The following is a 62758-nucleotide window of genomic DNA, read 5'->3' on the forward strand; positions in this document are numbered from 1 at the left end:
TACCACCCTGGCACTGAGATTGTGCCCTTCTAGTAGAAATGGGCAGGTAGATAGATAGACAGATAGATAGATAATAAGCAATTTGGGGTCTATTCAAGTAGACACTGAAACCACAAAACTACAGATGACCATAATAAAGAAAAAATAGAAGAAAAAAAATTTATATATTGAAAATATGATAACTGACATTTAAAATTTCAGCAGAAGGAAAAAATAAGATAAACATAGGTGAAGACAAAATTACTGTTCTCTAAGACAGAGCAGAGGAGATCTCTCAGAATACCTAAACTAGGGTGTGTAAGACCCTATAATGTAAGGGCATTGAATTTTGCCTGTTTCCTATTGTATTCACAGAGCCTAGAGCTCAATATTCACTTAGGATGTCTTCAATAAGTATTTATTGATATATTAATCAATTAATGAATAATTATAAAGCAAAAATGCAAAAATGATGTAAATTAGTAAGGTAAGGAGACAGGGAGAATCAATACAGGAAGGAAAATATCTGAGAAGAACTCTAGAAAAGAGGACATAAAATGGGAGGAAGAGAAAATTTTTTAAAACTATGTATTTCCTGAGCTGAAGAAAAGTATAATCTCCAAAATGAAAGGGTCTACTTTATGCAAAAACATGAATGAAAAGTTAATCCATATGGTTGCAAATTCTAGTACAATTTCAACATAAAAATGAAAAGAATATACTTAAAATATTTAGAAAATAAGTTTAGGCTACCTACAAAGGAAAAAGAATATGGTATCAAGCTTCTCATTAACCATATAGAAGGCGAGGAGATAATAGAACAATGCCTTGAATTTCTGAGGGAAATTAGTTTGAAGTTGGAATTCCATATCCAGTCAAAATAACAATCAAACTTAAAGAGAAATTAAAAGCATTTTCAGACCTTCAGGATTAAGAATGATCCTGCTTGCAGGCATCTTATAAAAAACTTGAGTTTGTATTATGGAAAAGTAAAAAAAAGATCAAGAAAGTGTAGCACATTTGGATTCACTGAAATTATGCAATGTAATCTCTGTGTAATCTGTTCAAATGAGAACAGGAAGTCAGAGAATTCTATTAAAAATTTCCTTAAGAAGATGGATTCCATTCAACATCTGTATTATTAAGATCTTGAATGTTTTTACCAATATGACTAAACTTATGGGTATGTTTTGTTGCAAGTAATAAGAAATACAATTAGGAACTCTTTGGAGAACAAAAAGCTGAATAAGAAACTCATAGACTACATATTGAACACTAAAATATAACATGATTTTGAGCATTAAGAACTTGGAATGTTCTCTTTTGTTTGGCAGTTTCAATTATATAGGATTACATCTGCTTTACAATGGGTCCCCTTACAGTACTTTGAGTGAAATAATATTTATTTGTTTTTAATATTGTTTATGCATAATACTCATCTCATTTACATAATGTTATTGTTTTATGAAGTTGATTTGTGTTCAGTTTTTAAACGAACCATTAGTGAAAATACAGACAATAACATAAAACTTGAAAAAATGAAACAGAATATAAGTTGGCAAAAATCAAACAGTGGTATGTCTGACAGAATTTAGGAAATGGAAAGGACAAAGAGAATTAAAGAAAAACGTTAAGTACACCACTTTCTTTATCTTGTGTAAAGTGAGGTCAATAAGTACTCAGAAATTACATGAATGAAGAAACATTTGTGGAAGAATATTATTTCAAGTCATAAAGCTAATACTAGAATAATCATAAATAATATAAATAATAACAATTGTACACTAGAAAGGTGAAAAGTGGGAGCTAGTGTGATGATCTAAACTCAATATATACTGTCTAAAGTTGATAAATGAAGAAATAGATATAACATAATTATGGAGCCAGTGATAATCACAGATGAGCTGAACACAAAAATTCTTTAGGGACTTCGCTGGTGGCGAAGTGGTTAAGAATCCTCCTGCCAATGCAGAGGGCATGGGTTCGAGCCCTGGTCTGGGAAGATCCCACACGCCGTGGAGCAACTGAGCCCGTGCACCACAACTACTGAACCTGTGCTCTAGAGCCTGTGAGCCACAACTATTGAGCCCACGTGCCACAACTACTGAAGCCCCCGTGCCCTAGAGCCCATGCTCCGCAACAGGAGAAGCCACCACAATGAGAAGCCTGAGCACAGCAATGAAAATCCAATATAGCCAAAAATAAATAAATTTTAAAAAAATCCTTTAAAGCGGTTACAACTGCAGATTGTAGCTAGAAGTGAGGATGGAGGAAGGAAGTTTCATTTATAAAATTTCCTTCTCAATTATCTTTAGAGATAGAGAGATGGAGAAATACAGACATAGAAGTTCCTCTTACTGTTTTCTTTCTGCAAGAAGACAATGATTTCTCTTAAAGTTATCTTCACACCCACAACATCACTTCTTCTCTATCGATAAAATTAATTAGAATAGCAACTCCTCTTAGTTATTATTATAATTATTATCCTATCCTTGATTTAATAGCATTCTGAAAACCTTTTATGCACATTCTCTCCGTTAATCTACCATTCTATTCTCAGCTATTATCCTCATTCTATATTTGGTGAAACTTTGTTTCAGATCAGTTAAATAATTTCCTCCAATCATTCGACTTTTCAAAAAATGTGTGTGTCAGAAACAGTGATAGGAACAGGGGAGCCAATGGTCATGGACACAGATAGTCAAGTGGGAGTGGCCAACATTAATCACACAAATAAATATACAATTAAGAATGGAGATAAGTGATCCAGAGGAAAGCAACATGGTTTCATGAATCGGTTTCACAAATCCACTTAATCTGCTTTAAATGGGATAAGAGGAAGTTTAAAAGGCAAAGAAAGGAGAGGTGTTTTAGAGAGAAAAATAGCTTGGGCAATGGTCCTGAGAAAAAAGCATTGTCTAGTAAATAAACTACAGCTGCAGTGGCTGGAGCAAACAGCACCAGAGGGGCAGTACTGGCAGAAATAATTAGAGAAGTAGGCTGAGCCAGACTGCAGGATCTTTAGGCCACTTTGAAGACTGCCATTTTTATCCTAAGGACAACAAGAGTGATTAAAGGACAAGGAGATATAATAGGATCAGATTTGCATCCTAAAATAAAGACTCTGGCTACAGTGTGGAGAAGCCAGAGTTTGGAGGGCTGGGGTTTCTGTGCAGATATTGTCTCCAAACCCAGTGCTCTTTCCACTAGAACTAACTTTGAAGAGGTATCTTTCTACTGAACAAATAAATCACTTACTGAAATATTTTTCTTTTAGCACAACTTTCAGAAAATTTTGAAGAGTTGAATACCATTATCATTGTTAACTACTACCCAGAATGCTACCTAGAAAATAGAAGAAATGAATAAATGCTGAGTTAATAAAGGAACATATTGCTTCTATGTAACTTTTAAAATCACTATGTGAAAAGATGCCACCCATATATCTCTTTGACTTATATTTCCCTTCTGTAGACTATCAGTTATTTCTCTTTGCTCCTCTCCTCTCCCAAATAGGGAAGATGTGTCTTGGATATTGCCAACAGTAGTGAAGAGATTTCTGTAAAGTATAGAGGAACGATTCAGAAAGAAGAGAAGGAGAAGAAAGGGACTCATTTCTCAAATACTCATTTAATCTAAGGGTTTACGTTATTGAAAAGTGTTCCATGATCTCTGCAATGGGGTGATGAGGTGAAAGAAAGAAACAAAATACTAGCGGTGTGAAGATTTAATAACTAGTGAGCATGGAATTAAATAGATAACTAAGTTAAACAAAGACATGTAAGAAGATACACAAAGGCACATACAAGGCTCATACAGACAATAAAATGTGCCCACAAGTATGCACCTGTATGCATGGCCACAGATATTTGCACAAACTTGCACATACAGTAGCCCTACCAGCAGTCAGAATACAGCCATTACACACAGGAAACAGCCAGGCACCTAGCTGGGTACAAAAGTAAGCTGGTATTCCCTACAAACGTTCCTGTGTGTATCTGTGTGCAAGGGTGTTTCAGGTGACTATCAATACCTTCAGAACATGTGCAAATGACAGGAGGCAGCTGGGGTGTTTTTTCTTAGAATGTACTGAAATCCCATCTTCAAATGAAATACAAATGAAATAGCTTTTGTCTTGTTAGTCCCTGATTCATCATGTTACATGTGATTAATTTACATGGAATATCACACTTAGATACCGTTTAATCATTTCAGGAAAAGACCTCAACACATTAATTTGGTGGGAAAATATTTAGGAAGCACCTTATGTGAATATTCTTATACTTGCTGCTCAGCTGATGGTGTCTTGAACACCCACACATACACTTTTAGTTAACAATGTGCCAGAAACTATTATCCTTGTTTTTACCTTCCCACACATAATTGTATTCCTTCTTCCCCTAAGCTTGTTTTTCAGGGTGTAAAAAGGTTGGAACATAATGTCTATTTCTATTAGCTTTGAAGACTAAGGTAATAAGATATACTTCCAGCTGAGAAAGTATATTTTAGAAGTTGGTGTTCATTGTTCATAATAATGAAATCAAGAAGACTGGATCACTTGAAATGGATTTCCTTAAAGAAATTCTTTTTAACAAAGGAAAATTCTTGTACACATTAGTATGTAGGAATCTTTCAGCAAATGAAGCAGTCATGCATTTACCAAAGACTTTGACCTTTTCAGGATATTTAATGAAATATTAATAGTATATAAAATTGAGACATATTTTGATTTTTATACACACAAGACTAAATCACGAGTTTAAAATGTTAACTAAATTAACAAATCCTCTATGAACAGGACTCCTATAAACAGTAAGCCCAGGTTTGGACAGAATGAAGTCTTTCAGTACTGAGTCTGTGATGGCAGGACCTGACAAAAGAAGAGGTACAAGGTGCTTCTAGTGCATGTCACCAAAGTTCATCTCAGGGGCCACACATCTCCCAGAGCAACAAGATCTCCTTGCCTGGGAAACCAAGAAACTACAACAAAAAGGCTTCCTGATTGTTTTACCCACATAACACACTCTATGTACTTTATCCTTGGGGGTGGAGTACTTATTGAAAGTAGCATGTCAATTAGAACTTTCTGATGGTGAAGAAAAACACAAACTCTGATTTACCTAAGAAGAAAGTTCTGAAAGAACTGAACATCCAGGATATGAAAAGAGCAGGAACCAGGGAAGCAACATAAATTTCCAGATAATCTTCCCATGTATTCACTGGATGATTTAGACACACGATCTTGTGAATCTGTGTATTTCCATGCAGGAATAAAATTGTTGGAAGTGATACCTGGTTGTCCTTGGGTATGTCACCTTCCCACTTTTGTAAACCTAAGCAGAGGTGAGTTTGAGGGGTAGTTTACTGTGGAATCCAGAAGAGCCATCTCCCCAGAGAAAGGGAGGAGACTTACCAAAACAGGCTGGAGAAGGAAACAAGCTGTGCCCATGTGACTGTGGTATCCAGCCTCCAAAATGTCCCCTAATAAACCTCATACCTTATACAGTTTACTGCATTTTGATCAGGGCTGATCTCTGAGACCAGAAGTCTTTGCAATGAAAGTAGATTTTTGACTTTCAAGCCAAGGCCATAGAAGTCATTGGAATTTTTTCACTAGTCTCCTAGATTTTTTACTCTAGACAAATCCAGCTCCATGCCGTGAGGACACTCAAGTGGCCCTGTGGAGAGCCACACGTGAAGAGGGACTGAACCCTCCTCCCTTTAACAGTCTCGGGAGCCATGGGAAGGAACCACTGTGGAAATGGATCCTCCAGGTCCTGTCCAGGCTTCAGATGACCTCTACCCCAGCCAACATCTGGGGTACAACCTTATAAAAGGGTATGAACCAGAGCCTGTCCAGCTAAACAGTTCCAAATTCCTGACCCACAGAAATGGTGAGAGATAATAAACAATTATTGTTCTTTTAAGCCACTAGGATTGGGATAATTTGTTAGGCAGCAATAGACAACTAACAGAGTGACCTATAGCCACTAAGGAACAACACAAGTTTGAGAGGTTTATGAATAAGTCAAACCAGCAGGAAACAGAGTACAGACTTACTTAATCACAAGTCCTTATTAATTACCTATAAAATAAAAAATAATTACCTATAAATGGTGAGGCAATATTTTGTAATAATTAATGGTATAGGCTTTGAAACTAGACTGCCTAGATTAGTATACTAATTACTCTACTGTGGGAGTTTCAGCAAATTACTTACCTCTGGGAGATAATAGCATTTTCTCTCATTTGCAGAATAGGGCTGAGAAAGATGATACTTAACTCAAAGGTTACAAGTGAAGATTATATGACATGATTCAATAAAACACTTAAAACTTTGGGTAGCAAGCATATAATACTTGTGTAATATGTAACATATAATATGTATATATCAAAAATACACACACATACATATATATACACATATATCTATGCAGGCATTGACATACATCTATATACTCATTTAATCCTGATAACAACCTTATGAAATAGGTACTATTATATTTGCCATTTTACAGATGAGGAAACTAAAGCACAGCTAGTAAAGTGTAAAGCCATGCTTCAAATCCAGACAGTTTATTAGCAGAGTTTGCCCTCTTAACTATTATGATATTGATTCCTCTAATTAATTAGGATATGCTCCATAAATGCTTGATAATATTGATAAATCATGCTAGTTGACATTGGAAATAATACATCCATCATCTTTTTTTTTTCTTAAGAAGGTTACATTTTAGATGAGAAAATGAGATTAACAGAAAATCAAAAATTTGTTCAGAGTATTTTGCTTAACGGAAAAGTAATGTTTCATTAAGGAGAATGAGAGTAGCATCGACATATATACACTACCAAATGTAAAATAGTTAGCTAGTGGGAAGCAGCAGCATAGCACAGGGAGATCAGCTCGGTGCTTTGTGATGACCTAGAGGGGTGGGATAGGGAGGGTGGGAGGGAGGCTCAAGAGAGAGGGGATATGGGGATGTATGTATGTATATGGCTGATTCACTTTGCTGTGTGACAGAGGCTAGCACAGTATTGTGAAGCAATCATACTCCAATAAAGATATATTTTTAATAAAAGATTAATTAAACTTTTTAAAAAAATTCAAATAAAAAAAGGAGAATTAAGTTAATATTTATAAAGTGATCTCCAAAACCTAGTAATGAGACAATGCTCCACATAAACATGTTCTTGATGGGATAATTACGTACATACATTTGGGGACTCTGATGTAGTGTGCACGAAGCATCCTAAGTGTGTTTTGGAGTTTCAACCTTTCCCTCGCTGTCAGGTTGTTAGCAGCATTTCTCATTGTTTTTCCTGTACAGTCTCAGAAGTCTCCTTAACCTGCCCTGATTGTTCTCGTAATTTGCTTTCCATTGAGAAAAGAAATAACCAAGCATAACAGGTTGAAGAGTGTATTCAGAAATTCCTGTCTTCCCAGAACCTCAGAATGTAACCTTATTTGGTAATAAGATCTTTGCAGTTAAGGTAAAATGAGGTCACACTGGATTAGGGAAGTCCCTAAATCCAATGACTGGTGACGTTATAAGAAGAGGAGAAAACCAGAGATACATATAGAGGCACACAGAAGAACATGTAAAGACAGAGGCAAAGATTGGAGCAGTGCAGCTATAAACCAAGGAATGCCAGAGATTGCTGGGAGCCACCAGACACTAGGAAGAAACACTGGAACCTTCACAGGGAACATGGCACCACCAACACCATGATTTCAGACTTCTAGTCTCCAGACTGAGAGGATAAATTTCTGTTATTTTAAGTCACCAAATTAAGTGGTAATTTATTAATGCCGTCCTAGGAAACGAATATACCAACATCATAGAAATTGTGTTAGAAAGGCTCATTAGGGGCTTCCCTGGTGGTGCAGTGGTTGAGAGTACGCCTGCCAATGCAGGGGACACGGGTTCGTGCCCCGGTCCGGGAAGATCCCACATGCCGCGGAGCGGCTGGGCCCGTGAGCCATGGCCGCTGAGCCTGCGCGTCCGGAGCCTGTGCTCCGCGATGGGAGAGGCCACAACAGAGGCCCGTGTACCGCAAAAAAAAAAAAAAAAAAAAAAAAAAAAAGGCTCATTAAAATGCAGGCAGGTACTTACATCTCTCAATGTGGATTAAAAACCCCTTCCTAGAGAAACTGCCTAACTTGCGTGTCTGGGGGCTTTGAAGATATTTCAGGAGCTGCAGAACCTCAGTTTATTATGGGCTCCAAGTCAGAAGCAAGAGATTGGAATTATTAAGTTGTCAGGAGAGCAAGGAGACCTGGAAACCAAGAATCCCTGCCTTGACTGGTAATAACATAACTAGTCCTTGAGATTTCTTAAATTCTGGGGAAAAATAACTGTATGATTCCACCCGAGAATCTCATTACTTGAACCAAATACAGGTGATAATCTAAGGTCAGAAACACAACAGAGAGAATAGATTGGCCCCAGCTGGAGTCTCCAAGCATCATGCATCACATGAGTCAAAGGTCCACAGAACCACTCATTTCACCAGTGAATCGTGTTTATCGGCAATGGCAGGTTAGACTACAGAAGTTAGAAGTGTGCTTTTGTTAACTAAAGAGAAAAGGACACTTCACAATTGATATACTTGGAACAAGCTGTGTCCTATATCTTATTCTTTGTACCTCACTGCTTATTATTAGAAATTTACAAAGAGGAGTAGCAAAGTAGCAAGAAAGTCATTCCTATGGAATTTGGATATAACTTGACTTCTTTTTATAAAAATAACTAATGTTTCTTGCTTCCTGAAATTCTTCAGTTGGCTTTTGATGATTCACAGAATCTCAGTGTAGCATGAGAACAACAGACTTTTGAATTTATTCCCCAGAATTTAAGCAGAGAAAATCTGAGGAAGATGGCTATTATGCAAATGATATAATAGATGAAAAGTGCTGGGAATATAGTATAAGTACACGCTAAAAATTAGTTCCTCCTACAGTTACCCTAAAACCTCTTCTTCTTTGTAATTTCTTTTTTTTTGCTGCTGTGTGGCTTATGGGATCTTAGTTCACCAACCAGGGACCAGAGATTGAACCTGGGCACTCAGCATTGAAAGAGAGGAGCCCTAAACAATGGACTGCCAGGGAATTCCCTTTTTTCTTTTCTAGTGTAACAACGAGAGAAAGATAGCCTTGGCAATTCTAAAGTCTCACAACTACATATTAAAAAAAAATTCCTAAGTTCTTGTCCATTTCCCTTTGAACTGTGATTAGTGGTACTAATTCTAACAAGTAAGATATAGCACATCATATAATTTAAGGCAATTAGGTGTTCCCTCACTTTACCTTTCTGAAGAAAATAAAGCCTCGCCCCTTTAGAATTTCTTCAGGGCTTATTGTTTTTTGTATTCTCCACTAGAAGCACTTTAAAATTTTCACATTTTATATGAGGGCTTAAAAGGATAAAAGAAAGGACTTCCCTGGTGGCACAGTGGTTAAGAATCTGCCTGCCAATGCAGGGGACACGGTTCGAGCCCTGGTCTAGGAAGATCCCACATGCCAAGGAGCAGTTAAGCCCGTGCGCCACAACTACTGAAGCCCTCACACCTAGAGTCCGTGCTCGGCAACAAGAGAAGCCACCGCAATGAGAAGACCGCGCACGGCAACAAAGAATAGGCACCGCCCGCCGCAACTAGAGAAAGCCCGCATGCAGCAACGAAGACCCAACGCAGCCAAAAATATTTAAATAAATAAATAAATTTATTTAAAAAGAAAAAGGAAACCTACACTGATAGTGATATATCTATCAAAGAGACACAAGAATTGATTAAAGGAGCTCCCAAAGGCCAAAGCTGGAACAATTTGAATGAAATAAAGTTGTATTGGATTATAACCCAACATATAAAATAAATACTTCTGAGTTCATACTGATATAAATGGGGAAGAAGAGACAAATCTCCCATGCAGAAGAATTTCAAATAATTAAGGTAGATACTGTGTCCTCAAGGAGGTGGAGTATAACTCCCCACTCCCGAAGTGTAGGCTGCAATAGTGACTTCCTTTCAACGAAGACAGTATGGAAAGAGGGAAAAAAGTAACTTAGCAGCAGAGAAACCTGACAAACAGTATCTAGCCAAGGTTAACATTAACCACAGCAAACATTCTGATAGCATGTACCTTAGATATGATGTGATGAGAATGGCATTTTACCTCTGTGGTCTTCCTCCCCAAATGCATAATCTCAGTCTAAGCATGAGAAAAAGATAAGCTTAACACAAATTGAGGGACATCCTACAAAATACTTGACCAGTACTTTCAAAACTGTCATGGTCATTGAAAGCAAGAAGAGTCTAAGAAACTGTCACAGTCTAGTGAAGCCTAAAGAGACATGACAACTAAATGTTATCATGTGGTATTGGACAGAATCCTGGCACAGAAATAAATATTAATGTAAGATATGAATAACAAAGGAAACCGGATGGGAGGTATATGGAAACTTTATGTATTATCTGCAATTTTTTGGTAAATCTAAAACTACTCTAAAATTTTTTTATTTAACTATATATAGATATATTCTTGGTTTCCATTCCTGGTTTCCTAGTTATTGCTAGCTAGCTTCCTCAGAAAGCTCTGGCTCAGCACCTAATTAAACCTCACAAAATCCTTACGAGATAGATTCTATTATTATAGCATTTTTACGATAAAATAACAAAACCCGAAAAGTTTAAATAGCTTACCAAAGACCTGCCCCAAAAGTGGCAGAGCTGGAATTGGAAATCAGACAGCCAACTTCTAGAACTTATCATCTTAACCGCTATTCCATACTATTCTATAATATGAGAGTATATAAAGAAAATATAAAACAATCTATACATATGTTTTTAGAATTGATATATTATTTTAGAAAAGTTAATTATTATAAATTCAACATGGAATAATCTATTGTATTTCCATAAATTCCCACAATAAATTATTAGAAAATAAAAATGCTAATGAACATACTATTTACAGAACATTAAAATTATGAAATATATTGATAGCAAATCTAATAGCAGATGTGTAAGACCTATACATACAAAACAATAAAACATTATTGAGAGAAATTAAAGAAGACCTAGATAAATGTAGAGATTAACATGTTTACTCATGGGAAGACTTGATATTATGAGGATTTCAATTCTCCTCAAACTGCCAAAGAATCAAAACAATTACAATGGAGTGGGCGTTTGTGAGTGTAACTTTATAAATTACTCTAGAATTTAAATTTAATGCAATGGTCTTAGAATAGTCAAGATACTATTCAAGATAGAAGGGGAAAGATTTGCTTTAACACATGATGTTAAGATTTATTTTTAAAGCAACATTTAATTAAAAGTGTGATATTAATGCCAGGATATACCAACAGACAACTGGAGTGATTTAAAAACAGCCCAGTAAGGGGTCCATGAACATATGGACATTTAATTCAAAATAATGGTAGCATTGTAGAAGAATGTGGGAAAGGTAGACTTTTCAATAAACGACCCTGAAACAATTGGATAAGATATGGGAAAAAAACAAAATGTACCTCTACCTCACATCATATATAAACTCTGGTGATCCAGACTTTGGTAATTGGTGGTGGACATGACTTCTTGGTTGTTCATTTTGCATTTTAGAATAATTCACTGAGCTGTATATTTTTGTAGTCTTGAACAAAATATATTTTAAATATAAAGATTCAAATTATTTTTTCATTTAAATATATTTTATTTCATCTATTTAAAAGTTTTATAAGAATAAGTCATCCTTGGGACTTCCCTGGTAGTGCAGGCATTAAGAATCTGCCTGCCAATGCAGGGGACATGGGGTCGAGCCCTGGTACGGGAAGATCCCACATGCCACGGAGCAAATAAGCCCGTGCACCACAACTACTGAGCCTGCGCTCTGGAGCCCGTGAGCCACAACTACTGAGCCCGTGTGCTACAACTACTGAAGCTGCGTGCCTAGAGCTTGTGCTCCACAACAAGAGAAGCCAAAAAAAAAAAAAAAAAGATTACATGTCATCCTTACAATGTTGTTATTTTTTCATTCCGAACTGTCACAGACCACAGAACATGAGACCCTTAGGATCCCACCCCTAGGTATACCTAACTTGTAAAATATTTAGTTAAGATGAAAGTAAAATAGGATTTTATACTAGAAAAAAGATACATTTACCAAGGATGACTAGAACTTTCATTACAAATTGCACACGGTTTCCAATAAGGTCTTCCTGAAGAAGACAAGGCTAAAATCACTCTCAGTGCTATAGAGTGTCCCCATTGTGCAATTCGACAGGATGGTAATTAACATGGTCAAAACTATAACTGTCAAGCACGAAAGCAATGCTGAGTGTGTTTCTGACCCAGCTGCTATCAGCATGGGGTAGAAGAAGGGAAAACCTTGCCAAGGAATCAATCACTTCCATCAAAACTGAGCCAACCCTGAGCAGTAGTTCAATAGTTTTATAAGAACAAATACAACCTCAACAAATTGCTAGTTAGAAAATTAATACAGAGGGTGCTATTCCGTTTTTCAACTATGGTTTATGTGCATGTGTTCTAAATGCCTGCCAAGAAAGTAGCATTAAGGTGTTTTAGGAAGCAGAAAAGAGGTGAATGGCATCTTTCTGGACACACAAAAGGAATATATCAACCATCAAAACTAGTTACAATCAGGACCACCCCTTTATTTGTTAAACTTTTTTTTATTAAATAAGACTTCTCATTTCTAGAAATTAAGAATGAATGTTACTGCTACACCAAGTGGGCAGTAGTGGGTCATAAATATGGGAGAAGAAATAAGATGCCAGAATTCTCTGGCAGAACTGTAAATGTAGACTAAGAAGACTAGCCAAGAAATTGACTGGATTGGGTCATCTTGGGTCACCTAGTGTTACCCAATGGCTGACTCTACAGTGTGCAGGGCCCCAAGCAAACAAACAAACAAACAAAAAACAGGTTTTTGCAGCACCCCCTTTCAATATAAACAATTTGATTAAAAATACATTACAAAAATCCATGGATCTCTGAAAGACAGGAAGCAGGACTGGATACAAGAAGAATTTTAACTACAACGCAGGCCTGAGAAAGTCTTGTCCAACTTAATGGGGAGCTCGAGAGGGAGTACTGCTCCCACAGGGTTCTATGTCAGGCCAAAATGCCCAGGCCTTAGATAGCTCACTTATTCAGTCACTAGTTGTGATCGTCCCTGCAAAGTGTGTGGCCTAGAGGGGAACAACTACATTATGACAGAGAACAAGAGAGTTAACATATACATGGAGCATAACTATGCAGATAAAGGTTAGAGTAATCTGCTCTAGAAAATCACTACTGCTGGCAGGGTGGCTGTGATTAGAGCTACTATTTACTTGAGCTTGCACTAATGCACAGTCACCCTACAGTATCCATGTAGTTTCTGCAGTGGCTAAACTGATGAATTAATAGGAGTACCACCACCCCTTTACCTTTTAGATCCTAAATCTCTAACCTCCTCCATCCATGCTCCATCTCCTGTGATGTACTATTGTTTTTGATTTACTATCTTGGCTGGGGAGCGGGCATTTCATTTGGCCATTAACCCATATACCATAGACCCAATATATGATAGTGTCAACTGCCAAGTATGTCAATTCCAATTATATAGTCAAGAAATGGATGAGTGACCATGAGGTGAGTTTGGACCCCTCATAAGCCAGACCTTGATTAGCATTCCATTTTTCACCTGGTCCCATATTTCCCCACTCCAACAGGGGCCCATGGTGACAGAGTATCAAGGTCAACTCAGACCCTATATCAAGGAGTTCTCAAATGCCTGGTATGCCCCTTTACCTTGTATGTCACTGTGTGAGTCCATGGCCACAGGTAATACTGAAGAACTGGAGGAATAAGTATAGCAGGTATTTGAATTGTGTTGCAGCATACTTCCCCCTGGAGGTCTGATAACTTCTTCAGTCAGTGGATTCCTGGTCTGAAAATGAGAATTTTTGTTCGGTGACTGTCTCAGCCTCCTGCTTGTCCATTCTCATTTTCTGTTTGTTATATATTTTAACAGTACTCTTACTGGATGCCCATATGTTTTTCCCTTTGTGATTCTGTGTTCAAGTAACTGTCATCCCAACTCTTCATGTCAAGCTCTCCAAGCTGCCACTCCAGTGACTACAATAATTGAGACTTTGATGGTTAAGCGCCACCATCTACCTTTCATTGTTTCAGAATCCTCTCATCACCATGGTCATGAAAGAGCCTAGTTGTTAATGTCTTACCCTATGTTAAGTCCTGGCTACAGGGGAGAGTCACCAGTGAACTTTTTAAGGGAAGCTAATGCACTAGCCAGCACATTCCTTATGGGCTTAGTAAATGGTGTGTCTTTTGAGCCTTCCTGTGGAATATAATCACCTGAAGGGGATTTTGGCCACATGTAGTATTGATATATCCATTCCACTATTCCTACTCTTCAGAGTCTTAATCTCTTCCCCAACACCTGCATGGCAATTCTGGCATTTCAACTTCACTCAGCACAGGCCATCAATTTTTTCATACTTCTAGGAGCCACGCTAATAGCAAGTTCTCACCATCCCCACTCAGATCCATAAATTCTTATTTATCCAATTTTATATTAAGGACCATGTTGATCAAACCTTAGAATCTTCTCCCATGCAGACTCTCCCCACTCCTGCCAATATATGCCCCTAAATTTAACTTCTCCTTTTTGGTATAGTCCCTTGTTCCCTTATCAGACCCAGAGTATATGTGCTAGAGGTATGCTATCACTTAACCCTAGTTACAGTCCTGAAAGGCATGGCCAGGAGGAGAGATAATAAAAGATCATGGTGGGGAGGGTGGGGGAAGGAGGTAGATGTTGCCTTGTGCTCTGTCTTATAGCAGGCAGAGTCCTAAAGGAAGATGTTTACACCATCTTGGATGAGTCTGGAGAAACAAAACCTTGCAGAGAATTCACCCAGATCTTTCCATCCTTTTTTGTCAGGGCCCCAGGTTTTCCTAATCAGGGTCCTAATCTTGCCATAACAGACTTGACTTACTTGGGTTTTAATCATCTTTGAAAGTTAGTCCTTGGTCCTCTACTTTCTTCACTCTCTGACAAGAAGAGTTGAGGACTTCTTTGTATGCAAAAGGAGAGGCCCTTTGGATTCACATCTAGCTTTCTATTGCCTTTTATTTTCTCTCATATCTTTATTGTCTTTCTGAGGAACACCAGTGGAATTCAGCAATACCCATCCAATCCCATTATCTTTATATCTACTATTTTCTCTATACATTTCAAACTTCTCGTACATTACCTTCCATTGGCACACCTTCTCAATTCATTACCAGTTAAACAATTATACTTCCATGTATAACCAGTGATGAGGACCTCACTGTCAATCAGGCTGTGAGTGATCAAGCCCCCAAACCCCATCTTATCACCTGCTTTTTTAGACACTCCTGATCCCAACTGTTAGTAGATTAATTCCTTCCAAGTAGACTTTGGAATGTAGTTTGGAGGTTCAAGATAGTAATTAGGGATCAACACTTGTGAAGAGAATGGGGAAAAAAAAAGGGACCAGACAGAAAACAGAGTAAAACATAGTATACCTGATAAAGATATATCATGGCAAACACAATGAAGAGCTCTGGGGCAAAGTTTGTCTGCTGTGGTTTCTCACATTGGGCCAGAAAGGACCTGTGTGTCCTTTTCTATACCTGTGTATACCTGTCTTTCTCAGCCATCAAATGCAGATACCTAGGTAGTGCATGACCTTAGTGAAGTTTCCTTCCTGCAACTGAACCCAACCCTAAAGGAACTGAGATATGAAAGTGCTTGGCTGACTGCACTGCCCACAGCTGGGCAAAAGTCCTGCCTTGAACTGGGATTAGGGTGGCATAGACCTCCTTGTCTATAATAATAGATTAAAATTCAGATGTGAGAGTAAATGAGTCCCTAATATTAAGAGCACAATAATGAATTAAGGAGCACAGGGAACTATAGTTAATATTTTGTAATAATCTATAAGGGAAAATAATATATATATATACTGAATCCCTGTGCTGCTGTACACCTGAAACTAACAAAACATTGTAAATCAACTATACTTCAATAAAAATAAGTTTAAAAAAAACTAGGAAGAGAAAGGACTTTCTTCAACCTGATAAAGGGTATCTATGAGAAATGCACCGCTAACATCACACTTAGTGGCAAAAGTCTGACAACAGTCCACATAAGATCGGGAACAAGACAAGTATGTCCACTCTCAACACTCTATTGAACATTGTGTTCCCAAGGTTCATTCCAGGTAACTTAGGCAAGAAAAAGAAATAAATTCATCCAGATTTGAAAAGAAGGAACAAAATCATCTTGTTTCATAGATAACACTCTCTTATACATAGAAAATCCTAAGGAATCAACCAAAAAACTATTAAAACTAATAAAGGAGTTCAGCAAGGTTGCAGGACACAAGACCAATACACTAAAATCAACTGTACAATATTCATATATACTAGCAATAAACAACTTGAAATGAAATTAAGAAAATAATGCTATTTACAGTAGCACCAAAAAGAAACACTTAGAAGTAAATTTCACTGTAGAAGTGCAAAACTTGTACATTGATACATACAAAACATTGTTGAAATAAAAGAATATCTAAGTACATTTAAGTCTCTATTCCCTCATAGATAAAATGGAGACACTAATTGAATCTACCTCAGAGAGTTTGTGAATGTGTCATTAATAAAATAATGCCTGTAAAGCACTTGACATAGAATACACTCAATACATATTAGCTACCATAATGATACCACTAAGGGAAACACCAGTCAAATGTAGGGTTATATAAGCTTATCTGACAGTCATTTTACTCTACGGACCTGATTGCCTAATGTAATATGTATGATTTACTCTGTGTAACACATGCTATATATCTATTTATGTCTCACTTCTTTTTCATATAATGAAAGTGATTACATTTCTGATGAGATTTACTTTTAAATCTAATTGGCAAATATATATCATGCTTGTTTTATGAAATGCAGCAGGCTTTTTTTGTTTTCTTTTACTTTTTTTTTGGAAAAATATTTGTAGTATGCCCTGCCCTAGAGAGAACTTATCTTTCAGAAAATCACACAGACAACTAAAAGACATAACAACACAATGTCAATAATATAACTGCATTGTGGGTGTTTGAGGTTTTCTTGGATGGCTAAATGACAAAGAAAAATAAATTTACTACTCTGATTTTCAAGAGGGTAATCATATTTCACACTACAAAAGCAGTATCTTGCTACAGCAAAGCCATAATCAGTCATCATTTTCTTTACCTTTTTATGATGGTCTTTAAAACTCATAAACTCTAATCAAGTAATTTGGGGATTGCTTGATTTACTTACTGTTAATTATAAGCAAGCCCTTTAATAATTTAAATGTTTCCTGATTAAAAAAAAATCTGGCATTTAAATAGTGACATTGAAATGTCTATACTTCTAGCTTTGTTGGAGTGTTTTGTGTTTTCAAACGCCATAAAATTACAAAGCATAAGTTGGGAAGATATTTGCAGTAAACAGATAAACGACAATCATATCTTCCTGAAGAATGTAGTGTTCATGCAAGAGAAGAATGACAAATGTAAACATGTGAGGAAATGTTCCCCTTAGAACCAAATGTACAGTAAAGTAGAATAACACCATTTTGGACTAACAATTTGACAAAGATTATAAAGATGTTAATATTTATTATTCAATAGGATGCGAAAAACTGGCTGGAAGAAATTTAAATTGGAATACAATTCATAGAGTACTTTGGCTACATATATCATCAAGAGCCTTAAAAATTTTCATACCCTTTGATACAGCAATTCAACCTCTAGTAACTTATCCAAAGGAATAATTGGACCATAAGCACAAGGGATAATCATAGCAGATATCTGATAATTTAAATTGTTAAAATTTAAAATTTGTGGTAACCTAAATGTCCAACATTTGGGTACTAAAGTAAATTTAAAGGGAACTGTATTTGATGAAATATGATGCTATCCAAAAATCACATTTTCCAAGACTAAATGATACGAGTAAATGCTCACAATTCAATGTTAGGTGAAAAAAGCAAAGAACAAAACAAAAACAAAGCTACATACATAGTTTGACCAGCTTTGTGTAAGAATTCTTTCCCTTTCCCGAGTAATTTGGGTAGAAGTAAATTGTCCTTAAAAGATTATATTTTAGGACTTCCCTGGTGGTCCAGTAATTAAGACTCTGAGCTTCCAATGCAGGGGGCATGGGTTTGATCCACGGTTGGGGAACTTGGATCCCGCATGCCACGTGGCACGGCCAAAAAAAATTTTTTTTAAAGATTATATTTTTAAAACTGGATCAGAATATACATATGCAAAAGCCTCTGAAGGGGCAGAAGTGTGCCCATGCCACCAACTGCTACCCAGGAAGAAGGAAGCCCCCCTACCTTCTATCAGAAAGATGTGTTGGTTAAGATGGAGGGTTCAAAGATAGATGGACAGACTGACAGACAGACACTCTTTCACCAATCTTTTGATATATTACCAAAACCTAGTCCTTATATAGAGGCCTGATAACGGTAATTCGGTGCCTTCTTTATGAATAAACCACATACTAAATAAAAGCTCCATGGTTTCCAGTTATAGGTTTCTTTAAAACTAGAATACAACTTAGAGTCGGTTGTAAGTTGTATAAGTACAACATCTTTTTAAGTGTTTCTCATCCCTTTGTTTTCTAATAATTTACATTTGACTCACCCAATCCTAATTTGACAGCAATTTCTTTTTAGTGACTTCCATTATCATATATCATATATTTTTAGCCTTAAAAAAATACAGTAATGATGGGTTTCCCTGGTGGCGCAGTGGTTGAGAGTCTGCCTGCTGATGCAGGGGACACGGGTTCATGCCCCGGTCCGGGAGGATCCCACATGCCGCGGAGTGACTGGGCCTGTGAGCCATGGCCGCTGAGCCTGGGCGTCTGGAGCCTGTGCTCCGCAACGGGAGAGGCCACAACAGTGAGAGGCCCACGTACTGCAAAAAAAAACAAAAAAAAAAAAACAAAAAAAAAAAAACAGTAATGAGACTTCCTTGGTGGTCCAGTGGTTAAGGCTTCGCCTTCCAATGGAGGGGGTGCAGGTTCGATCCCTGGTTGGGGAACTAAGATCTCACATGTCTCATGGCCAAAAAAACACAAAACAGAAGCATTATTGTAACAAATTCAATAAAGACTTTAAAAATGGTTCACATCAAAAAAATGTAAAAAAAAATTAGATTTATCTCTAAAAAAATACAGTAACTCACTTTTTATCTATTTATGTTCCATTTACTTTACAGAATTTTAATTTTAATCTGAGTCACTGTATACCAAAAAATCTAAAATGTGTGGTGTGAGCTTAGTGGTCAGGTCGATGGATAGGAAGGTGAAATAAGAGGAAGGAATAATTACAATTCATTTAATACAGTGCTAAATAGTTGGGAGAAAGAAAAGCAAGACTAAACATATCTCCAAATAGCCAAGTAAACACCAAAAGCCACTGTGGAGCTGAAGCTTAACACATGATTAACTCTGAAATATACGGATTATTAGTTACAATACTGAGATTCACAGTAAGAAATCTACAGATACAGATATCCTTTACTAACAGTATTTATCATTAACTTATAGACAGTTGAAGTATCTCTTCCAAGTTCAGAGAAAAGAATATGGGATATAATTCAGGAAAATTGCTTTTTAGAACATGCTGCTTTGGTTTTCTGCATATAATTTCCAATATGGTCATAAATTTTCTCAATAGCATACATAGTGGGAATTAAAAAAAAAAACACCATGTGCCGGGCTTCCCTGGTGGCGCAGTGGTTGGGGGTCCGCCTGCCGATGCAGAGGGCGCGGGTTCGTGCCCCGGTCCGGGAAGATCCCACATGCCGTGGAGCGGCTGGGCCCGTGGGCCATGACCGCTGAGCCTGTGCGTCCGGAGCCTGTGCTCCGCAACGGGAGAGGCCACAACAGTGAGAGGCCCACGTACTGCAAAAAACAGAAACAAAAAACAAAAAAACAAAAACCCACCATGTGCCATCTATTTGTAGCCCCCTTACTGTTCCCCACAGGCTACCGGACCTTTAATCTAGCTGTATATCAATGTAGTGAAAAGCCAAGAAGAGGAGGACAGAAGCAGATGGAAGGGACAGAATGGAATTGTCACAAAGAAGGTTGGCTGAACTTCTTCTACTGCTTTGAAGACCCCAAAAAGAACACTTGTCTGTTCTTGATTGATCAAGGTGGAAGAGCCCAATTTAAGCTGACTACATCATATACCAAATAGCTTCTCAACCCAGGTGCTCAAATGAGATATAAGTGTAACACCAGACATTGATGGCTAAAAAATTTTTATAACAAAAATTTTTACAATGAAGATAAATTTACCATAGTTAAAATTGTGTTTTGGTGCTACTTCTGTGGCTTTTTTCATAAACATTGATCGGACAAAATTCTCCATATGTCTCACATTTCTGTATGTCTTATGAGAAGAGTTACTGATAGATCTTTTACTGGGCTATCTTTGGAAGGATGTTTGGATAGCAAAGAGCCATGGAAGATAGATATACTGCCTCTGAAGCAGAGGGCAGATTTTCTTACTGTCCAGTATAATAAAGATAATACCTCCCTTTAGAGCAAAGATTGGACAGGTTTGCTTGCATCCATTTTACAAAAGATTGAGGTTTACTAAGCTTGAGGTCCCTCAGCTGTGATGCAAATGCACTACCTGCAGAGCATCCACCTGGGCCCACCTCTGCATGGCTCCTGTGGGGCTTGGTGGGAGGTCGGGCAAGAGGTCAATGCAAATTAAGACTCATGCTGTTTGCCACACCTAGAGTAATAAAATCCTTTGTCTCTGACCCAAGAGTTTCATGTCTCCTACCAGTATCCATGAAACTGTAGCAGGCTAACATGTTAGTGTGCAAATAGGATAAAATTTCAGACCCTTCCAAGTTCTTAATAAAGTTCTGAATTTAAAATTAATATTTTGGCCATATAACCTCATCTGCCTTTAAAGAGTGCTCGGTATTGGTAATACTTCCTAATATTGCCAGATGGGCAATGTAAATATATTGATTCACAAGTTTTCTAATTTTAGTGTAGTAGTTTTCCTGGAAAGTAAGCTTCAAAGATTATGGTTTCTTTTCTGAAACATGGCTAGTTGGACAGCCAAAAATAAGAATGCTGATGGAATTTTTCTCTATCACTTTCCAGTAAGAGACTTGGAGTTCCGAGTAATTATATGTTCACTTTGACAGTTTTGTGAACTTTTAAATCTCCAGAATTCACAGAAAAAAATTAGCAAAAAGAAGGGTAGTTTGGCCATCAGTATCAGTGTCAACTGCAAAGGGACTGTCACCTTACTCCTACTACTGATAGCTCTTATTTCTGAGCCCAGTTCAGATTCCTGGCAAGCTGTGTAGGGTTTGTTTTAAAAAGTACATTGCCCCAGTAAAGGCACACATGCACTGCTAAGGTTTAAAAGATCATTTGGTGATATTTTTAACTACGGTTTCTCATATTCCTTGAAGGAGTCAGCTGAAACTGGGGATATGAACATCAGGATTGGGAATGAAACTTATGGGTTCCCTGTCAGGAGCTTTTACATATCCTTGAACTGATTCACTGTGAGCCATAAACGTCTCATCTATTTTCCTGCTATAGCATCCTAATTTATCTTCCTGATTTCACCATTGCCTTCCAGCAATCTAGTCTACAGCCAGTAGACTATACAGTTTATGCAATTTTAAACATAAACTGTACCATGAAACATTCTATAAACAAAATGATTATTTTGAGCACATGTTCTATAACTCTTAAATGGCTCTTCATCAATAAACCTATACAGTATGTTAAGTCCATTCAGTTACTTTGGTATATATTTGGTGCACATACAAGAAAGGGATATTGCTCTAGGTTAAATATTCTGTGAGGATTTCACTCATAGAGTCTTTATTTACGGCTGAGGTGAGCATCTGTTTATACCTGCTTTCAAAACATTCCGAGGTGAAATCATTGTACCTCTGCTTTCTGATTAAAATGAGTGAGTCTCAATCGCACATTCATCTAGATGCTGGGTCAAACCCCAGATTATAGTTTAACTAGAATGTTGCTATTTTCCACAGGTAGCCTCTGGCCATCTCCATGCAGAGATAGAGGGTTTCTATTAAGACACGAGCTTTTATCGAGCTTCTCAACTTTGTCTTTTAGCCCTTTCAAAACATGAGTTTTGCACTTAACTCAGAAAAACTGCACTCCAAGTACTTGTCAAAGAGTATAACCACAAAATCACTGCTGATCAATAGCTATCACAAACTGAGTTGAACAAAACTATTTACAGATGATTGTCTGAAGAACAGGTGGTCCATTTATTTGTCTACTTTAAAGTACCTCCCTGAATTGGGTCTGATTGTCACAGAACTCTGAAACAATTGCCTTGCTCAAAACCTATTATGTGGGCTTCCCTGGTGGCGCAGTGGTTGGGAGTCCGCCTGCCAATGCAGGGGACATGGGTTTGTGCCCCGGTCCGGGAGGATCCCACATGCCGCGGAGCGGCTAGGCCCGTGAGCCATGGCTCCTGAGCCTGTGCTCTGCAATGGGAGAGGCCACCACAGTGAGAGGCCCACGTACCTAAAAAAAAAAAAAAAAAAAACAAAACCTTATTGTAACAGAAATGCAATTTGGTGTTAGGCTATTATTCTATTTTTAAATAAGTTTTTTAAAAATAATAAACTGTATTTCAGAAATAATGATAGCTTATTAAGTGTTGATTATGTGCCAGTCAATATTCTAAGAATCATGAGCACGAGATTTAATTTAATCCTCACAACACATTTGAGTGAAGAACGATTGTTTTCCCTATTTTACCAATGAGGAAGCAGAGCCACAAAGAGATTGAGTAATTTGCTCAAGGTCACTCAGCTTGAAAATGGTGATATGAAAACTTGAGTGCAATTTTCAGAGCCTATTCCCTTAATCATGACAGAAATTACTACTTTTGTAATTACTTTCAGGAGACAGTTAGAAATATTTTTTATTACCTTTATATGGTGCCCTATCTATGAGGACCCATGGAAGGAATAGCTCCTTCATCTCAGTAAATAGAAATGTTATTCTCCTTTGGGGCCATACAGTCTTCCTAATTTTGTAGACATTGTACATTTTATAAATGATAATCTATTCATTTTTGTATTACTGCTTAAAAGTTTGAACCCATAGTAATTTATATTTGAGAAATTGACAATTTTATAAATACATGTGTTGAGTATTAGAGTCATCACATTTTCCTTTTGTCTATGGTAAATATAAATGTATTTATAAACATTATTATATTATGACATATTTATAAATATAAATATATGCATACATATATATTATATATGTGTATATATATCTGTAATATATATATATACTATATAGTGTGTATATATATATAGAGAGAGAGAGAGAGAGAGAGCGAGAGAGAGGGAGAGAGAGAGAGAGGGAGAGAGAGAGAGAGAAAGAGAGTGTGTTAGATAAACCTAGATGACTTCTCAAAGACAATTAGCTAGTTGGTGATTGTCAGGGGATCTAAGTTGCTGGTCTCTAAGTGCTCTTTCTATTGTGTTATCCTATATTATTTCCTGATGGAGAAGGGGAAGACAAAAAAAAAAAAAGACAGAAAATTAAGACTAAGCATGCCTCCAAAGAGCTGAGTAAACAATTGTGGGTTATTACATGGTTAATTCTGAAAAATTAGGATCATTAACTGCAACTATCTAGACTGCGCATGTATGTGTATGTGTGTGTGTGTGAACATTTGTACAAAAGAAGGAAGGAAGGAAGGAAGGAAGGGAGGGAGAAAGAAATTTATTAAATCTTTTAAATTAAAAAAATTATATCTCTTCTTACCTCATTTTGTAGTTAAGATCAATCGAGATTTCACTTAAAAAATTGAATCATTTAATATAATGTTTGCCCAATCCCTCTGCTAAAAGTATTTCTGTTATGCCTAGGTGACCAGAGTTCACTCTCTGTAAATCCACACTTCCTGTCATTGGAATAGGACCAGGACTGAGCACCTGACACCAAGGTAGCCAGTCCATCAGTTCGTACATGACTCATGGTCAGGGGAAATGATAAATTTTGCTAATCAGACTTGTCTCCCTCAGCCAGTGGAACAGGGAATATTGAGATACTTACGTTGGTTAGCAGTGGATCTAAAAGTGAAACATACTTATCATGTGACTGTGTCAGGATGTAGCAAGCTGTAAGTAGATGAAGAGTGAAGACTGGTGTTAGCAGGGACTCCTGGGACTTTACTTTTTACCAAGTGATCATGAAGTCCAAATGGAGTTGTATTGTTCAGTTCTGACCAAATATGGAAGTTTTCAGCTTTGTATATAGGTCCCCCCAACACACACATGCCTGGGCCACATACAGGCAGCTGAGGAAAAGAAGAAATATGCAGCACAGAAAAGAGAGGTAGTCGGTCCAGAGAGAGAGAGAGGCAGGCAGAAAGGAAAGGCAGAAAATAGAGAGAGGCCGGTCCAGACTATTTCAATGCCTCACATTTTGCTGAGTGATTCTCCTTAAGTTCTCTGTAATAACTGGCATAACAAAGAAATAGAAAATTGTAATATCTTTCTGGAAGATTCTGATTTACCAGGTTTGGGAATGTACATTAAACTATTAACCTGTATTTGCAAATTATTGTGAATTAGTTTAGAAGATAATTATTTTTTCCAGTAACAAGAGGCTAATAGAATTAACTGATAGTTAATGGAGGCTTAACCAAGAGCAAAGTTCATCTCAGAGAAGCATGAGATTCCAAGGTAAGATTCCCCAGCAGATCACCATACAGGCAGAAAAGTGCACAGTGGTACTGTACATCTATCCAAGAGGCCTCAAGAGTAAATAAGAAAAGAAGAGAGAATTCAAGATTTAAACATCATGAAAGAATTGGAACATGGGTTCCAATGCCATCAGCTTCTTTCACCACCTGGTGTCTGTTTCTCTCTCTAGATATTCCTCTTGTATGATATTCCTGCAGACAAGCTTCACCTCCTTCACAATCCATGTGATAAAACAAACAACCAATAACCCATGGGTCTCCCATATTACAGTCTTGGAAACAAGGATAAATTGATTCCAGTGTTTACCTATATTCCCAGCGAAGGAACTCAATAGCCCAAATGGGTCAAAGTCTCATCTCTGGTCCAACCAATGGTGACAATGGAAAATAAAACTGTGTAACAATAATATGGCAACTCTCACTGTAACCACTTGAATGGACGGGAAGAGGTTCCTAGAGGAGAGATTTTTAACCAATAACACAATAGTTAGGTCATGAAGGATACAATACAACTAGCAAATATAATTATAGTCAGATATACTCACCCGGTTGTCTTTATCTCCAAAGCAATTCAGGCAATCCTTTTCCTCACCCTATACTCACCGTGATAAACTCTCTTGAGTTCATTTATATGCTGTGTAATATATGGAGGCTGCTAATAATATTTGTAGGAATTGATTGTTCTTATTTTATGTTAATGGCAAAGTCAATGAGAAACTACTTTAGAAATAATTTGGCAATATTGATCAAGAACAATTGTTATCATATATGTTTTCTCTTTAAATCTTTATTAAGAAAAATAAAAGAATAAGAAAATTAAAATGAGAAAATATAGAAAAATTTTAAAATAAGAAATAAAATAATAATAAATGGGGAAAAAACCTAAACAATGGTGAACATATCAGTATTATTGGCTCTTTTCCCCACTAACTTTCCATTGTCTCACAAGGAGTCTCAATAAATTCTCCTGTATGTCTCTTTCACATACTTCTGCCCTTTCTCAGAAGTCTTGGTCTTAGCTGAGGCTTTAATGTCTCACCCTGTACCTCAGGCTCCTGACATATATTTTTACAAAAACATTCATTCTCTAAAAATGGATTTATAGTACCTTTCTTAATATTATTTGTGGCTACAAAAGATTGATAAAACTTAATTGTCAAGTACTACAGAAACAGGCAGTCATGGCCATTAATGAGATTATTGTAAAACTAATGGGAACATGGAATAATTCTCATAAACAGATGCTGGGGTGAAATACTGGGGTGAATTCAAAACCGTATCTTTGAAGTGATTACAACTACTTATAAATGACATAGGTGCATATGAACAATAAATATTGTAAAGGAACAAAGAAAAAAACAAAAACAAATAATGAAAAATGATTTAAGAGATGGATTTTTGAGTGAATACATTTCTTTCAGAATTGTTGCTCTTATCATCATTTTCTTTGCATAATAAATACAGTTAAATGAAAACAAATGGTGGAAAAGGAGTTACAAACAAGGCAGAGTAAGTCATTTAGCCAGAGCCTTGAGTCACCTTGGGTCGCTTAGATTGGGAGATCTTCAGTGGAGCCTCAGGTCTCTGACACTGGCCCCTCCTACCACACACCCAGCACGTTTGCTGGACAGCTGCAAGGGAGGTTTTCATTACAAACTTTGATCATCTTCTGAAGGAACAGAAACTCTTCTAATCACTGCCAGCACATTCTCCCTTTTCTTTCTAACCTAGAGAAATAATTCCTCTAGACATGCTGTTAGGTTTCTAAGCATTTAGAAATGTTCCCTTGTCTACAGGAAATTTCAAGTCATGTACATTATGTAAGGTAAAAAGCACAAAACAATTGCTCAAAGTTCAAGTGAAGAGTAGTGAGAAAACACATTTCTCCAAAATCCCTATTAAACGGTGGTCCCCACATCTGCTCAACAGTTTTGCTGGGTTTAGTTTCCAGTTACTTCTATTTATTCTTTTAAAACCTTCAACAATTTGTGTCCCTTTGAATGCCTTTTTGTGACTTACCAAAGCACTATTTGGAAAAATGTATAACAATTTTCAGTAATTTATTCCCCCCAATTAGACACAGAATGATAGTGGTCAAATGCCTTGAATTAAGATTCCTGTTTGGTAATGCTTCCATGAAAACCTCCTTTCCATGAATTTATAGAAAGTAATTTCACCTCCTAAACTCCAGTTTAATACTTCTCCTTGAATACAAAAGCATATACCTTTACAAAAGCTAAACCAAAATGAACCTTGTGTACACTTGTATAACTAAAACATCAAAACCAGAATTTAAACTCTGTCTCCTTAAGATTATATCTGATTCAATCATTTGTCCCCATGATTTTATTTTACTTTATTTTATTTTAGCTTGTTTGATTTTTGCTGTTCCTCTTTCGACAGATAATGGAAAAAGGGAGGAAGGGAGGAGAAAGGACACAAGCCTGCACTTACTGAACAGAGAAAACAGTACCAAAATAACTGGCTATTGTATTCTTTGTAGTCAAAGGCCTTTTCCAACTCCACCAAAGGGGATTTAGTTTCAGACTGAGAACAATTTGTCTCTGTTTGCTTTAGAAGATTCTCTTGCTTTAAGTAAGAGGGGCTGCGGGGGAAGGTGGACACTGTTTGTTCTGAATGTTCTTGGGCAAAATTACAGAGTTTAGGTTAAATGAACCTAGGGATACACCCAGCACTGTTCTGCATTTAGCATATTAAACAAAGAGAAAGGAAATACAGGTAATTTTATTATAGCTTCACATGCTTCTCCGTCTGTTTGCCAGTGGTTTTTCTAGTAGCTCTCAAGTTATTTTTAAACTCTAAAAATTACCAAAGTACTGACACCTTTCCTGAGGACAGGTGAGCCTCTAATGTTTCATAACATGCCAGTGAATTTACTTGGAACATAGTTTTTTGTTTGTTTTGTTTTTGGGTTTTTTTTTGGTTTTTTGTTTGTTTGTTTGGTTTTGGGTTTTTTGGCCATGCAGCTTGCGGGATCTTAGTTCCCTGACCAGGGATCGAACCCGCACGCCCTGCAGTGGAAGCACAGAATCCTAACTACTGGACCACCAGGGAATTCCCTGAAACATAGTTTTTAGTATAGACTGGTTGTGTTTTGTGATGCTAAGTCATAAAAGTATCCGTATAAAAACTGATTTGAAAACATACATTCACCCCAATGTTCACTGCAGCACTATTTACAATAGCCAAGACATGGAAGCAACCTAAATGTCTATCAAACAAATGGATAAAGAAGATGTGGCAGAGAAGTGCAAATCAAGACTATAATAAGGTATCACCTCACACTGGTCAGAATGGCCGTCATCAAGAAGTCTATAAAAATAAATGCTGGAGAGGGTGTGAGAAAAAGAAACCCTCCTACACTGTTGGTGGGAATGTAAATTGGTACAGCCACTATGGAGAACAGTATGGAGGTTCCTTAAAAAAATAAACATAGAGCTACTATATGATCCTGCAATCCCACTCCTGGGCATATATCTGAGAAAACCATAATTCGAAAAGATACATGCACCCCAGTGTTCATTGCAGCACAATTTACACAGCCAAGACATGGAAGCAACCTAAATGTCCATGAGCAGATAAAGAAGATATGGTGTATACACACACACACACACACACACACACACACACACACACACACACACACACTGGAATATTACTCAGCCATAAAAAATAATGAAATAATCCCATTTGCAGTAACATGGATGGACCTAGAGATTATCATACTAAGTGAAGTAAGCCAGAGAAAGACAAATATATATATATCGCTTATATGTGGAATTTTAAAAAAAATGATACAAATGAACTTCTATACAAAACGTAAATAGACCCACAGACATAGAAAACAAACTTATGGTTACCAAATAGGAAAGGGGGGTTAGGGATAAATTCAGAATTTTGGATTAACATATACACACTACTCTATATAAAATAGATAATCAACAAGGCTGTATAGCACAGGGAACTATACTCAGTATTTTGTAATAACCTATAAGGGTAAAAAATCGGAAAAAGAATATATATATATATATATATATATATCTGAATCACTTTGCTGTACACCTGAAACTAACACAACATTGTAAATCAACTGTACTTCAATAAAAAACCAAATACACAAAAAAAGAAAAACCTACAAAAGTAACTATAAATACAGTACTTAAAATTAAAACCAAAAGAAATGCTAACAGATGAGTACATATCTATTAAAAGAGAATATTTAAAGTTCAGACGAATTTATGAATCATTAATAAAAAGACCTTTATTGGACAAACTTGGACAACTTAGTAAGTGTACCAATAAAATTAAATGGCAGTTTTTATGTAACTTATTTATTTATATCTGGAAAATTATAACTTGGTTTTGAAACAGTACTCCTGTAAGAATTGTAAGAATTTTTAAGACATGGTAACGTTTAATAGCCAGAGAAAGTTATGGAATTGCAGTTATTATAAAGTTGTGATATATTTTGAGAAAAAAAATTATATATATATCTATAATGGAATATTACTCAACCATAAAAAGAATGAAATAATGCCATTTACAGCAACATGGATGGGCCTAGAGATTATCATACTAAGTGAAGTAAGTTACACAGAGAAAGACAAATTTCATATGATATTACTTACATGTGGAAACTGAAAGAATGATACAAGTGAACTTATTTACAAAACAAAGTTAGGCTCACAGACATAGAAAACAAATATATAGTTACCAAACGGGGGAGAGAGGGAGGGATAAATTAGGAATTTGGGATTAATGGATATACAAAATAGATAAACAACAGGGACCTATTGTACAGTACGGAACTATATTCAACAGTCATGATATCTTGCAATAACCTAAGGGTAAGCTGGGACGAGGTGAGAGATTAGCATTGAAATAAAATAGATAGCTAGTGGGAAACAGCTGCATAGCACAAGGAGATCAGCTCAGTGCTTTGTGAACATCTAGAGGGGTGGGACAGGGAGAGTGGGAGGGAGACGCAAGAGGGAGGGGATATGGGGATATATGTATATGTATAGCTGATTCACTTTGTTATACAGCAGAAACTAACATAACATTGTAAAGCAGTTATATCCCAATAAAGATGCTAAAAAAAGGATAACCTATATCTTGTAATAACCTATAAAAGAATCTGAAAAAGAATACACATATACGTATATATACATATACACATATGTATGTATGTATAACTGAATCTTTTTGCTGTATACCTGAAATATTGTAAGACAACTATACTTCAATTTTTTAAAAAATGTCCATGACACAGTCAAATCTCCATTTCTTGGAGAATGGAAGCATTCAGTAGTTGAGGTAGTTAGTCTACAGCTATGCTCCTTTCATAGACATTAATATTGTAGCCCTTAATATGTTGTCTTATGCCTGGGCAACTACCCATCTTTGAAGCAATCTCTGTGACAAGAAGCACCAAATTACCATGATAAGTTAAAACAATTCTGGAGGGTGTAAAAATAGGAATACTCCATACCCCTCTCCCCAAACTGCATGGCTGGTACATAATGTTCTAGGAAATGAGCTGGGAAAACAACCATAATATGTAATAAATTTTCAATAATTGAATGTACAAAACAACATGTATCACAAAATAAATAATTGTATTTATCTGGGCAAAATTTAGCCAATTTATTTTTGAAGATATTTTGGTTTTGAAAATTCTAAACAGAGTATTTTTTTCTTTTTTAATTGAGGTAAAATACACAAACATAAAATTTACCATTTTAACCATTTCAGGCATAAAATTCCATGGGATTAAGTACATTCACAATGTTGTATAACCATCACACTATCCATTTACACAACTTTGTACTTTGTACCCATTTCACAGAAACTCCCCATTTTCCCCTTCTGCCAGCCTCTGGTAACCTCTGTTAGACTTTCTGCCTCTGTGAATTTACCTATTCTATGTGACTCATATAAGTGGAATAATACAATATTTTTTAAAATCTAGCTTATTTCAAATTGTATGATGTCTTCCAGGTTTTCCCATTCCATTCCTTTATCAGAATTCCATTCCTTTCTAGGCTGAATCATATTCCATTGTATGTATATATCACATTTTGTTTATCTAATCATTTGATGATGGATATTTGGGTTGTTTTCACTTTTTCGTTACTGTGAATAATGTTTGCTATGAACATTGGTGGGCATGTATCTGTTTTGGTTTTGGTTCCTGCTTGCAATTCTTTTGGGTATGTACATAGAAGTGGAGTTGCTGGATCACATAATAATTCTTTTTTAGGAACAGCCATTTTGTTTTCCATAGTGGCTGCACCACTTTACATTCTTATCAGCAATGTACAAGAGTCCCAATTGTGGCTTACTTTTTAAATCTCTCTTTCTTTCTCTCTCTCTCTCTCTCTCTCACACACACACACACACACACTTTCTTTGCCAAGCATTTTTTGAACATATATTATCAGCAAAATGCCAGGTGAGTCAAGAAAAAATAGGCATTGTCAATCATTCTTTGAACAACAACAAAAAAATAAGTCCTAATAATACTAAGCAAAGGCTGGCTATTCTGAAATTAAAATTTCATGTTAATTGATTTGTATAAAAGAATGTATTGCTTATCTGTCTAAATTATTTGCATTTATGGGGTTTCTTTGTTTTATTCTTGTACATATTATTTTTGGATCCTCAGAATTTATAAAAAATTAAGAGTATATCAATAGGGGCTTCCCTGGTGGCGCAGTGGTTGAGAGTCCACCTGCCAATGCAGGGCACACAGGTTCGTGCCCCGGTCCGGGAAGATCCCACATGCCGCGGAGCGGCTGGGCCCATGAGCCATGGCTGCTGAGCCTGCGCGTCTGGAGCCTGTGCTCCGCAACGGGAGAGGCCACAACAGTGAGAGGCCCGTGTATTGAAAAAAAAAAAAAAAAAAAGAGTATATCAATAAACATTAATAAGTATGCTCTAGTGAACAGAATGCAAATACGGTAACCTATTTTAGTTACAATATGCAACAATACTGGGAGAGACCAAAAACAATATAGTTGTTGTAGCTACAACTTTTTAAAAATGTTTACTATGTGGTAAAAACTGGGGTAAGTGCTTAACAGACATTATCTGTAAATTAGATCCTATGATGCCCATGCTAGGAATAAAGAAACTGAGCCCCAAAGATGCTGTTGGAATTTGCTCAAGGTAAAAGAGTAAGTATGTGGCAGAGCAAAGATTGGTCTTACAAGCTCACTATGGAAAATACCACATTTATTTTGACAGTGTTTGGTAATGCTTAAATACATAATGCTTATTATGAGAGGAAATATTAAATAATTTTTAAGTTTCACCCTAACTCCTGGCAGTAATTGACGGTGCCCAAAAGCTTCCACACATAGTTCAGAACAGCCAGAATAGAGTTATAGTGCTATTATTTATCAATTTAGAATGCTATTACCATTTACTTCTGGGAAATCACATATCTCCCCAGAATATTGTTTACCTATATTTGTTTACTACATGAAAGTTTAATTCTTTCCACTTATGACTATAAAACCCAGCAGAATTGGAACTAGAAGCGTTAATCAATTTTAGGAATTTCGGAAAGTTTAGCAAAAATCTATCTTAAAAATTTTTCTGCATATAATGAAACCTTCCTTTGGCTTCACATTTTATTTGGAGTAAATTCCCAAATCCATTACCTATGATCCATGACATTTCTTGGGCCTTATGACCACCACTACTGGCTCACTCACTCTCCTCCAGTTTTACTGGACTCCGTTGTTGCTTTAACACACCAAGCAAACTTCACCTCAGGACACCTGCACTTGCTAATTTCTGCTCAGAATCCTCTTTTTCCTGGTGTCTACATGGCTCATTCCTTAGTTACCTTCTGGTATTGATCAAGTGCCGCCTTCTTGACAACCACCTATAAAACAGCACCACCTAACCCCCCATCTCCACCAGTCACCCTATCTTTACCTTCCTTTATTCATCTATTACAATTGTTTATTCATCTTTAAAACTGTTGTTCAACAGCCATACCCGGCTGCTGGAAGCATTATGGGCAGGGTGTACAATACCTGTTCAGGGCAGCTCTTGGATAATTTCTCCTATTACTTTATTCCCCCTAACCCCAGGTGATTTATATTGCTTGACAGTTACCACTCTTCCTTGGGGTGGTAGACTTACCAGTTCCCAGTTGGCATTTCCCCTCAGCACTGGTTTGATTACTTTAAACTGGAGGTGGAATTCTCCAGTAGAGGTTGGCAGAGTTTGACCTTGTAGGATGTCAATGCCCACTATGCTCTCTGGCACTGGAGAGATAAAAACCTTGTATTCCCATGGGGGAAAACACCCAATTTGCAACATCAAAGGAACCTTACTGACCATAACCGTTTGTCCTCCATAACCATCGATGGCTCTGAGGGGGCCAGGAAAATTCTGAGGGTTACACGGATTAGAGTACATTTGGCTCCAGTATCAACCAGAGCCTTTTGTATATTGCTGGGGGACAGTGAATAGTGAGCTCAACATGGGGCCCCAATCATTCCCAATGGCCCTCACCTGGAGGCAACCTTGGCCTGCATCCTATACCCAGGGCATGGGAAGCACTCATCCCATGATGCCTCTGCTGGAGGCTGTGGAACACTCGGGGTAGTTGGGGCAGGTCTGAACTGTTGTTCAGGTTTTAAGGCATTCTACAGGCCAAAAACACAGTGTTGGGTTGCTGGTCTGTCTTTTCAGGTGGGGGCCCTGCAGCAATGAAGTCAAACCACATTTGCTCCCAGTTACCTTTACCAGACACTTTACAGCCAACTGGGATAGGCTTTTGGCTTCTCAAGCTCCCTCTCTATTTCAGGTCTTTCCCACAGTCCATACCTGTTCCCAGGATTTGTCAGTTTCCCCCAGATCAGCAATGGACTGTCCAACATTATAAACGTCTTGTCCTATGGCTAGGCCACCATGAATATCAGGTCTCACACCAGGTGCTGAGGAGAACTGGAGGATCTTGGCTTTCATTCCTGCAGTGAATGTGGCCCAATCAGGGTCTTCAAAGACAGGGGTGTAGATGGCCTGTCTCATTCCTACCTCCCTAAAAATATACTCCGCCTCCATAGATTTCCAGGCCCTCATTGGGCCAAGCCTCCCTACAGGATAAAATAATCCAATCTATAAGGAAGTGAGTCCCTGAACCTCCTGACTACCATGCAGGTGCTGCTGGTGGGTATCATGTGTGGTGATGTTGCTCATTTTCTCTGCCTCGTGCCTGGTTAGAGAAATGCCATGGCCCCCAATTCCCATAGCCATACTAGCTATGCCTAGATACTGTCCCTGGCCTTTTGTTGGAACTTAGCCACCATATCAATAAGCTCAGTGGATGCATACTCTTTCATCATGAACATTTTCTGAACTTGGGCTGCCCTGCTGGCTGAAGTGCTAATGCAGTGTTTTTGCTTTCCTCTATATTAGGGGTCAGACAACATGGGGTGCTTCTTCCATTGCACTGTCAATCTCCATAACATCCTCCTCTTCACTCTCATCACTTTCCCAAGGATTCCACCTCTTAGTGTCTCAACCAGGCTTTGTTACAAGTGCTTGGACCTTAATCTGTGGCACCTTGTGCCCTCCTTAGCTTTGCAAAACATCTCACTAAGGTCTCCAATTTATTATCCTGCTTTCCCACCTTGTCTGCCAGCCCTGAAGCTAGCAGAGCAGTGGACAACCATACAACATTCTCTAATCTCAGCTTTTTTTTTTGACTTTCTAACTCATGCTTCAGCCTCTAGTTGAGCATCAATGTCCAGCTGACCTGCCCACAGTAGAGGCCAGCGCACTGCACAGCCATTTGTCTCCCTTCTTCACAGTTCCTCAAAGAGGTGCATCAAACCAGCCTCGGTTTTCAGGACATCCTAGTACTCACTCTGCAGTCCACAAGCATCTAGCATACAGGTCAGCCCTCCCCCACTTAGAGGTCAATGACCATCCCCAGATTTCTACTATGGATGCCTCTTTCCCAAGACTCATTTCTTCAGTTCCCTGGCTGGCTCACCAACTGTTGGTTTGCAACCTCAGGAATTCCCACGGTGAAGTTTGAAACTGGCCCCTGTACAGGGAAGGTAAAGAAAGACCCAAGAAAGAGGCAGTTCACTCCAGATTGGCAGGTGGCAGTTTTGATAAGCAAGAGAATTTACATACAAGGCTTGTCCTGGGCAACCTCAACATGAGTAGAGCTCAGCACATGCCCATAAGCATCTTAAGCATTTATATAGAGGCCTTAATGGGGTTCAGTCATGTATTCAGTCCAGATGGTCTCAACAACACATTAGTCTCTCAGGGTTGCATCCCTAAAGCGGCTCCTAGTATGGGTGAGCTGAGCATACATTCCAAGGACAGGGGAGAGGTTAAGCCTCCAATTGTCTGGATCCAGCTCACAGGTTAACCATCAGTCACATCCTCTCGATGACCTCATTAACAATACATATAATTATTTGATATACTATAATGTTTTAATGTTTATTATTCATGTCATTCCATTTGAATGAGAGACTTAATTTTGTTCACTTATGTATTCTCATTACTTAGAAATAACTGACTCTCAAAAAATATTTGTTTTTTGAAGAAGGACAGAAAGAAGGGAGTAGGAATGGAGGGTGGATAAAAACTATTTCATTGATATCCAGAGAAAGCAACATATAGTATCCTTAAATCTGGCAATTAGTGGTGCTAACAGATTTTACTGGATTAGATATTTGAATCCAGACTGCTGTCATTTATTTAGGTTTATAACGTACCATTTAATATTTTCCAGCAAAACTGAGTTTGAAAGATTATTGGAATGAGCAGGAAAGACCACACAATGGAAGACAAATTAGAAGCATGGGGGAAGTAAAAAAATAGAAAGCAACAGGAGAGGCACGGTCAGGTGGCTGGAAGTATTTTCAAGAGTCCTGCTACCTTCATCCAACCTCATCATGACAGTGGCAGTACTGAAGGATTTTTTTCAAAGCCTCCCTTAGAGTATAACTATGAACTCCTAACTGGAGGGCCTCTCCAGAAATAGATGGTACCCTAGATTTCTGATTTAAATATTCATAGTGGATACAATTTACCAGGCACAAGTTAAGGCATAAGCCTTAGTTCTGAATACATAAGAGAGCCCTCCCCTAGCCCATTTCCACCACAATGATGCTAAGCTCCATGCGAGGAAAATGTGCTAGGTGAGAGTCATCAGTGTTAACAGTAGAAGTTCACAACTCTCCTATAAAAGACTGTGAAACATAAGTCACTGTTTGATGTGTTCTACAATAGTGTAAAGAATCTCTAGTTTGTCTTCAAAATAAGAAATAATTTTTCAAAAGAAGGGCTACAAGCACCACTGTTTGAGTGGCCACATTCAAAACATTGTCCCCTAACCATTCTAATTAAGCCAAGCCTATGGCTGCAGACCAAGAACAAGATGGAACAAGCCTTTGCAGATGGAGTTCAACTCAGCAGCAGCTCATGCTAAAGTCTGAAGCTCCAGCTTCCTCCTTCTCTTTCTGAAGAGAACCTTCACTCCTCTTAATGTGCTCTGATATCTGTGCAGGATGCCTTGTTACCCTTACTCAATGCACAGTCACACAAGCAGAGAAATAGGACGATGTTGTGAAGTTTAGTCTCGAAGATACTCAGAATTCTTCCAGGTGACCTTTATTTATACTAAAAGTTTTGCTATTTTACCATTCAAACTTAAATCTAAAAGACGCCTAGGGCTTCCCTGGTGGCACAGTTGTTGAGAGTCCGCCTGCCGATGCAGGGGACATGGGTTCGTGCCCTGGTCTGGGAGGATCCCACATGCCGCGGAGCGACTGGGCCCGTGAGCCATGGCCGCTGGGCCTGCGCGTCCGGGGCCTGTGCTCCACAACGGGAGAGGCCACAACAGTGAGAGGCCTGCGTACCGCAAAAAAAAAAAAAAAAAAAAAAAGACGCCTACAATTAATTTTTGTGTATGGTGTAAAGAAGGTGTTAAATTCAATTTTTTCCATATGGATATACAAAAATTTTCCATATAGATAACCACAAGTTCCATGATGCCATCTTCTCTCAAGTCCTACATTACTTATGGACATTGTAAACCTATTTCACAGTAGACAATATTTTCTCTGTATTCAGCAGTGTAGCCAAACTGATGACATCATGTTTATCTCTAATTTTCTAGGGACAGTTAGATAAAGATGAGCTGCAAAAACTCATGATGCTCCCATAGATAAGGGCTATTTGGTAGGAAGCCTATAGTCTGGCTTGATTATTCTATACAGATACTGTTAGATCTTAGAACAAAGTCTACAATGGCTTGGTTAACTTCTGCTGGACAGGAGAAATTAACACATGTGTAGAACACAGAATTGCAAGTTTTCACAAGCTATGGCAAGAACCAGTTGGATGTGCTAAGACATGGCTTCCAAAGGGAATTTGACAGAAAGGAAGGTGTAGGTACTTCAGGCAAACAGTAGGTATCAGAGCTGTGTTAGGTTTGTTGACAGAGTAAGGGAAAAGAAAATCCAGAGGCTAACAATCCTTAAAATTTACGTACATATTTGAAATCAAGAATATCTTAGCAGATAACTGGCCTTTACCCAGATGGAGTTCAGGACCATGACTAGATCCTATGTAATAGTTTGTGGGGTGAGGGGATGTTTAACTTTCACTGCTCTTCAAGTTACCTTCTCTGGGCTCCCCACCTCTACTTCTACCCCACTTTAACTCAGGCTGAGACAAAGCCTCCTTCTCTGTACTTCCATGATTCTCTATGGATTCCCTGTCGTAACTCAGCACACCTTATAGTATTAGCTGTTTGTTTCCCCCTCCCCACAGATCACCACTGTAAGCACACATTACACTAGATTATGAGGGCCTTGAGGACATGGCCTATATCATTCATCTCTCAATCCCAAAGAGCAACACAGTGCTTGGCATGTTAGATACTACGTCATTATTTTCAGATGGATGGTGTCTTAGTCAGCTAAGGCTCCAATAACAAAACACCACAGAAGACTGAGTGGCTTAAAGAACAGAACTTAATTTTCTCACGGTTCTGGAGGCTGGACATACAAGATCAAGGTGTCAGTAGGTTTGTTTTCTTCCCAGTCCTCTCTCCTTGGTTTGAAAATGGTCAGCTTTCTCGCTTTGTCCTCACATGGTCTGTCCTCTGTACATGAACATCCCTGGTGTCTCTATGTGTGTCCAAACTTCTCTTCCTAGAAAGACACCAGTCAAGTTGGGTTAGAGCCTACACTAATGGCCTCATTTAAATTAATCATCACTTTAAAGGCCTTATCTAAATACAGTTACATTCTGAGTTACTGGGGGTTAAGGTTTCAACATAAGAATCTTGTGGGGACACAATTCAGCCCATAATAGATGGCATTGTAAGACAATCTACTAGTCCAGAGCCTCAAACACGAGAAAAATGTCAGAACAGAATTCTGTGAACTGAACTTAGTATAAAAGAGAATCTGGATCTTCAGAAAGTAAACATTTGGAGACTGAAAATCTGGATTCAATTCATGGTTAGCTTATAAACTGCACAAATCATGTGGATAAATCACTTACTCCTTCTGTATCTTGATTTCCAGAAGTCCCAAATTAGGTAGGTAATACTACTTGCTTTATTTCGCAGGGTTGTTATGAAAAAAATTTAACGTGTAAAATTCTTTTTAGAGTGTGCTACAAACACTAGGTATTTTTGTTATCATTGATCAGAGGCACAGGATCAGGGGACACCTAGCACAGAACTAGTCCTGGAGACTGAAACAGCACCAAGCCTGAAAATGAAGGGTACGTGGTTCATTGAGAGTGAAGCTTTCTTGGCTGCAAGTTGGGAAAGAAAAATAATCCAGCAGCTCTTGGGCCAGGACTTTTTACTCTTTTGGATCAATCAGCACTAAGTGAATAATTGAAAAAAAAAGGCATTGATAAAATAATAATTCTTTAAGCAAAATTGATAAAAAGCACTTAACCTGACCTAAAAAGCTATAAACTTTCCAGGGTATCAGTTCCCCCTTCACATCACTGAAAAAGAAAATATTCTAGTGATAGTCACTTCATTCTGCTGCACCACAACAAAAAAAAATAGTACTTTTGTTTTGCTATCTTGAAATTTGTCTACCATGTAGATGAAATAGTAAAAATAATTTCATTCCCTTTCATCTGAAAACTTTAAAATCTGACAGATAGTGACAAGGGCTCTTAGAAAGATAGGACCAGAAGGGAGTATTGAAATAATGCAGAGCCTTCTACCTTAATTTTACAAAGGGAAAAGCTGGGCATAAGAGACTGGATCAGATCCCTGGTCAGTGAAAAACAGAGCCAGAGTAGAACCTAACTCTCCTGCCTGAGTCCTTTGTCCTTTTCCCAGCCCCATGTCTCCTCCACCATTCCCTGGGGACTGGGAAAGCATCCAGCCCATAACTGCCTCAGATTGGTAAAGCATTTTTAAGTCTCCTGAGATACATACATGGCTATTTTGAACATAATTACTATTTAGTTATCTCTGAATGAAATCTCTAGAAAAATCATTGCCTCTGTGGAATCACTTAATTTACAAAGGATGGTATTTTAGTCCCTAGGAAACTTCGTCTAAATTTAGACTTTTCCTGCAGCAATGTTTCTTTAAACTGTAAAACCACACACTACAGTTATCCAGTTACATCACTTCATCAAGAAACTGGTTTTTCAAAATATAGATAAATAGCGACCCCCAGGGGTAAAACTTGTTAGTATCTGCAAACTGAAGAATTGAAATAAAGTGAGACTATTCAGGAAAATGTTTTGACTGATAGTAGAATATTAGTTTCAAGTAAACATACCTTTACTAAAATAAAATGAAAGAAACTGGATGATTCTCACCTGCATTTCCATGAAATCTCTCATGAAAATTAGAAAGTTATTGTCTAACTGTGCACAATTAAATACACACTGTTGTTTAATTCTAATTGTAGTGACACATTTTTCACTTTCAGTATATTCTGAAAATCAATTAATTTGAAAATTGATTTAAAAGCTGTAACTATAAACATAAACTAGAGTTGTTGTTTTTTTTAAATAGTTGGCCTTAAACTACATTTTCATGTTAGCGCTACTTCAGCAAAATCCAGACAGAACACAATCCAATGTCTAGGCTTACAGATTGACAGTATGTGTTTAGTGAGTAAGAGATCAGTGGTGAGTGAAATGATTATTCTTTGCTAAATAAATATTTCCACTGCAGAGAACATAAGCTGAGGCTATAAAGACTCCCCAAATCCTTAAATAAAATTTACATAATTTACTTCATTATATATCATATGCACATAATTTACTTCATAATATATCATAACTAAATGGAAAAATTTGGTGTCTTTTCATACCCTTATTGATTTTACAAAACAGCTCTCAATGTTTCCACTAATAAACCTATAAAACCTAATTCTTCCTGGAGCACTCACTGAAATAATTTCAGGGTTCTTAGTTTCACATTTCTACATAAAACACATGGTGGACTTGTTCATGACATCAGCCAAGCCACCACAGATTTGACTGCTTGCTCTTAATTTAGTCCAAGCTTCTATTTTCTAATGTCACTTTGTATCTTCTCATTATTTCCATCACCAGCAATAACAGTTCATTTCATTCTCAGGTTCATTTTCAACAGAATATAAATTCATTAAATCTGTGTGTGTGTGTGTGTGTGTGTGTGTGTGTATGCGTGTGCGTGCAGGCATAATTTACAAATATCAAGGATCTTCTGCATTCTATGAAACTTTCTTTGAATAACTGCTAGGCTTTAAAATATACATCAAAAACTGCACATTTACAGATAGATAGTCTCTCTGAAAATCACACCGTACATGCAATCAACAAGCATGAACTCTCATTTAGGGTAACTGAGGTATCAACACACTTTGTAAGGGAACTCTAGGTAATATATACATAAACTGATCTAGAGAAAAGACAAAACAAGCTATGGCATCAATTGAAGTTGAATGTTTAAAATTTTTGCTGTGATGTCTATAAAACATAGGGAAATGCATTGACTTTGATAGTGATTTGTTTACTCTCTTTAGTTCATAAGGACTTTTCAACTGTCCAAGTTATTTTGTTCCATGCAGGAAGGAAAAAAATCATTTGCATTTAAGGACATATTTACAAATTAACTGAATTTCATTTTGGAAAATCTGGCAAACAGCTACTTGGAGTTTTTAGTTCTTTGACTTCTGTTTCCAACTAAATGGTTTATGCTTTGAGCTAATAATCATCAGGGTCACTTAGCTTCCCTGTGATGTTAGCATAACAAAAGGATGAATAAAATGTATTGATAGTTTATTTAACTCTAATATTATATTCAGAATAAATTATCTTTTTATGTTCTAATTTCTCCTATAGGACCAATATCCAATAAACGAGTCACTGAATCTTAAAACTGGCAAATAGAACCAGAATATACAAATGTGCTACTCTCCCATTTAATCTGAGACTATAACTACTACATACTATTAAAGTGTGTATATTAAATGCTTGTAAAGGTGACATTATATTGACTATAACTTTTTAATTCAGAAGCATTTCTATGCTTAGCAATAACTAAACTCTATATTAATAACCTGGAGGCCCTGAAACATTCATTAGTTATCATGTTTATTAGTTTTCTGTTAGCTAGGTAATACAAATAGTAGTAACATGAGTGGTAATGGTGGTAATGGCAGCAACAGCAGAGTATATTTATTGAGCACTATGTGCTCATCATTTTTCTAATGTCTTTATATTAATTACCTTGTATAACACAATCCTATGAGGTAAAGATGAGAAAAATATTCTTATCGAGGTTATAGGCCATGGTCATATAGGTGTTAAGTGGTAGAAATTACAAGATGGTCATAAAGGTGTTATGTGGTAAAGGTCATGACACCAAGTCACATAAATGGTAGAGATTATGTGTCCAATGTCTATAAGAAACAAATGACAGAGGTTAATTATTCAAGGTCAGATGGGTGGTAAGTGGTAGAAATTATGTGTTCAAGGTCACATCCGTGGTAAGTAGTAAAGGTTAGGTAGTCCAGGTCAGATGGCTGATTAAGTGGTAAAGGCTGTATGTCCAAGGTCACATAGGTGGTAAGTGATTAATTGCTCTCCAGTCTCCCTACCCTCACTAGGAAACTGAGGGCTTTGGCCTGGGTGATTGAGAAGGACACCGTTTGTTATCCAAAATTCATTTTTCCTTTTCTACATAGTAAGAGAGCTATAGCTGACATGAGTGCCTACCCAGGACCTTATTTCCCAGTTCCTCTTGTAGCCAGGTGTGGCTTAGTGACTGAGCTCTCACCAATGGAACGTCAGCAGAAGTGACATTTACCCCTTCCCAGCCTGGCCTATAAAACCTTGTACTGAGCTCCTGTATTCAAGTTCTCTTCCACAAACTAGAATAAGGAAGTGTCTGAAACCAGTTTCACTCAAGCTGGTAAAGACAATGCCCGAGGGAATCATCAAAAACAAAGTAGAAGGAAGCTGGTACTCTGAAAGATTGCCCAGAGCACAGCTGTAGGCTAACCTAGAATGCTCATCTCAGACTACAGCATGAGGGAAAAAGGAAACTTATTTTCTTTGAGCCACTGAACTATTGTTAGTTCTATTTATTACAGCACACAAGTCTTACTTTAACTAATACAATGAATTTTCAGATGCTTTAGAGTTCTGAAACTCTTAAGTTTTAATCAGAAAAAAAATGAGAAGATGATAAATATTATGCTCATAAATTTAAAAACAAACAGAAATTATGGTTCAATAAAACTAGAATGGCTAGCACTAGGCTTCTTTTACTAAGGTGATTTATAATGTATATCACTTCTGATATTTACTTCCTTATATTCTAATCACTTTGTCTTCATATCTTTATATCATGGCATTGCTAAATACAACCTTAACATCTTCTATCATATTCCCTTAGACTTTTAATACATACCATAATGTTAAGTCAAAACTGTAATAAAGAGATCATGCTATTTTGCTATGGATAAGAAATGGTGCCAGATCAGTTTTCTAGCATTGGAAAAACTTTATGCTCAGAATCCATGACTAAACTGAAAAAGATTTTCTTTCTGTAATACCAATCACCTGAATTTTAATGAATATAAAAGAGGGCAAAACACTGTGAGAATAAATCAATTCATTCTTCACTAGTAAGCAGTATTTGGAATAACTTATATTATGAAAAATATGTTTGATATTTTCTTGTTGAAAATAGTTCTGTGGAAATTATTCTAGGTTTGGCAAGATAAGAGCAAGTTTCCCAGCATGTCCCACATTAGATGATAGTTGCAGTTCCATCATTAAATCCACAAGTGTTTGAAGGATCCGTCAAGTGCGCCCATGGATCAGGGTGTCACAAAAATGTGTAAAACATAAAGCTGGAGGACTCACACTTCCTGATTTCAAAACTTATGAAAAAGCTACCATAATCAAAACAGTGTGGTACCAGCATAAAGACAGACATGTAAACCAATGGAAAATATAGAAATCCCAGAAATAAACCCTTGCCTATACGGTCAAATAATTTTCAACTGGAGAGCCAAGACCATTCAATGGGGAAAGGACAGTGTCTCTTCAACAAATGGTGCTGAGGTAACTAGATATCTACATGCAAAAGAATGAAGTTAGACCTTTATCTAACACCATATACAAAAAATAATTCAAAATGTACCTATACATAAGACCTCAAACTATAAAACTCATAGAAGAAAACATAGGGCAAAAGATTCATAGTACTGGGTTTGGCAATGATTTCTTGGATATAACACCAAAGGCACAGGCAACCAAAGAAAAAAGAGACGAACTGAACTTGATGAAAAATTTAAAATTTTGTGGATCGAAAGACATTATGAACAGAGTAAAAAGGCAACCCACAGAGTGAGAGAAAATATTTGAAAATCATATATCTGATAAGGGATTAAAATCCAGAATAGATAGAGAACTCCTAAAACTCAATAATAATATAAAAAAAACATGATTCAAAAATGGGCAAGGGACTTCTGTAGATATTTCTCCAAAGATATGTAAATGACTAATAAGCACATGTAAATATGTTCCACATCACTAAACATTAGGTAAATACAAATCAAAATTACAGTGAAATTTTACCCCATATATATCACAATGAGACATCACTTCACATCCATTAGGATGACAAATAAATAAATAAACAAACAAATAAATAAATAACCAACAGTATTGGTGAGGATGTAGAGAAACTGGAATACTTTTGCACTGTTGGTGGGAATGTAAAATGGTACAGCTGTTGTGGAAAACAGTATGGCAGTTTCCCAAAAAGTCAGAAATAGAATTACCATATGATCCAGTAATTTCACTTCTAGATATCTAACCAAAAGAGTTAAAAGCAGAGTTTCAAAGAGATGTTTATGAACCCATGTTCACAGCAACATTATTTACAATAGCTGAATCTTAGAAGTAACCCAAGTGTCTACTGATGGATGAATGGATAAGCAAAATGTGTTATATACATACAATGATTTATGATTCAGCCTTATAAAGGAAGGAAATTCTGACATATGCTACAACAGGGATGAACCCTGAGGACATTAAGCCAAGTCAAATAAGCCAATCACAAAAAGACAAATACTATACGATTCCACTTATATGAAGTTCCTATAGTAGAGAAGGAAAGTAGAATGATGGTTTCCAGTTGTTGGGGGAGAAGCTACGGGGAGTTATTGTATAACTGATATAGAGTTCCAACTTTCTCCATTGAGGTATTATATGATGTTTGGTTTTCAAACAGTGATTCTACTGGAGTGCTTTTTTAATCATTGGAAATCACAAACTTGGCTCATTAAATGCATGAAAAATCAACTTCATGAAATATTTCCCATCCCAACTTTCCTATGTCCTATAGCATATATGATCATAAGCATTCCATTGTTCCTTTTTAAGAACATTAAGTTTATAAGAAGAGACAATATTCATAAAAAATATAGGGGCTTCCCTGGTGGCGCAGTGGTTGAGAGTCCGCCTGCCGATGCAGGGGACGCGGGTTCGTGCCCTGGTCCGGGAGGATCCCACATGCTGCAGAGCGGCTGGGCCCGTGGCCATGGACGCTGAGCCTGCGCGTCCGGAGCCTGTGCTCCGCAACGGGAGAGGCCACAACAGTGAGAGGCCCGCGTACCGGAAAAAAAAAAAAAAAAAAAAAAAATATATATATATATATATATATATATAAAACAAGCATGAAGTTAGAACACAGCATACATAACTTGAAAATTATCTTACTGTCAAAGATCCCAACTTTTAAATTGTCCTTGCGTTCATTCATAGTAGTTAAAATGGTAGAAACCTGTCTATTCTAACCAAAGTCAGCAGTTTCTACGTGTCTTTAGTAATGCCATGCTCCTGGACTTCAGCTTTTCCCTAGTGTTTTAGTTATATTATCATCTTCCAAGTTCTTCAAGATCCACAAGGATATACAGCATTACCCACAAGTGCCCTACCCACACACTCTTGCCTACATTCAGCCCCATCCCAATGGCCTCCTTGCCTATAGTTATCTGCAATCACTCCAAGAGCACCTGTGACTTTAGCATTTTGGAAACAGAAAATTAGAGCCTGATTTGTTTCTTCTCAATTACTTCCTCTGTGTCTTTATAGTATCCTAAATTTGTAATCATCATTTCTGAAGTTCAGACTATGTTTCAGGCATTGTTCTAGATGATGGAGAAACAAGAACAAATAGCACACTGTTTTTCCCTAAAAGGAACCGACAGTCTGGACTGTATAATCCAATACATACCATGCAAGGAGTATGGGCAGGATACTATGGGGGCATGAATCAGGACATAACTAATTATACCAGTGGAGTCTAGAAAAGACTTCATCAAGACAGCACTGCTTGAGGTAAGCACTGAAAGAGAAGAAGTTCATATAGTCAGAGAAGGGGACTAGAGGCCAGAGAAAAGAGAGGCAGGAACCAGGCACTCAAAACATTGAAGCAACATGAATAAAAATATGGAGGCTTTAAACAACATGGTACATATTGGAAGAACCAAGGGCTTTGACTTGGGTTGTGAAGAAGTCATAGTGACATACAACTTTAGAGAGAGAATAAAAGAGCCAGTTCACAGAAGGTCTTATATTTCATACTAAGGACTAAAAATTGTAGTACATATAATGTTCATAATTATGATGTGCCAGGTTCTATTCTAGACTCTACTTGCAATGGCTCATTTTTATTCCATTTTAAGCATGAGGAAACTGAAGCACAGAGTGCTTTAGTAACTTGCCCAAGGTCACACAGCCAGAAAGTGAGGGAGCCAGGGAGTCTGACATAATAAATTGGGCTCATAGCCATCAGGGTGACTCCCTTCAGCAGTGTGTGCTTTATTCCATTGAAAATGATGACCATTAAAGGGGTTTAAGTAGAAGAAAAACATGACTATTCTAGTAGTAGAAATGAGGTGGGATTAAAATTGAGATAGAAGGCAGTAAAGGAGGAGAAAATGAAATGCAGAGAAATTATATTAAGGCAGTAAAAGCTACAATACTCAGAGAACAATTAAGTGAAGGAGGATATATCAGTTAGCTTTCATTGCATAATTAACCACACAAAATTTAGTGGCTTAAAATAACAAGCATTTACTTAAATCATAAACTGATGGATTAGCTAGGGCCAGGAAAGTTTGGAAGGACCTTGCTCATGTGTCTCAGTGAACTGAGCTGTAAGAGAGCTCACAGCACATAGCACACGGCAGATCAGCTGTAAGATAGCTCTGCTGATCTTGGCTGGGTTCTCCTACATGTCTGGGGCCTCAGCTGGGATCAATCAATTGATTCATGGTGCATGGTCTTCTGTCCCTCAGCAGGCTAGCCCAGGTCTGTTCTCATGGTGGCAGAACAGAGGTATAGGTGGTATAGGCGAGAACAGCAGAAATGTGCAAGGTTGCTTGACACCTAGGCTTGGAAATAGCACTTATATTAATCAATTAAGTTACAAAGCATTTCTCCAAAGATTTACAAGCCCTACTCAAATTCAAAGAGAGAAGTAGATCTATCTCTTGATGGGAGGAGCTTAAGTCACATTGTAAATGGTGGGGAGCCTAGAGGGTAGATAATTGTCACCACCTAAAAAAAATCTAATTAATGGGAGAGAGCAAAAGAAAACATCGGTGATGACTCCCTGGTTTCTTGCCTAAGAAACTGAGGGGATGATGGTGCCATTTACAGAGATAGGGCCAAAGGGGCCCCTCACTGGTGGGTTTTCCCCAGAAAGTGAATAAAAATTTCCATGCGGGCTTCCCTGGTGGCGCAGTGGTTGAGAGTCCGCCTGCCGATGCAGGGGACACGGGTTCGTGACCCGTTCTGGGAAGATCCCACATGCCGCGGAGCGGCTGGGCCCATGAGCCATGGCCGCTGAGCCTGGGCGTCCAGAGCCTGTGCTCCGCAACGGGAGAGGCCACAACAGTGAGAGGCCGGCGTACTGCAAAAAAAAAATAATAAATAAATAAATAAATAAATAAATAAATAAATAAAAGTTTCCATGCATGTTTTTCCCAGTGGTGTGAACCAGAAATCTACACAAATAACATAGCAATAGCAACTGAAAGAATGTGGTGGAAATACTCAGCTTGACTCAATTAAAAGAAAAAGTTGTTACTAAAAAAACTATACATTGTACAATATGACAGTGGAATCTACTGAACTTTTATAACAAACACTGACAGAATGTATGAAAATAAGCTGTGACTTCCTTTGAGGTCTAAAGTCATATAAAGTCCTGCTCACATCTGCCAAATCGATCTTCCTGTGGGAATTCACCACAATGAAACCATTGTCAAGGATGCAACGTATCAAAAAATAGGCTTTATATTCACTGAACTCTATGTTTCAATTAAGTTAAATGCCCTTCTAGGGACAGGAAAATTTCAAGTGTGCTATTACAGAAAATAGCAGAGTGGGTTGTAAGAAAGAAAATCTTTGGGATCAGTAGATATGACTGAGCACACTCACTGTCACAAGCTAGGACACACTACACGGCATGACAGAAAGTCAAAGTAGTCGTCGTGGCTCACCAACATGCATTCTTTGCTTAGTTCAAAGGAGACTGTCATACTATCAATGGCTTTTTATAAATGAGCTTCACTTTTTTAATCCAACCTACTTCTAATTCCTGACTCCAGTGTTTAGTGCAAGATTCCCATGAGCAAATAAACTCAGTTTTTTCACTCTGCTATTTAAGGCTTTTCTCCAGCCTGCCCCATGCCATGTCTTGACTCAGATTCTCAGTCTTCTCTTAAATTCAGCCTGTGCTGGTGTCCAGATGAACTATGTGCTATCCACAAACATGGCCTGTCTTCTTTGGTTTCTTTGCCCTCACTCAGCTCTTTACTCTCTGCTGTGCTGCTTCCTTTTTGTCTCGGCTCGTCCAAAATCTTATTTGAACTTTAAGTCATGACTTCAGTACCACAGATTCCAGCAGCTTATTATGATTTTTCTGTTTCCTGGACTTCCAGTCCACATTGTACCTCACTCTTTGTCTACCCTGGACACTCTGCCTTCTACTAAAATTTTTATTTGTTGCCAGGGACAGGGGGTGGGAGATGGGGGGAAAAGGTGAAGGTGGTCAAAGGGTACAAACTTCCAGTTATAACATGAATAAGTTCTGGGTATGCAATGTACAGCATGGTGACTATAGTTAACAATCCTCTATTGTATATTTGAAAATTACTGAGAGTAGATTTTAAAAGTTCTCCCCCCACACACCCAAATTTTATCTGTGTGTGGGGACAGATGTGTTAATAAACCTTATTGTGGCATCATTTTGCAATATATATACGTATCTAATCATTACATTATACACTCTAAGCCTACACAATGCTATATGTCAATTACATCTCCATAAAGCTGGAGAAAACATTTTTAATAAAAATAAATACAAAATAGAAGTTTTCATTTGTTTCATCCTTAACTTCCTAGTACCTTTCCTGAGGGGACATGAATTTAGTCTTTTTCAAGATGGATTTGCCAAGTGAGGAGTGAGGTTGGAGCTTTCTCTCTTCCAACAACACAGTTTGATTTTTATGTGCTTCAAATAATGGTCTACAGACTTCCACAGAATATATAATTTGAAGAAAAAGTTCTGTAAATGCTTTAAGTGTTTGAAAACTGCTGTTTATTTGTTTTTGCATCTCTTGCTATTTCTAATGCAAACCCTTTCCCCTGGTGGTGGGTAGAAATCTATATGAGCTAAAATTAGTATAACAAATAACATTGTTCACTACCTGCCAGAAGGTAACAAGAAAGGGATATCAAGTATGAGACAGTTCATATCCAATTGGCATATATTATTGATAACTGCAAAATCATTTGCTAAAAAAAAAATAAAAGTGGCAAGCCAGCAGAAAAATAAGTACTGTTAAAGAAGATAATTGCCAGTGATAGGTTCAATCTGGATCACAAAGCATGATCAGAACTTTCTAAAATGATAACTTCTTAAAATAAATAGCAAACTGAGATGTGAGCAAGTATTAAATTGTAGTGTGTATTCACCCCTTAACTCCTTACCTAAACAAACAAACATAATTATATGGTACAATCTTATACCATTTTAGGTCTCTATCTTTGAGTTACCCACTATGGTAGACAAAATAATGTGCCCATAAAAATGTCCATATCCTAATCTCCAGGACCTGTGAACATTATGTTACATGGCAAGAGAGAGTTAAAGTTGCAGATGGAATTAAGGTTGTTAATCAGCTGAAGTTAAAGTAAGGAAATTATCCTGGATTATCCAGCTGGGCTCAATGTAATTAATCATGACAGTCCCTTAAATGTGGAAGAGGTAAGCAGAAGAGTCAGAGCCAGAAAGATGGCATCATGAGAAAGACTTTGCTGGCTTTGGAGATTAAAGGGGGCTATGAGCCAATGAATCCAGGAAACCTCTAGAAGCTGGAAAAGTTAAGGAAGTGGATTCTCCCTTGGAACAGCCAGGAAATAAGGCAGCCCTGCTGACACGTTAATTTTAGCCCATTGAGGCCCACTGCAAACTTCTGACTCCAGAACGATAAGATAATAAATGTGTGCTCCCTGAAGCTATTAAGTTCGTAGTAATTTTTAAAGCAGCAACAGGAAACTAATACACCAAGAAAAATCGTTCCAGCTTTCCCCAGATACCAAGAAACTGTTCCCTCCTTGTCAAATATCTTTCCTATTTCAATCATCTATCGGTACTCCCAAACTATCTTTATTTGTAAGATGGTAATTTTCAATTGATAAGATAGTGATGTTTTCTATAAATTACTCTGTCAAAACAATTACTAGAAAAGATATTAGCAAAGACTTAATGAATATTTAAATACTGATTATACAGCTATTTTAATTAATGCCATTCAGACATAATTTAGAAGCAAAATATATTTTTAAATCCTCAAATAGCACATAATAATGAGCTATATTTTATTTTTGAGAAGACAAACGTTGCTTGTGTTGTGAGTTGATCTCTTCTTTAAGAACAAACTACTTAACAAAATTAGGCATTTTTTGTTTGACCTACCAATAATAGGTAAATAAGTGAAGCACAAGAGAATGAGGAGAATAAAGGTGATATCTCACTTCTAACACAATTTCATCAAAATGGTAAAAATGTGTTTAAATTAAGCCTGGGAAGGTCCAACACAATTGGGAACTGAAGAACTCATATAATGTTCATGGGTATATGGATTGCTCCTGTTTCAAAAATGCTTTCATTTCAGTACCATTTAGAAAATGTGAGACTCATTTTATCTAAACAACAACAACGAAATCATCACCAGATAAGATTTGGCAATGCTGTGAATCCCGCTAAACCTCAGTTTTTTCTTATGATTTTACCAGTCTATTCCCCACGCAGGTTAGTTCTAAGGATCAAATTAGATAATGTATTTAAAGCAAATTGTAACCTACCAAATTACTTTTTCCCCCTCAGTTCCTACTATAAGTCAAACACCAAGCTAGGCAGACAAACAAGAATTAGACAATAACTTCAACAATTAATGTACAATGTAAGACACAGAATGCTATGAGGATTTGTGGCTAATACAAACTGGAAGGGGGATGGTGAGGTACCTCCAGCCCTAGGGAATCAGATTGCCTACTGTGTGCCAGGCACTATGCATGTTAAATTTTTTATGCACATTATACCATTTAACCCTCACAATAATCCGACAAGGTAGTGTTATTGTTTTTCCCTTTTTACTGATGAGAAAGATAAGGCTTAGGTGAACTAACTTTTCCAAAGCCTGCAGAAAATAAGGGATAAAGCCAAAATTCATTCAGTTAACAAATAATTATTGAGCACCTACTGTGTGAGAGGCGTGTTCCAGATGCTGAGATTACAGTAGTGAAGACAGCAGATAAAAATATCTACCGTCAAGAAAATTATACTCTAGGGAGGGAAACAGAAAACAAAGAAAATAAAAATTAAGTATATTTTATACACACACACACACACACACACACACACACACACACAGTTTAGCAGATAGAGATAAGTGAAACACAAGTGAAACAGAAGGTGGTGGAGATTGAAATTTTAAGTAAGATGTTCAGGAAGGCCCTCTTGTTGAACATGGTAAGTTTGACATGCTTGTTAGGCATCCAGATGTATTTGTCAAGTAGGCAGAGAATACACGAGAGAAGGCAACGTTTGAGTAATTGCTTAAAAATAGTGATGGAGTTGGGCTAGCAGATATCTAAGGGGAAGGCATGTAAGGAAGAACAAATAGCAAGTAGAAAGGTCCTGAGATGGGGATTGATGTGGCTGAAGCTGAGGGAGAGAAGGGAAGAGCAGAAGATGAGATCTGGATGTAATGGTGGAGGGGGCAGATCACACAGGACCTTGTAGTTCATAGTCAGGTCTCTGGTATTTGTTCCAGATAGGAAAATGGGGTCTTGATCATAGAAGGATATGTTTTAACAGGATCGCTTTGGCTACTATGCTGAGAACAATCTGAAGAGAGGAAGCAGGGAGATTGGTTAGAAGGTGTTTTCAATAATTCAGATAGCAGGAGGTAGTGCTTTGTACAAGTCTGATAACAGTAGAAGAGTGGCAAGTTGTCAGATTCTCAATATATTTGAAAGTAGAGCCAACAGGATTTGCAGATGGATTGAATATGGGGGTGTAAGGGAAAGAGAGGAGACAAAAATGACAGCAAGATTTGAAGCTGGAGCAAGGAAAGATTTGAAGCTGGAGAAAGGTAAATTGCCATTAATATTTGGGAAGAAGAGGTTTGGTGGTAAATACCAGGAGCTTAGACTTGGATATGTATGATTGATATTCTTATCAGATGTTCAAACCAACTAGAAATTGTCAAGTAGGAAGTTGGATATATAGGACTAGAGTTTAGGGAAAAGACTCTGGGGCTGGAGAAATAAATCTGGAAGCCACCTAATTTAATACAAATTAACATATGAACTTAATTCCAGATCTGTTTGATTCTCAAACCTAGCTCCTATTTGTTGGGAGCAATTCTCCATTGCATTTCTGCATGTCTCAGGTTATCTTTTCAAGGATGTTTATACAATAAACATCCTCAGAGACTAAAAGAGTGTCTCTCTCCAGGTTTAAGGACAGATCTGTTTCCTGATCAAGATACTTAAGGTAATGTCTCCTTTGGAAGCAAAGAATAGACAGATTGGCTTGAAGCTTGCAACCCCCTTATAAAACTGGTTTCCTGGGACTTCCCTGGTGGTCTAGTGGTAAAGACTCTGCCTTACAATGCAGGGGACGTGGGTTCGATTCCTGGTCAGGGAATCAATGTCTCACATACCACGGGGCAACTAAGCCGGCGCGCCACAACTACTGAGCTCGCATGCCTCAACTAGAGAGCCTGTATGCTGCAAACTACAGAGCCTACACACTCTGGAACCCACACGCCACAACTACAGAGCCCATGCGCCCTGGAGCCCGCACGCCACTAGAGAGAGAAGCCCACATGCCACAACTAGAGAGAGAAGCCCACGAACCACAATGAAGAGCCCACGCGCTGCAACTAAGACCCACATGCTGCAACGATGAGGCCAAAAATAAATAAATAAATAAATCTTAAAAAAAAAAAAACTGGTTTCCTAAGCTCAGCTGTGACCTACATCCAGTATGTTTGCAAGGTCTACCAGGATCCACTCTGCATCACCCCCATGACACAAGGGGAGAGCAAAGGGGAAGCTCGTGCTGCCTGATGTCTCATGAGCGATAAACACCTCAATCCACTTAAGCTCACTGTTTCCTTACCAACCACATTTATGGAAATGTGGGAAGTCGATCTAGCAGCTGAAGTAGTAGCTGAGCCTTAGGAACTGTCTGATCACTTAACTACTATTGAAGAGGAATCACTGAAAATTTTGTAACAAGGGAAGAGGTGTGATTTGACTTGAAGTTTGAAATGAAAATCCCTCTGATATCAGAGGGAAAGTGGTCCTGGAGAAGAAGAAACAAGAGTGGAAGAAGTTACATCAGTCAGGCTGTTGTTGCAGCAATCCCCGTAAGAATGAAAAAAGCCCAACAGAGGGGTTAACCAAGGGACTGAAAGAAGGAGGCAGATTCAAGAGATATTTAGGAGCTAAAATCAATTGGCCTTCAAGCTGTATCTTTACAACATTAAGTCAGAAAACTTCAAGTGTAAGTACGAAAGTAATTGGGAGTCACTTTCTTACATAAGAAGAACGGAGTCAGGCACAGTTGCCACATGCCCGTCAGAACTCCAGGTTGACTTCTCCACATAGTTTTTCTCTTTTTCATGGTCTCAAGCAGCAGCCTTGAGCATTGGATCCTCAAACAGCAATGCCCACAACAGGAAAGAAGGGGAGACCTCCATTGTACAGGCATCTCTTTGTTTTTTAATCAGAGAGGAAAATCTTTCCTAGAATCCCATTAATCAGATTGGGCCAAATGCCCATGCCTTCAATGCAAGGAAAGTTGAGAGAACAAAATCTGGCTCTTTCAGCCTCTATAGTGGGAGGTAGGTTCTAATAACAGTGAAGAGAAGGTTGGAATTGGCTGTTGGAGAGACAACCAGTAGTGTCTCCCAGAGGATCTAATTAGCTGTGGAAGCTGAGAAAGAAGGAGAACTCTAAAGGATTGCTTAGACACCTGGCTTAGACCACTGTCTGGATGGTATTGTCATTCATGGACGAAGCAATGCGAGAGAAACAGGTTTGGGGTAGGGAGTGAAGCTATATCTTTGAACACATTTGAATTTCTAGTTGGAAAGCCCAGAGCTCAGATTCATAGGGATCTAGAGCTCAAGACTGAGAGCTAAGCTAGAGTTATATAAGTTTGGGACAATATAAGTGAAGTCACAGAGCAAAAGTGTCCAGACACAGTGTGATTACAGAGAGGGTCAAAGAGGGAATCTTGGAAAGAGAAGCCCATTTGACAGACTGAAAAGGGAAGTCCATGAAAGTAAAAAGAAAAGAAGAGAGAGCAATATTTTAAGATGGAAGAGAGGCCAATGGTACTAAATGCTTCCCAGAGATCAAATAAGAAGATGAAGAATGCCTATCAATTTTAGCCACGTTGGCATGGTGACCATTGCCAAGTAAGATAAATATATAGGGAATTCATTATAGACAAGTGATTTTTTTTTTTGGCTATCTATTAGGCTCTTTATTTTTTTATGAGGGCAGTGCAAGCCCGTGGGGAGAGAGCTGGAAAACAGGGGGGTAAGAGTGATCTATAATGGCTATACAATTGTAATATACAACTGTCAGGAAGTGTCTGTGCCTTGGATCTTTATAGAACCAGCACAGCCACCTGCCAAGCGTCCAGGATGTTCAATAAACGTCCCTCCATCTCCCCAACATATAAAATATTGGGGGCTACTGTTCCAATTCCACCCCTTGCTTATCATCACTATTTTATATGCTGAAGAATACATTTTCTTCATCAAGGTTAATTTTCTTTTACTAATTTGCTTCAGTTCACTACTCACAAAAATGGGCAAGGGCCTCCCTGGTGGCGCAAGTGGTTGAGAGTCCGCCTGCCGATGCAGGGGATACGGGTTCGTGCCCCGGTCTGGGAGGATCCCATATGCCGCGGAGCGGCTGGGCCCATGAGCCATGGCCGCTGAGCCTTGCGCGTCCGGAGCCTGCGCGTCCGGAGCCTGTGCTCCGCAACGGGGGAGGCCACAACAGTGAGAGGCCCGTATACCGCAAAAAAAAAAAAAAAAAAAAAAAAAAAAAAAAAAAAAAAAAGGGCAAAAATGCAATGTAAAGAATATGCTATCCAAATAAAAGCCCGGTTTCTATGGCAGTGATCTGAGATAGAGTTCCAGTTTGCATGGAAGAGTTGCTATTTTAAAAAAATCCTAAAATTTTACATCACTCTATTTTGTGTTTTTCTTTTTCAGTTCTCTGGTAAATCTCTTAAATATTATAAATGAAAGTAGTTATTAAGTTTTATATAGGAGTAAATATAAATTTCAGTAAATTTCAGCTTTTTAATAGTCCTTACTATATGTTATGCTATGCTATAGAAGGTCAGCCAGAGTGACCTGCTATTCATAAAGAACAACTGGAAAAATCAAAAACCACAGTTTATAAGAAAATCAGCACAGCCTGTCCTATACCAGGTTCCATCATGCCCTCTTGTGTCTAAGTGTAGCATAGCAGCTCCAACTTTAAATTGAAATATTCAGGGCTTCCCTGGTGGCGCAGTGGTTGAGAGTCCGCCTGCGGATGCAGGGAACACGGGTTCATGCCCCGGTCTGGGAAGATCCCACATGCCGCGGAACGACTGGGCCTGTGAGCCATGGCCACTGAGCCTGCGCGTCCGGAGCCTGTGCTCTGCAACAGGAAAGGCCACAACAGTGAGAGGCCCACGTACCACAATAAAAACAACAACAACAAAAATTGAAATATTCAGTACAACACGGTGAACATCACACACTTGCTATGGGCCAGGTGCTAGGCTCGGTGCTGAGTCCACAGCTGTGGACAAAACCTACAAGGTCCCTATCCTCATGGAGATTATTTAGGACTTACTTTAATTATTATATAAGTTTACATGTCATTTGAAAACTTCTGTATGAAGATTTAGCATTTCATTATATGGTACAAATAGTTTTATCAGCTAGAAAATATTGCCACTAATTTCTTTAGTCTACAATCTTAAATTATTGATTCAGCTTGCCCATAAACTCTTCTCCTTAACTTCTAGTGGTAAAAATTTCATAATCCATTGATTTAGTTTTATAGCTACTATTTACAAAGATATAATCTTCAATAAAATGATGCTGTGATGTTTAATTCTAAAGCTCTTATTTAATCTTAGTGTTAGTTGTCATTGAGAAGCCTCTGAGGTTATAATTTCATAGTTTATGATCCCAGGAAAATTTTCCTTATTAAATTATAGACAAGAGACAGTGCTTTAGTCTGTTATTAAAATTGAAATTCCCTAAATCTAATTATATATTCTTACCATCTGCATTTTTATGATTCTTATCTAAAGAAATCTTCTGAAAATCTCAGAGCTGACATAAATTTCTTAAATTTTACTTACTTTTTGTGGGCTTTGAAAACAAAAGTTCTTGTTTTAATTTTAAGGAGCAGAAACTTAATTGTGATGGCTTGCAGATAGATGACAATATGGCCCAGAATGAAACTTTCTATAATAAAAGCAGATATGATAAGATATAAACCATAGTAGGCAGACCTTGAGAATTTGATTTCAATGAAACATTTAAATCAGTAATCATCCATTCTAGCATTCTACCTTTTACACATAGACTATTGTTTCACCCTTAACAATTATCAGGAGGTTGTCCCCTCATTCCTAAGTGTGAGGACCACTGTGCATTTCTCATTTACTCAATTGCCCAACCCCTTTTATTCTTATTATAAGAGTATTCTCTTATTCTACCTCAGTGTTTGGAGGTTGGGGGACCTCTAGTTAAGGTTAGTCTTATGCATGGTGACTTTAACCCTCCTCCAAGTATATCAAACCCCAAACAACCCTACATAAACCTAAAATCTAATTTAAAACAAAAAGCCTGCTCTGCAAAGGTAGCTTCAAGTCAAGTTTCCCAGTCTCTCTTTACAACCAAATGACTGACTCAAAACCCCACTTATATTAAAAATCTAAATCCCCCATTTGCCTTCTCAGACTATGTATCATATTTCCTTTTAAAAATGGATGATAGGAGCATTTTCCACTTTGCCCTGGGAATGCTTTGCCTCATTTTATCGTATATTCAAATATCTGGCTAAAATTATGAATGAAAGCTTATGAAATTTTAAGGCAGCTTTCACTGCCTGCCTTGCCCACGGAGACCAGAGTCATGAGCCAAGGTACCTGATCTGACAAACATTCACTCCTGCATGGTGCAAAAGGTAAGGCAACATCTTTGCTTGGGAGTCAAGAAGCCCACCTCAGCAGATATATCCAACATCTGTGAGAGCTTTGCCAACACGTTTGAGTGTGGAAGGATCCTCATATTATTGAATTCTTTCTCCAATGCATTACAACAGATGTGTATCAGTTAGCAATTGCTATAACAATCATGTAAAATAAGCCACCGCCAAGCACAGTCATAATAGATGGAGTGTGGATCCAAGGAGAGATAGAGGATTGAAGCCATTTTTGCAATCAGTATGCTACAAGATGTCTAGTAATGCAATGATGACTATAAAATGATCTTTCTAAATCAAATCTGACTTTCCTTTTGTTTTTATTATAACTTCTGAACAAGGAAAACTAAAACACACATTTATGCACACACACAAACTTTCTGGGTGCCCCCTACCAATAGTCATGAGCTCACTCACACCCATCCCCACCTCTACAGTTGCTACTTATAGCAAAGGGTCTTCAAGATTTAGACTCACTTTTCATGTGAGGGGTTACAAACATTTTCATGTAATGGGACACACAGAGAAAGATCAAATATGTACAGCACACTGAAGTAAACTAAAGGAGTTTTGAGGGCATCTATGTCAGGCTAGTGGAAAATTTTATTAATTTCTTCATATTACAAAAGTCAGACAAAAAATGAAATATAAAGTATTAAGAAAGATATTAACTTTTAACTGGTATAAAACTTCTAAATAAATCTTTTTATTTTTATTTTCTGAGAAATTTGAACTTGATTCCATGAACATAACATTTTTTTTCTATCAGGTTTTATGCTTGACATGGCAATATGTAATTCTTGATAATGATTTTTCAATGAAGTCTCTGAAAGTTTAATAGTCACTTTTATAGGAAGCAAATAGGTTGTAACAACAGGCAGAAGAAAATTTATTGCTTTTTCACTGGCCACAGCAACTTACTTTTCAGAATTAGACAGAATTTGGGTAATAAGAATTCATTAAATTGTGTTTTGAGGAGCCAGCCATTCTTTAAATCCAGCTGAGATGGAGTCAGAGGGATCTGATTCAACCTTCTGACTTAAACAACTAAAAAGTTGGACAAAATATGAATGAAAGGGCTTCCCTGGTGGCGCAGTGGTTGAGAGTCCGCCTGCCGATGAAGGGGACACGGGCTTGTGTCCCGGTCTGGGAAGATCCCACATGCTGCGGAGCAGCTGGGCCCGTAAGCCATGGCCGCTGAGCCTGCACATCCGGAGCCTGTGCTCCGCAATGGGAGAGGCCGCAACAGTGAGAGGCCCGCGTACCGCAAAAAAAAAATGAATGAAACAACATCTCTCAAGACACAAAACATCAGGCAATGAAGGACCGGTATCCCTGAGTGATGAGAGACAAAAAAAGTGAGCCCTACAATTGTCCTAGGTTAATGTCTAGAGAAAATTTCCACACTGTAGCATAGGGAAAGGAAATGCAGGCAGAGACCCATGGTGTCTCTGTGTTGAGAGATGAGAATCCAGGGAAGCCATGGTAGCTAGAGTTTGCAAGGCAGAGTACTACAGAGAAGCAAGATGCGCACAGAGAGAACTCTAAAGATCTGAAGAGTGTTCCCCTGGAGTATTCAGTTGAGTACTGATCAGCAAACACAGCTAAGGAAACTATCTGAGGCTGAGAGAACCACCTGAAAAGATTAGAGGAAACAGTGTCAGAGGCACTCATAGAGACAGACATAGTTCCTGTTCCCACAATTAGAATAAAACATATCAATCAATCAATTGAAAGAGAACTAGAAATAACACAAATAATAAACTTAGTAGACAAGGACCTTAAAAAATTATCTTAACTATATTCTATATGTTCAAGAAGCTAAAGAAAAGATTGAATATATTAAGTAGAAACATGGACAATAAAAAAAAAAAAACTCCCATCAAATTTTTAGAGATGAAAACTACAGTGTTTGAGATGGAAAATACCCTGTATTTTATTAGGTCACAAAACATGTCTTAACAAATTTAAGAAGACTGAAATCACATCAAATATCTTTTCTGACCACAATGGAATAAAACTAGAAATCACAGAAGAAGGAAAATTCACAAATATGTTGAAATTAAATAACACTCTCTTGAATAACAAATAAATCAAACAAGGATGGAACAAAAGCAGTTCTAAGAAGGAAGTTTATAGTGATAAATGCCCACATTAGAAAATAAGAAAAGAGCTCAACATAACTTTACACCTCAAAGAGCTAGAAAAAGAAAAAGAAACCAAACCCAAAGTTATTAGAAGAATGGAAATAATAAATATTAGAGACAAATAATCAAAAGAGAAAAATAGAAAACTACAGGCCAATACCCCTGATGAACTAAATGCAAAAATCCTCAACAAAGTACTAGCAAGCTGAATCCAACAGCATATTAAGAAACCGTACATTATGACAAAGTGGGATTTACCCCTGAGATTCAAGAATGGTGCAACACAGCTCAGTGTTTTGTGACCACCTAGAGGGGTGGGATAGGGAAGGTGGGAGGGAGATGCAAGAGGGAGGAGATATGGGGATATATGTATATGTATAGCTGATTCACTTCATTATAAAGCAGAAACTAACACACCATTGTAAAGCAATAATACTCCAATAAAGATGTTAAGAAAAAAGAATGGTGCAACATATTCCAATCAATTAACATAATATACCACATTAACAGAATACAGGACAAAAATCACGATCATCATAGATACAGAAAAAGCGTTTAACAAAATTCAACACACCTTTGTGAAAATAATTCTCAACAAACAAGATATAGAAGTTATTTACCTCAATATGACAAAGACCATATATAGTAAGCCCAAAGCTAACATCATAGTAAATGGTGAAAAGCCAAAAGCTTTTCTTCTAAGATCGGAAACAAGGCAAGGATGCCTACTCTTGCCACTTTTAAATGTAATATTAGAAGTCCTAGTGAGAGCAATTAGGCAAGAAAAAGAAATAAAGGGCACCCAGAATGTAAAGAAAGAAGAAAATTATCTCTGTTTGTAGATGACCTAATCCTATATGCAGAAAACTCTAAAGACTCCACAAACAAACTGTTAGGACTAACAAATGAATTCAGTAAAGTTGCAGGGTATACGATCAACAGGTAAAAATCAGTTTCATTTCTCTACACTAACAAAGAGCTATCCATATAGGGAAATTAAGAAAACAGTCCCATTCACAATAGTACCAAAAACAATAAAGTAATTAGGAAGAAACTTAATCAAGTAGATGAAAGACCGAAAACTACAAAAAACAGATGAAGGGTTTCCCCGGTGGCGCAGTGGTTGGGAGTCCGCCTGCCGATTCAGGGGACACAGGTTCGTGCCCTGGTCCGGGAGGATCCCACATGCCGCAGAGCGGCTGGGCCCAGGAGCCATGGCCGCTGGGGCTATGCATCCGGAGCCTGTGCTCCGCAACAGGAGAGGCCACAATGATGAGAGGCCCACGTACCGCAAAAAAAAAAAAAAAAAAAAAAACAGATGAAAGAAATTAAAGAACACATAAATAAGTGGAAAGACATCCCACGTTCATGGATTGGAAGACTTAATATTGTTAAAATGTCCATACTACCCAAAGCAATCTACAGATTCAATGTTATCCCAATGGTATTTTTTACAAAAATAGAAAATAAAATCCTATAAATGATATTAAGCCAGAAAGACCCCAAAGAATAAAAGCAATCTTAAGGAAGAACAACAAAGCTGGAGGCATCACACCTCCCAATTTCAAAATATAATGTGAAACTATAGTAATTAAAACAGTATGGAACTGGCATAAAGATAGACATATAGGCCAATGGAACAGAACAGAGAACCCCAAAATAAACCCAAGTATACGTGGTCATCTGATCTTTGACAAGGGAGCCAAGAGTACACAATGGAGAAAGAACTGTCTTTTCAACAAATGGTGCTTAGAAAGCTGGATATCCACATATAAAATTATGAAATGGATACAAAAATCAATTCAAAAAAGATGGAAGACTTAAACATAAGACCTGAATTGTAAAGCTCCTAGAAGAAAACATGGGGGAAAAGACTCTTGAAATTGGTTTGGCCATGATTTCTTGAAGATAACAACAAAAGCACAGGCAGCAAAGCAAAAATAAACAAGCACCACTACATCAAATCAAAAACCTTCTGCACAGCAAAGGAGATAATAAACAGAATGAAAAGACAACCTACAGAATGGGGGAAAATATTTGCAGACCACATATCTGGTAAGGGGCTAATATCCAAAATATATAAGGAACTCCTACAACTCAACAGCAAAATGACAAATGACTCAAATAATTGGCAAAGGAGTTGAATAGATATTTCTCCAAAGAAGACATAAAAATGACCAAAATGAAAAGGTGCTCAATATCACTAATTATGAGGGGCATGCATATCAAAACCAAAGTGGCTATCCTGCCACACCAGTTAGGATGGCTATTATCCCCTCGACCCCCACAAAGAAGATAACAAATATTGGTGAGGATATAGAGAAATTGGAACCCTTGGACATTGCTGGTAGCCACTACGGAAAACAGAGTCCTCAAAAATTTAAACAGAACTACCATATGATACAGCAATTTCACTTCTGGGTATATATCCAAAAGAACTGAAATGAAGATCTCCAAGAGATACCTTCACTCCCATGTTCACTGCAGCATTATTCACAATATTCAAACTATGGAAACAATCCGAATGTCCATCAACAGATGAATGGATAAAAAATAAAATGTGATATACACATACAATGAAATATCACTGAGCCTTAAAATGAAGGAAATTCTGCCATATGAGACAACATGGATGAACTAGAAGTACATTATGCTGTGATTAAGCCAGTCATAGAAGGACAAATAATGCATGATTCTACGTATATGAGGTATCTAAAATAGCCAAACTCATAGAAGCAGAGAATAGATTGTTGGTTGCCAGAAGCTAGGGGCAGGAGAAAATAGAATTTGTTGTTCAATGTATATAAAGTTTCGGTTACGTAAGATGAACAAGTTCTAGAGATTTGCTGTGTAACATAGTGCCTATTACATTAACAATACTGTACTGCACTCTTAAAATTTTAGTTAAGAGGGTAGATCTCATGTTAACTAAAGGCAAGAGGGAGACATATGAACATTTTTGGAGGTGATGGGTATGTTTATTTCCTAGATTATGATGATGATTTCACAGGTGTATGCATATGCCCAAATTCATCAACTCATACACCTTAAATATGTGCAGTTTTTGTATATCAATCATACCTCAATAAATCTGTTTTTTTTAAACTTTAAACATAAAGATGTGAATAAGTTAAAAGAATGGAAAATACATTCCATTCAAACACTAATCAAAAAAATGTTGGCATGATGATACTAATATCAGACAAAGAAGATTACAGAACAAAGAATATTACTCCAGATAAAGAAGATCCTTTCATAATGATAAAGTATTTAATTCATCAAGAGTACATAATAAACCTAAATGTTTATATACCTAATAACAGAGCATCAGAAGACATGAACCAAACACTGATAAAATGGAAACAAAAAATACGCAAATGTCTGTAAT

General features: G+C 37.5%; 1 long non-coding RNA gene across 2 annotated transcripts; it reads right to left on the bottom strand.

Moving 5' to 3' along the window:
* Nucleotides 1-13797: 13797 nt before the first annotated feature.
* Nucleotides 13798-57419, bottom strand: LOC132484605 (uncharacterized). 2 transcript variants are annotated; one of them, XR_009531238.1, is made up of 5 exons: nt 57244-57419; nt 56376-56481; nt 37916-38061; nt 25143-25288; nt 13798-13930 (listed from the first exon to the last, which is right to left on the bottom strand). It is a non-coding gene; the product is annotated as an uncharacterized LOC132484605 (long non-coding RNA). The 2 variants fall into 2 exon arrangements; XR_009531237.1 differs by lacking the exons at nt 13798-13930; nt 25143-25288 and having other exon boundaries at nt 37864-38061.
* Nucleotides 57420-62758: the final 5339 nt, after the last annotated feature.

Source organism: Mesoplodon densirostris, chromosome 1 (assembly GCF_025265405.1).
Source record: "Mesoplodon densirostris isolate mMesDen1 chromosome 1, mMesDen1 primary haplotype, whole genome shotgun sequence".
Lineage (NCBI taxonomy): Eukaryota > Metazoa > Chordata > Mammalia > Artiodactyla > Ziphiidae > Mesoplodon > Mesoplodon densirostris.